General features: G+C 37.3%; 2 protein-coding genes across 2 annotated transcripts; one reads left to right on the top strand and one right to left on the bottom strand.

Moving 5' to 3' along the window:
- Positions 1–19,239: 19,239 nt before the first annotated feature.
- Positions 19,240–50,447, top strand: LOC125825708 (K(+) efflux antiporter 4-like). Its single transcript, XM_049505023.1, has 20 exons — positions 19,240–19,465; positions 19,767–19,810; positions 21,510–21,568; positions 21,673–21,751; positions 21,883–21,944; positions 22,061–22,136; positions 22,308–22,382; positions 25,543–25,614; positions 25,703–25,786; positions 25,968–26,036; positions 26,842–26,919; positions 27,103–27,191; positions 28,137–28,233; positions 28,317–28,370; positions 28,485–28,580; positions 48,669–48,857; positions 48,979–49,056; positions 49,250–49,294; positions 50,050–50,139; positions 50,263–50,447. Exons 1-20 carry the CDS (start codon positions 19,255–19,257, stop codon positions 50,341–50,343), a joined length of 1,728 nt encoding a protein of 575 aa, XP_049360980.1. The 5' UTR covers positions 19,240–19,254; the 3' UTR covers positions 50,344–50,447.
- Positions 50,448–53,807: 3,360 nt separating this feature from the next.
- Positions 53,808–55,185, bottom strand: LOC125825710 (transcription factor MYBS3-like). Its single transcript, XM_049505025.1, has 3 exons — positions 54,827–55,185; positions 54,397–54,599; positions 53,808–54,179 (listed from the first exon to the last, which is right to left on the bottom strand). The coding sequence occupies exons 1-3, from the start codon at positions 55,158–55,160 to the stop codon at positions 53,937–53,939; spliced, it is 780 nt and encodes a 259-aa protein (XP_049360982.1). The 5' UTR covers positions 55,161–55,185; the 3' UTR covers positions 53,808–53,936.
- Between the last annotated feature and the right edge of the window lie 16,904 nt (positions 55,186–72,089).

Below are 72,089 nucleotides of genomic sequence, written 5' to 3'. Positions count from 1 at the left end.
TCATTTTTGCGCCTAAGTGTCCATGCTTCCACTAAAACTTCAAATACCTGAAACTTAAGAGTTTTCATCAGATATTGAGACAAAATAAGTATTTGAGGACACTATTCCTATCAAAATAAAGCCCTAAAAGAGTCCAATTTGTGGGCTCATCGGTCTAAACACCTCAAGACGTTTAACCATAATTTCTATTTTTCAGTGATCCTTAAACTCATTTTATTTGAGAAACATTTGTCTGGCTCATAAAACAAATCATAATATGGTGATGAAACTCATCTCTTCACGTTCCTCGACGTAAGAGGTGATTGCTTGTGTGAGTGAGTCATTCCCGCGACTTGTTCGACACACTTTATTTCTTACAAAATATCACATGCATACTACATTTGAACATAAATTCAATAGTATTGTATATATGAGAATATTATAACAATCAAGTCATTTTACAATACTGAAATATCATCTTATTCTATGCAAACCTAGAGCCTTAACATGATTTTCAAACAAGTGTCTAGAGTTGGCCTTCGTAATCTAGAATCATGGGACCCTTAGAATTCTTTGCAATATTCAAATGCTCAAAGAATCTCTTTAATCAAACAGCTTCTTGTACTGCTAACGCACAAGCCATGCATTCATATTTCATGGTTGAAAGAGTTGTGCAAGTTTGCTTCTTTCTTTCCATGAAATAGCACCACCATTTAGTAAGAAAGCATAATCGGAAGTTGATTTTCTATCATTCCGATCACCAACTCAATCGGCATTTGTATAACCTCTTATGAATAAATCAGATACACTATAACAAAGTGTATAATCTGCAGTTCCCTTCAAGTATCAGAATATTCTCTTTACTGCTTTCCAATGATCTCTTCCAAGATTGAATTGATACATGTTAACTATACTTACAGCATAACAAATATCTGGGGGAGTATACATCATAGCATACATCAAACTCCCGACAACACTAGAATAAGGAACTCGAGACATGTCTTCCTTTTCTTTTTCAGTCTTTGGACATATTTCAAGGTTTAAAGTTTCATCCCTTGCTACAGGAGTATCCATGGATTTGCAACTATTTATTCAAAAACTTTCCAATATTTTCTTTATATAAGTTTCTTGAGATAAACTCAAAAATTTCTTGGAACGATCTATTTGGATCTTAACACCCAATATACAGTCTGCTTCACTCATATATTTCATATCAAATGATTTTGAAAGTCATGACTTGACAGTTTTCACATACTCCAAATTATTTCCAGCTAATAAAATATCATCCACGTAAAAAGAAAGAATTACAAATTTTTCATTGGACTTTTCCACATAGATGAATTGATCTTCATCGATCATGATGAAATCAAATGACATCACCTCCTTACGAAATCTCAGATACCACTGCCTTGAAGATTGATTTAGGCCATAAATTGATCTTTTCAATCTTCAAACTTTCTTTTCTTGGCCTTTAACAACGAAACCTACTAGTTGTTCCATGTAGATTTCCTCATTTAATTCTCCTCAAGAAAAGCGGTCTTCACATCCATTTGGTGGAATTCTAGATCTAAACGTGTAAAAATAGCTAAAAATAATCGTATGGAGGTAAACTTCACAGCTGGTAAAAAAATTTCCTCATAGTCTACTCCAACTTCTTGAGTAAAACCTTTTGCCACCAATCGTGCTTTGTGTTTTTCTATCAACCCATCTAATTTGCGTTTAACTTTGAGAACCCATTTATTCCCAATAGCTTTATGATCCTTAAGAAGGTCAACTAGATCCCAAACATTATTGGTTTTCATGGACTCTAATTCTTCTTTCATCGTTTTTAACCATTCATCTCTTTTAGGGCTCAATAAGGCCTCAATCACAGAATTAGGTTCATCCAATTCTGTAGGAAATACCTAGAAAACATAATCCTCAATCTCATAAGATCATTTAGGTACACCTTTTCTTGTACTCTTACGTGTTTGAAGTTCAAATTCTTCTATAGAATTTTGGGATTTATAACTCCCACTTGGACCAGGAATTATTTTTTGATCCATTGAATTATCAAGTATGTCTGACAACATTACCAGATCTTCTGAATTGAACATTTCGTAGAGAGGCTCAACTTAATCTATTTCACCCTTTTTGGGAAAATCATTTTCCAAAAATCTGACATTTCATGATATAATTTCAGTAATACTTCCATCCTCTAGTTCATCAATGAACACATACCCTTTGAAGCGTTCAGAGTACCTTATAAAGATATATTTCTCTCCTTTTGGACTTAGTTTACCAAACTCACCAAACCGATCTTTAATATATGCTACACAACCCCTCGGTGGTAGATCATTCAGGTTTATTTTATGGTCAATCCTAAGTTCATAAGGAGTGGAAGAAACTGATCTAGAAGGCACTTTGTTCAATATTTAAGCCGCAGTCAATAATGCATTTCCCCAAGAGATAAACAAATTTGCCTGCGCCATATTGATCTTGTCATGTCCAATAATGTTTTATTCCTTCTTTCAACTACACCATTTTGTTGAGGTGTATAAGGAGTAGTTAATTGTCTGATAATACCCTTTTCAGCAAATAATTCTTCAAATTATTTTGACAAATATTCACGTCATCGGTCAGTTCTTAAAGCTTTTATGCTTTTATCTAATTGATTTTCAACTTCATTCATATATCTTTTGAAGTACTCAAGTGCTTCAGATTTCAAATAGGCATAACCAAAGCACGTGAAATCATCAATAAATGTAATGAAGTATGTAGCACCAGACCTTGCCCTCACATTCATTGGACCACAAATATCATAATGAATTAATTGAAGTGGGAACTCAACTCTTTTAGCATTCCCAAATGATTTACACGTAATCTTTCCAGTAAGACAATTTTCACAAGTTGACATATCAATTTTGGTTAAAGAACCTAAATGTACTTTTTTTGCCAACATATTCATTCGATCTTGCCCTATGTGACCTAATCTTGCATGCCATGTAATAACATTACTATTATTGTTACTTGAATAACATGTCATTACACAACGGTCAACATAATAGTCCTAAGTTGAATGATTACAATCTAGTACGATAAAACGGTCATAACGAAGTCCAAAACCATATAAAACATTATCTAAAGTTATTCTAACACCATTACGACTAAAAAAACAAATCAAAACCAACGTCTAATAGAACAGACACATATACTAAATTTTGTCGAATCTCTGGAGCATATAGGACGTTATGCAACATTAAAGAATGACCACCAGGCAAGTCCACTTTGCAAGTGCATATCCCTTTAACTTCTAGTTTCACAATATTTCCCACGTAGATCCACCTTGATTTAGATGAAACTCGATGAAACTCCACAAATACTTCTCAATTTCGACTCACGTGGTCGGTGGATCCTGAGTCTAATATCCACAGAAGATAAGATTCAGTTAGTAAAGAAATGCTAGAACCATATGTAGCACTTACAGATGCGTTCAGAAATGCTACCTTTTTTGGTTCAGTGCATTCATGAGCAAAATGCCCCAGCACTTGGCAATTCTAGCACTTCATTTTGCTCTTGTCTCTCTTCTTGAAAAATCATTTTCTTTTCTTGGAATTTGACTTCTTCTTTTTCTTAGAGGGTCCTTCTCCAATCTCTTTGTTTTTCCCATTTCTTTTACAGTTCTTTTTGCGCTTGAAGCCTGAAGATTTTGTACCACTTGACTCTGCCACAAAGGCATTAGAAGTAGTTTTAGCAGCACCAAGGCGTTCATTTTCAAGTTCAACGTGGCGGGCAACATCAGAAAAGGTTTTGATGCTATCATTATGGGTCAAGTTAACCTTCAAATGTTCCCAATTACTGGGAAGAGACCGAATCATTGCCTGGACTTGTTGCTTATCCGAAAGAACATGGCCAGCACTCTTGAGTTGAACTATCATGCTTGACATCATCATTAGGTGTTGTATGACATTTTGATCATGACGCTTCTTATAAGTTTCAAATTTGATAGTTTACTGTTTGAGGTGGGTAACAGACGTACCCCAGGGTGGCAGCTCAGGGGCGAAAGCCTAGCATGGGCAGATCCCAATTGCTATAGAAGGGTGGCAGCCCAGGGCGAAAGCTTAGCATGAGTCGATCCCAATTTGTGTAATTATGAGGACCGCATCCCAGGGGTTAAAATACCTAGCATAGGTTATCCTCTTCTACCACTGATCAGCTGGTCATTCGTATCACATTTCTTATAAAGATCATAACACACAGAAAGGTAAAGATAAGAATGTAACATACATGATCCCACAAGAGTTAACAAAGGTGGTTTTCTGTTCTGATTTATGCACACATATATTGATGCTTGGTTTCATTCAAACTCTTATTTTATATATGTTATTGCCTTACATATTCAGTACATTTTCTCATATTGACGTCCCTTGCGGGGGACGCTGCATTTCATGCTACAGGCACAGGTACTTCAGCTAATAGACCTCTTCAGTAGGAGCACCCGACACTCAGCTACTTTTGGTGAGCTCCAGATTGATTCAGAGCTTTACTGAGTCTTTGGTAGATTCATTTTGGTATTGTATCGTAGTTAAGAGTAAGACGGGTCTGTCTCGACCTACTCTAAGGTTTTCTATCTTTTAGAGGCTTTGTAGACTTATGTATATGGTTCAGTTGTGTCTTAACAAGTTGTGGCCTCAACGGCCAAGTCTTGTATATATGCTTTGGATCTATTTATGTTGGTTCGTATCGCTGCATCCTATGTGAACTTGTCACAAGAGTGTCATAGTTATAAGCATAGTAAGCACAGGTTACATGTTGGTTCTCTCGGGCCTTGAGGGCATCGGGTGCCTGTCCGTCTTCATGGGATTTGAGGCGTGACAAAAGTGGTATCAGAGCAGGTCATCCTAGGATGTCTACAAAGTCATGTCTGTGTAGATTCTTGCTTATGGATGTGTTGTGCACCACATTTATAAACAAGAGGCTACGGGACATGTAGGAATTCTCTTTTTTCTTTCATTTCTTAGATCGTGCGATGGAACCAGTGTGGTAGGTTAATCATATCTAATTTCTAAATTGTTTTATTATATCAAAGATGTCGGTTACGAGAAGGAGTAAAAGTATTGGTAAGCGAGTAGATGTGGCTGCCCAAGAAGGGACCAGTCAACCACTACCTAGTCAAGCTGTTCAAGGTGAGGCTCAAGATGAGTCTTTATCATAGACTTCCCCGACCCCTCCATTTCCAGAAAATCTAATGAGGGAAGTTGCACCTCAAGAACCCCCTATTAATGCTACCAAGCAAGATTTGAAGAATGCAGTCCAATTATTGACGTGTATAGTTGTTGGCCATAGCCAAAGGCAAGAAGGTCTAGTTGCAGGTACTAGTGGTGTAGATAGAGCAGCTGGCACACGGATACGTGATTTCCTTAATTTGGACCCTCCATCATTCACCAGGTCAGATTCTAATGAAGATCCACAAGACTTTATAAATCAGATCCAACGCACTTTCGATGTTATGCATGTAAGTGGTAAAGAAGCGCTCGAGCTAGCAACATATAGATTAAAGGGTATGGCTATATTGTGGTATGAAGCTTGGAAGCAATCTAGGGAAACAGATACACCTTCAACTACATGGAAAGAGTTTAAAAAGGCATTCTTTGACTATTACCTGCCATTGGAAATCTGAGAGGCCCATGCGGATTAGTTCTTAAATCTCCACCAAGGAAGTATGAGCGTGAGAGAGTACAGTCTCAAATTTAATTCCTTATCCAGGTATGCTCTTAATGTAGTAGCTACTATGAAGGATAGAGTTCATCGATATATGGATAGATTCGATTTATATCTGGTTAGAGATTGTACCATTGCTTCGTTGAATAAAGATATGGACATAGCAAGGATGCAAGCTTTTGCGCAAAAGTTGGAGGATCAAAGACAAAAAAGAAGGACACAAGAGTCAGAAACAGGACATTCTAAGAGGGCCAGATTTATGGGGCAGTTTACACCATCCCAAGGTGAGTTTAGGCCTCGGTTCTTTAACAGACCACCTAGGTCGTCATCTTCCTACTCTACAGCTAGTGCCCCACCTCAGTTTCAAGAGTCTAGGGGCAATCAGTTTGGGCAAAGAGGTGAAAGCCAAGGTTCACGAACATCGGGGTACCAACAGAAGGGAAGTATGAGCCAATCAAAACCTCATCGATAGTCTTGTAAACAATGTGGAAGAAATCATTTAGGTGCATGTTGGTTTGGGACAAATGTTTATCTTTGGTGTGGTACACCGGGTCATATGATGAGAAATTACCCTCATAGGGGTGTGGGTGGTGTGGCACAACCTACTAGATCAGTTATTGCATCCTCATCATCATCACCTTCTTTAGGTAGGGGACAGATGCCTATTGGTCGTGGTAGAGGAGTTAGGGGAGCAGCTAGTTCTAGTGGAGTTTAAAATTGCACATATGCTCTCGAGGATCGACAAAATTTAGAAGCCTCGCCGGATGTGGTTACAGGTACATTGTCCATCTTTTCACATATTGTATATGTATTAATTGATCCAGGGTCTACACTATCATATTGTGGTTATTAGGTACATTGGTGAAAACTTCAAAAGAACACCAGAATTATTAGTGAAGCCATTTGAAGTGTCTACACCGATTGGAAAGTCTATTATAGCTAGAAGGGTTTATCGTAATTGCATTGTAACTGTTTGTGATCGTGATACATTGGCTGACCTTGTTGAGCTAGAAATGGTGGATTTTGATGTTATAATGGGTATGGATTGGTTAGCTTCTTGTTATGCCACGGTAGATTGTCGAACTAAGATGGTGCATTTCCATTTTCCAAAAGAGGCCGTCCTTGAATGGAAATGTAATATTGGGACACCAAGAGGTAAATTTATTTCTTATCTTAAGGCAGAGAACATGATGTCCAAAGGATACATATGTCATCTAGTGAGAATGAAAAATATAGATGCGAAGCCACCAACTCTTCAATCCATTCCAGTGGTAAATGAATTTCTCGATGTATTTCCTGAAGATCTTCCAGGTTTGCCTCCAGAATGAGAAGTAGAGTTTGGTATTGATGTGATTCCAGATACTCAACCTATATCCATCCCTACATATAGAATGGCCCCGGCAGAATTACGGGAGTTAAAGGAGTAATTAAAAGACTTATTACAAAAAGGATTCATAAGGCCTAGTATGTCCCCATAGGGAGCACCAGTTTTATTTGTACGCAAGAAAGATGGCTCGTTAAGAATGTGTATCGACTACCGACAATTGAATAAGGTAACGATTAAAAACAAATATCCCCTTCCTAGAATTGATGATTTGTTTGATCAATTACAAGGTGCTAAATGTTTTTCAAAGATCGACTTGAGGTCGGGGTATCACCAAGTATGGGTCAAAGACAAAGATATTCCCAAGAAAGCTTTCCGAACACGGTATGATCATTTTGAGTTTTTAGTCATGTCATTCGGGCTAACAAATGCACCAGCAACTTTATGGATTTGATGAATATGGTATTCAAGCCATTTCTAGATGTGTTTGTGATAGTATTCATAGATGACATTTTGGTGTATTCAAGATTGAAAGATGACCATGCTAATCACTTGTGGCAGGTTTTACAAATTATTCGTGATCGTAAGTTGTATGTGAAGTTCTCTAAATGTGAGTTCTGGTTGAAATCTGTGGCATTCTTAGGTCATATTGTATCCGATGAAGGAATAAGGGTTGTTAACCAGAAGATGAGAGCCGTGAAAAACTAGCCAAGACCTACAACGCCTATGGAGATATGTAGTTTCCTTGGATTGACAGGTTATTACAGAAGGTTTGTTGAAGGATTCTCTTCCATTGATGCACCCTTAACAAAGCTAACACACAAAGAAACCAAGTTTCAGTGGAGTGATGAATGTGAAAGAAGCTTTCAAGAGCTGAGGAATAAATTAACTTCTACACTTGTATTGGTACTTCCAGAAGGAACAGAAAGGTATGCAGTGTATTGTGATACTTCGAGAGTGGGCCTAGGATGTGTATTGATGCAGCACGGTAAAGTAATAGCTTATGGCTTAAGGCAGTTGCGGCTACATGAGAAAAATTATCCAACTCATGATCTAGAGCTAGCAGCAGTTGTATTTGCTTTGAAGATATGGAGCCACTACTTGTATGGAGTTCATGTTGACATATACACTGATCACAAGAGTTTGCAATATATCTTTAAGCAAAGGACATAAATCTGAGGCAGCGGAGATGGCTGGAGCTATTAAAAGATTATGACATTGATATCTTGTATCATCCCGGGAAAGCAAATGTAGTAGCTGATGCGTTAAGTCATAAAATAATGGCAAGCACTTATGGGCAGTCTGTGGAAAGACAAAGAATAACTAAGGATCTATGTCAACTAGCTAGCTTGGGGGTTCGCCTTCTTGAATCTCCAGACGACGAGGTTATTGTGCAAAATGTGGCAGAATCCTCATTAGTAGTGGAAGTGAAAGAGAAGCAGTACACTGATCCTATTCTATTAAAGCTTAAGGAAAATGTACAACAGGGTATGACAAAGGCATTTGAGCTTACACAAGAGGGAGTACTTCGATGTCAAAACAGATTGTGTGTACCTAATGTAGATGAGTTAAGAAACAGGATTATGATGGAAGCACATCATTCGAGATATTCTGTCCATTCGAGGTCAACTAAAATGTATCATGACTTGAAAGAAATGTATTGGTTAGGGGACATGAAGAAGAACATTGCGGAATTCGTGGCTCAATGTCCAAATTGTCAACAAGTAAAAGTAGAGCACCAAATGCTCGGAGGTTATATGTAGTGTATAGAACTTCCAATTTGGATGTGGGACATGATCAACATGGATTTTGTCACTGTTTTGCCTCGTTCATTTCGGAAGTTTGGTTCTATATGGGTAATTGTTGATAGACTGACCAAATCAGTGCACGTCTTGCCGGTCAAGACTACTTATACAGTTGAAGAATATGTGAGGTTGTATATTAAAGAGATAGTTCGTCTACATGGAGTGCCAATCTGTATTATATCTGATAGGGGAGCTCAATTCACTGCAAATTTTTGGATCATTTCAGAAGAGTTTGGGCACACAAGTAAATTTAAGTACAGACTTTCACCCTCAAACGGACAGTCAAGCAGAGCGTACAATTCAAACACTTGAGGATATGTTGTGAGCTTGTATATTGGACTTCAAAGGTAGTTGGGCTGATCATTTGCCATTGATCGAGTTTGCATACAACAATAGCTGTCATTCAAGTATTAAAATGGCACCTTATGAAGCTTTATATGGTAGAAAATGTAGATCCCCAATTGGCTGGTTAGAAACAGGTGAAACTGCCTTATTTGGGCCAGATCTTGTTCATGAAGCTATGGAAAAAGTCAAAGTGATACAGCAGTGGCTAGAAATAGCTCAAAGTCGACATAAATCATATGTGGATGTTAGAAGGAGAGGACTAGAATTTTTTATAGGGGATTGGGTGTTCTTGAAGGTGTCACCAATGAAAGGAGTAATGAGGTTTGGTAAAAAGGGAAAGTTGAGTCCATGCTATATAGGGCCATATAAGGTTATTCGAAGAATTGGCTAAGTTGCGTTTGAGTTAGAGTTACCTCAAGAGCTTTCCACTATTCATTTGGTGTTTCATGTCTCAATGCTTCGAAAATGCGTAGGTGACTCATCTCGTATTACTCCTACTGAAGATGTACAGGTTACGAGAGATCTCACTTATGAAGAAGTACACATTGCTATTCTGGATCAACAAGTTCAGAGGTTAAGAAATAAAGAAGTAGCTTCTGTAAAAGTATTATGGAGGAACCAACAAGTAGAGGAAGTTACATGGGAAGCGGAAGAAGCAATGAAATTGAAGTATCCTCATCTCTTTCAGATCGATGAGAAGGATGAAGATGCGTAGTTGAGGCGTTGACAAGTATAAGTCTATATGTATTATGTGATTATTAGTAGTACTAACTTAGGCTTGAACCTGTTTGGGCTGGATAACCATGCTAACATTCGAGGACGAATGTTTTAAGGGAGGAAGGATGTAACAGCCCGTATTACGCATATGCTTGTTATATTCTTGTGATACTCGACATAGCCTTATGGTATAGGTGAGGGACCATGATTCTTATATGATTAGTATCGGTTTAAACTAGCTCGGAAAGTGATGTGATGCCTTGCACATTTCGGCATGTGTACTGCAAGTTAACTCCAACAGGAGTATTTAAAGAGACAGTAAGGTGGTAATTGAGCTTAAAGTTGAAAGTTAAGTGCTAAGTTAAAGCAAAAGGGATTAATATTTAGAAAATGGAATAAAATAAGTGAGTTGCTTGCTTGACTTAACTAAGCTAGCATGTGACAAGTAGGTGCATCACCTACTTTGACTTATTGACTAGTCCAAAGGACCAAGTAGGTGCATCACCTACTTGAGCTATATGGATCTAGTTTAAAAGTCCAAGGTTTATGGATCAGATTTGGGTCTATGCTAATGGAGTCACTTGAGGCCCAAACTAAGTTAAATAAAAGGAAAATGAAATTTAAGCCCAACAGCCAAAATCTGTCAAGGCCCAATATTTAAGCCCAAGTAAGAGCAAGTAGGTGCATCACCTAGTTTGACCTTTTGAGCTGTTTGATGTACATAAGCAGGTGCATCACCTACTTGACCAATTAGTGGCTGAAAATGAAGCTTTATAGAGGATATTCTTAAAGGTGAAGAAAGCTCAATATAAGATATATTGGCTGCTATTCTCACTTATTTTAACACACAATATTGAGGATTAACTCCAGTTATCTCTCTCTTTTCTCTTAAGGATTAAAACAACTGCCTTAAAGTTCTTTTAGGGTTCTTGAGGAAACCATCATCTCTAAAAGACAAGGTAAGTGAAAACACTTATGAATTTAGCTTAATTCTCCCATGGATGATTAGGAAAACATGTTATTCATGCTCAAGTATAAGTATAAAGGCATAATATTTCCAGAAGCTACTGCTCACTTCCTTGGTTATTAAGATGTTTTTCTCCTCTTCTTTGGTTTAAGTGTGAAGGGAAGTTGAAGTTCTTGAAGATTCTAAGTTAAAAGGGAAAGTTGCATAAATTAAGGTAAGGGCGGCTGCTCTTTTTTTTGTCCTCCTTATGTATGAGTGAGGGATTATGGATGTGTTGTCATAAAGAACTCAAAGGGGTGGTGAGTTCAATAATTGGTTGTATGATAAAGAATATTTGAGGTTGTTTATGTGTATTGTTGTTGGTGCAACTTGGGTAATCTTGGAAAATGATATATAATGTATGTATTGGGCAGAGAAGGAGGGTGTGGTGATACACATTATTTTGAGGGCTATATGGGCTCATTATCCGTCAAGTTAGCTACTGTTTTATGAGGCTCACGGTGTGATAGCTGCTAATTTTAGTTTATCATGACTTACATTGTAGATTAAAACCAAAAAGGGGAGGTTGAATCATGATAGTTGTATTGGTAAGAGGATAAGGTATGTAAGGCAATTTGATTCAATATTCTTCGACATGAAATCTGATACTTGCAATCAATATCAATAAGGGAATTTCCTAAGTTCTATTCATAGTAAAGAAAACATAGTGGCAGCTTACGATCTCCAAATAGCTGACAATATTTCCCCCTCTCCTTAGTGTATAGAATTACTTCATTATATGTTCACTACTCTATACTTATGTAATTATCCTCCTATATGCTGGCATATAAATGGTATTTGCAAAAGAAAGTTTGGTGAATCATCCTCTTAGTCAGTTGAAGTCAATCGTGTCATTTAAGCTCACAAGTAATGCATTGATGTTACATAGCTCCTTATGTCATTGTTACTACCTTGAAGTATTATTTTCATGTCTTCTACTACTGGTCCGTAGTTCCAAATATAAAAAATGATTATGACAACCAAAATATCAATCTCAAATATTAAAGAATCTAAGTAAGCAATCTGTATAATTAAGGGTGGCAGCTTAGGGGCGAAAGCCTAGCATGGGCCGATCCCAATTGCTATAGAAGGGTGGCAGCTCAGGGCGAAAACCTAGCATGAGCCGATCCCAATTTGTGTAATTATGAGGACCGCATCCCAGGGGTTAAAATGCATAGCATGGGTCATCCTCTTCTACCACTAATCAGCTGGTCATTCGTATCACATTTCTTATAAAGATCATAATACACAAAAAGGTAAAGATAAGAATGTAACATACATGATCCCATAAGAGTTAGTAAAGGTGGTCTTCTGTTCTGATTTATGCACACATATATTGATACTTGGTTTCATTCGAACTCTTATTTTATATATGTTATTGCCTTACATATTCAGTACATTTTCTTGTACTGACATCCCTCGCGGGGGACACTGCATTTCATGTTGCAGGCACATGTACTTCAGCTAGTAGACCTCCTCAGTAGGAGCACACGACACTCATCTACATTTGGTGAGCTCTAGATTGATTCAGAGCTTTACTGAGTCCTTGGTAGATTCATTTTGGTATTGTATCGTAGTTAACAGTAAGACGGGGTCTGTCCCGACCTACTCTAAGGTTTTCTATCTTTTAGAGGCTTTGTAGACTTATGTATATGGTTCAGTTGTGTCTTAACAAGTTGTGGCCTCAACAGTCAAGTCTTGTATATATGTTTTGGATCTACTTATGTTGGTTCGTATCGCTGCATCCTATGTGAACTTATCACAAGAGTGTCATAGTTATAAGTATAGTAAGCACAAGTTACATGTTGGTTCTCTCGGGCCTTGAGGGCATCGGATGCCTGTCCGTCTTCATTCTCAGATGTGCCCACATAACATGAGCAGTAATAAATTCCTCACATTCATGTATGAGGTCATCAACCACAAAACTAACTATTATTCCACGTACAGTGGAGTTAGCTTTTTTCCAAGCTTTGTAAATTTCAAGATCCCTTCTGTGTTCTGCAGAACTACCCTCTTCTGGTTGATTCTAAATATGATTTATACCTTTCAGAGCATTTTGCTCTTCTAGTACATATCATATTTTATGACTCCAGATGTCGTAATTGTCACGGTTAAGTTTTTCACATTTGTTTAAGTCAGCAATGATACTTTTTGATGCCATGTCTGTTTTGAGATATAATAAGGCAAGAATTTTTAATCAATTATGCATGTGACATACACATTCAAGCAAATCAATTCTCATAAAGGTTTCATATCTAATGTAAAATCGAAAAGACACGTAAGCATCCAATCATCATCTACAAACTAAATATTTAACCAAAATTTGAAACTAATTTCTTAATGTGTATACTAATATATTGAAGACTTTTAATAACAAGGATTTTTCAAGTCTAAATAACATAAATAGAGAAAAAACAAACTACATAATTCATATATATTGAAAAACAAATAAATAATAACAAATTACTAGTTTTTTAAAGACTAAAATCCTCCCACAAGTCTTCAAGGCAACAAATATACACCCTAAAAGGCTGACTGGGCCAAATGTCATGATAAACACCGGTCAATCTACTACCCCAAGGTTCACGGAGAGCGTCTGTTAAATAAGCTAGGGCCCTCAAATCTGAAATTTCCTTATAATCAGCCAGTTCAGCCTATTTTATTTCAAAAAAGTAAATAAAATCACGTGCTGAAATATTAAGAGACATCTTCAAAGACTCAAATTCTTTAAATTTCTTCTCTCTTTCCTCTGATCTGCCCTTTGATTCCTTAACAGATTTTGTGTCTCCCTTAGGACACCAATCTGTATGACCTCACGCCCTCGGAAACATGTCCTACGACGACTTGCTCTTCTACCCCATCCCTTTGCTCTACTTTGAGAATTCCCACTTGGAGTAATTTGAGCATGTTCACGTTCAGTCATATCTGAAATGGAAACAAAACAGAAATATAGTTAATACCATTTAATGTGACAACGTATGTCACAAATTTCTCGTAGAAGACAATGAACTGTTTAAGGAACATAAGGACTAAGCGAATTTTCAAGACCAATGTTAATACACATATCTAGTCAAAACAATTGGTCACTACTCTTTTATTAAATAAATAAGATAACTCATAGCCTTAAAAAAAATTAAATTTAAAAGGCCAAAAAAAATTATATGGACCCAAAATAGTTGTTGTAATGTCCAAAAAAAAAACATCATATTTATATATTATTTCTTTCAAATAATAAAATAAAAGGTACAACAACTAGAAAAATGGACCACATATTTTATTTTTTCATTTATATTAAACGAAAGACAAAACAGTACTACTATCTTCAAAGGAAAAACAAAATGTTTTCTGGAAAAAACATTAGCAGTGACAAGTAGGGGGTGTTCATGGTTTGGATTAAAATCGATCCAAATCAAAAAACTGAACCAAACCGATAAAATAAAACCGATTTTATTTGGGTTTGGTTTGGTTTGGTTTTGGTTTTATTAGAAAAAATCGAAGAAATAACCGAACCGATGAATTATATACATATATTTTATTAATATACATACTTAATATATTGTTTTTATAAACAGTTTTTAAGATCTTATACATATTTTTATTAAAATTTCTTTATAATTTACTTATTGAAAGCAAAAATGTCCAAGATGAAACATTTATCTTATTGATTTCATGTATATGAGTGTCTATGACAATTCTTTGTGGGACTAAAAATGTTATTTTCTCTTCCTTCTAGGCCAATATAGTGAATTTTAAAGCTTTATTGATAGTAAATTTAGTGATCGAAAATTCAGTAATCTAAGTCATTCTAACTATTTTTCATTTTGAATGGATTGTTGTCACCTTTTTCACATTTTGAATGAATTGTTTCTTTTAATTTTGTGTATGGTTAATGACCGAATAACCGAACCAAACCAAACCGAAATCGATAACCACCAAACCGATAAATGTATATTATATTATATTTGGTTTGGTTTGATTTTGATAATTTTAAAACCGATTAAGGTGGTTTGGTTTTGGTTTTGACCAATAACCGATACAAACCGACCCGTGAACACCCCTAGTGACAAGTCTTTCATTTATATAAATATATAATATGTAATATAAAGCACTAGATGCTCTTTTCAATAACCAATCTAAAAGGTACTTTATTTTGTCATTATTAAAAATAAATAAAAAACATCAACATCTTTTCAAAGAAGAAAAGCATGAAAAGTACTTTCACAAGTCCTTCTTCTTTTTTATCCTACGAACTTAACAAGTCCTTTTACAAATACAATTCTCTTTTTAAGGAACTTCTTTTGAGAAAAAAATAAAAGGCCCTTTTACAAGACCAAAAAATAACAAAATCTCATACCTTTTTTTTTCCATTATAATAGGGAAAAGGGTAAAAAATACCCCTCAACTTTGATTTATTGGTTGACTTTACCCTTATCGTTAAAATGAAGTTATTTATACCCTCACTGTTAGCAAACTTGTCATATGTACCCTTATTTAGACGAAAATCCCCAAATCAATCAAAATCGACCCAATTTCAATTAAAATTGTCCAATTATCTATTACCCAAACCCAACCCGACCCGACCCATTATACTAAACAAATAACAACAAATCCATCTCTTCTCTTTCTCTCTCAACAACTTGAACAATGACTTCTTCTTGCTCCATCAAAAAGATCCATAATCGTCTCAAGCAATATAAGGATAACTCTCTTCGTCCTCTTTCTTTTCTTTATTAATTTTCCTTTGATTCCGACGAACTGGTGCACGTTTGGTTCTTCTTACTCTTCCTCTGATTCCAACGAACCGACACAAATTGATTTGAACGGATGTTGCCTCCTGCCGATTACCAACATGGTTTTTTGAGATAAAAAAAATTGAAATATTGGTGGGTTTTGGTTCAAATCAATGGCAAAAAATTGAAAGATTGAAAGCAGGAAATATGGAAGAAAATTTAGTGTGGAAGAAAATGGGGTGGAACAGTGAGGCAGAAGGGTTTTGGCCTCTTGCTTTTTTATTGTCATCTTGCCAGGAGAAGATGTGAATCTCCAATAAGTTCTTCAATTGTATTTGTCACTAAATCTGCAATTAAGTTTTTTAGTTGTATTTGTCATCATTGGATCGCTCAAAGGTTGTCGGAGTACAAGGAAACATCACTAAATACTCTAATGGTGTTTTCTCATTTATTATCGTCTATGCAAAAACGATTTGTTCCATGACAATAGCTTTCCATTTCCTCTAATGGTGCTTTTTCATTTTTGTTGGTTTATGTACATTGAGTTGTACATTAGTGTGCAAAATCTCTATTTTTGACAACAATGGGGAAGAAAATTTAAAGTTTCACCAATGTTATTTGGTTTAGTGGGTCGGGTCCAAATTAAAAGAGAGAATCAATTTTAAATGGGTAATTTAAATTGAAATTGGGGATTTGGGGTCGATTTAAGGTAACCGTTAATTTGGAGGGTATAAATGACAAGTTTGCTAACGGTGAGGGTATAAATAACTTCATTTTAACAGTAAGTGTAAAGTCAATCAATAAAGCAAAGTTGATGGGTATTTTTAACCCTTTTCCCTTATAAATAAGAAAGGACATGCCAACATAATCTTTTATCTAAGAAAAATCTTGCCTCACTTTCTCTCGGTATTGAAATACGCTTCACCATATTCCTAAAAAAAATATTTCAGAAAACTTTACTCATCTTCCTTAAAAATTCTTTCGATCCATAATCTCAATAAAGATGAACGATAAAAACATCGAATCATCAATATCTATGAATTCTACTTCTGTGTGAGAGAAAAAAAATCCAAATACACACTGCTCAAACACCATTTTTTATTCAAAATCAAAAGCACAATAGTGGGTTCAAATATGCTTTGTAACAAGTGAGTAACATGTACTCTATCCTTTATTTCAAGTTTTTTTTTTAGAATATGACAATTGTTAACAAATATCGATAGTGACCAACTACAAGAAACAATATTCAAAATGAAAGAACAAACATCCATGACTCTGATACCGATGTAATAATTTAGGTAACAGGGAAAAAATTGTCAGATTAATAATTGAATCTTGTGAAATAGTTGCTCCAAATCCGACTTTGAGTCTCAAGGAATCAAAGTTTATGATTCACAAACTAAATCTCTAATTGTTTGTTGATGTTCTCAAAAAAGAAAAAAAGTTTCTCTATTTTTGTTTTCTGTGCTTTCACTCTTCTCAAGTGTAAAAGAAAAAACTTAATTTAAAAAGGAGAACATATTAGTGTTTTCCCACCCCTTTTTAAATTAGTATTAGATTGTGCATTCGTTATATAGATTATATAGTCTTAAGAGATCATGATCATTTTTTTTCGTACAAAATACTTTTTAAGAAGAAGTATCTTTAAGTTGTTACTTTTTCTAGCCAATAACTATAATTTTACATAAGATTATCTATTTGAATTTGAATCTCAATCTTTTAAATCTTTATCTATGATTTATTCATATCTCCATTTTACTTTTTCTATTTAATGTCTTTAATCCATTATTATGGGAACAAACATTCACAAACCCTATTTAGTATTTTATTTGCCATAGATAAAAAAATATAATTCTTATTGACTTATTAGTTTAATTATTTATAGAACTACCGCAAATTCTACAATCCACATTGGATAGAACATGTGGCTAATGTTTAAGTGTTTTTAGACTCTTATTTATATCTAATAATATAAGAATAATCTTTATTGATTGACATCTATTTAATTATCTAAAAAATATATAATAATTTTAAAATTACATAATTTAGACCTTTTCCTAAATTTTTACTGCAAATTGCATTTACTGATTAATGTGACTTTAACATTTAATCATTTTTTATTAGCTATTTGTTTCAAATATATAGATATGAAGAGATTTTTTAAAGAAAAATATTTTAAAAATAAAAAGAAAAAGGGATGTGGGTGCAAGAAAAAAGCCACCCGTTTTTTTTACTATTATTGTGCACTTATGATTGTAACTTTTTTAAAAACACATAATCTGCAAAAAAAAAAAATTACAAAATTTATTAATTATTAAAAGCAATTTAAAATCTGAAATAATTATTAAAAGTGTAAAGACTTTACAAAAACATGGTTTTACAAAAATAAAAAAAATAAAAAATTACTTAACTCTTTCTTTGGTCACCCTTTTTGACTTTATTTATATAAAAAATAGTTTTTATCCAAATCAATATCCAAAAATGTAAGTTTTTGTTAAATTATTTAAAACTAATATTTTAAACAATCTAAATTTGTATTAGTTGGTATTTAAAATTTAAATTTTCAAAAAATCTATATATTTGCTAAATGTATTCTTTTAAAAATTAGAAAGTTACCATATTTGATATAACTCTTTTTTATTTTTATAAAAATAAATAATAAAACATGTGGCTAATGTTTAAGTATTTTTGGACTCTTATTTTTATTCTAATTAGAGTACTTATTTTTATTAATTGACATCTATTATATATTATTTTAAAAAATATGTAATTATTTTAAAATTACATGATTTAGATCTTTTCCTAAAATTTCTTTGCAAATCGCCGTTACCTATTAATGTGGCTTTAACGTTTACATTTTTATTAGTTAGCTATTTGTTTCTAATATAAGATATGAAGAAAATTAGAAATACAAAATCAGTTTAAAAAAAAAAAAAAAAAAAAAGGGTCGTGGGCGGAAGGAAAAAGCCACTCATTTTTTCATTTTTATGGTGTATATCTGCCATTGATAGTTTTCAACACACGCCATATAAGCTATTAATTTTCATTATACTAGGAGAAGTATAGGTTGTTATAATAATGTTTTGTTTCTTGAAAGAACATACCATGTACATATATTATGATAAAATTCTATTAGCATCAAATATTAATATAAAATTAAAATATCATATATAATTATACATGCACTTTTGTTACTCAATAATAATTTATATTATTTATTTTTAAATTAAAAAATAATTATATTTTAATTTATTCGCACAATACACGAATACGTATACTAGTTACAATAGTTTGCCCTTTTTTCCCCCTTTTCTTTGCTAACGATTTGGTTCGCTTTGGGATCACGTAAACACAAAATGGTGAAAATAATTAAAGATGTGACTAAGGTTTGACGATTAGGGAGATTTGGTGTGTCGAAACACCTGATGGAAATCACAAGAAGCGAATATGAAGGAGGACTTTTTTGTACTTTCACTCAACTTCTCCCGGTGCCCGAGGCTCTGCTTTTTCTCTCTCAATCGGTTAGTTTACTTCAATCGGTTGCTACTCACTGCACCCTTTTCCTTTTCTCTACTTACGATACGATACGATACAACCCTCCTTCTCTCTCTAAAACCCTCATCAGAGTTTTCTCTCTCTAACAAAAAAATGCAAATGCAAGTGATCTTCGTTCTCCTCATTCTCTCTTTCTCCTTACAATGCGTCCTCTCTGATGTTGATCCTGATCCTGCTGTGAAGCCTGAAGATGTAAACGATGTCCTAAATGCTTCTGAGTTCAACTCGTCTAGATCTACCTTCGCTACCATGATCGATAAAGCTCTCGAAAAGGAGTTCAACGAGACTGACGACAAGACAGATGGTTAGTTCAAATTCGACTTTGCCTTTCTTAAATCGATCAAAATATGCAATGCCGGGCTAAAATTGCATGTTTTTAGAGTAGCTATTTCACACTATTCTGATTATAGAAAACAATTTCAGTAGAATTACTGAAAGTCTTGTTACATATACGCTTTCTGTTTCTTGATTTGCTTGTTTATCCTCTGATATACTTACTTACCTCTATTACTAGTGATGAAGAAGGTTTTGATTGTGATTTAGGCTTCAGTAACACTCGTATCTGGTCTTTCTTGATACACTTACTTATTTATTTTTCATTTCAGTAACTGATCACAGAAGCTTCAACAATAGCGTGGCGGAGCAAGAGGTTTGTCCCTAGTTCCTTCGAGTTGTCTGAAATAGACTAATTGTGAAAATAATTTGGCGCCCAATTACTTCTGAACTTAAAAAATTTACTGAAATTTTAGTTGGAAGAAGGTATTGCCATAGTTCTTCTCTTATCTGTTCCTTGAAATAGCGCTTGGATAGGGTATTTGTAGTCTGATTGCTGATCTGTAGCTTTAGTTGGCTTGTTTGAGGGTTGTTATTTATATATTTATCCACTAGAGTATTTAGCTATAAATGGGAACTATTTAAAGAACTATTATTCAAGGATGAGTTTTCGGCTCTGCCATTTGGAACATCTTCTCTGACGAAGTACATTCTAGTTCTGATGGCTGTTCTTATACTGCAAGTTTTGTTTTGCTCCCTTGGTCAATTAGCTACTGTTATGTGTTGATGAATCTTTTATTACCAACCGGTTGAGCTTCTCTTACTCAAAGGAGATAAAGGTTGGTGTTAGTGTTACGATGTGAGGTTCAGTGGCTGTTCTGCTCATATTTGGACTGAAACTTAATCCCTGTACTCCGATTAACCAAGTTGTGATGCATGATAACGGTGATGCTTGTAGTTCAAAATAGGCATAACACAATTTTGATGAAAATGAAGTAGCTTGCTTTTCTGAGCTAAATGGTATTGTGATATTTACTGTCTGTTTATGTGTAGGTCCTGATGATAAGATATAGCGTGTTGCTCTTTTGATATTGATATTTCCATTTTCAATAACACATGACAAGGGGAGAGATGTTAATCTGCAATTGACAAGAATAGCTAATTAAACATTGACTGTCTTTGGAAAGTAAAAAGAATGAAGTGCTATTATGTTGTTTATCAATTTATGAAATAAGAATTTTGATATTGGAATTTATTGGCTGTTCTTATTCCTGAGAGCTAGATACAGATTAACATATGGCTGCTATGGTAACAAGAGATTCTCATTATTAGTAACTTGGATGTTTTATTGAATTATTCAGCTAGTAGATTGTTTTAAATGATGCACTATTCCTTAGCTTAAGGCTCTATTTTTTGCTTACCATGTAGCTTGCAATTTGAATAATAAATGTTGGAGAAAAATCTTTGGATGTGTCTTCCCATTGCCGTTCTTTTTGACTCTGCGCCATTGATTCCACTATTATTAGTGAGGAATCATGGAACAATTCCATTATATATAGAGAGATTGGGGACATAGTTCATATGGATATAGTTAGTCTTGCTTGGGCTACTTTAATGGTAGTCGTACTTTTTCCTTTCACTCGTAGTGTGGGGAAGGAGTGGACTCTAGGGGTCCTACTAATTGAGTTAAGGAAGAAAACTGTATCAATATCAATTGCTTTCTAGATGGTTGTGCAACACGTTTGGAAATAACTGTGACCTGATTCCAAATCTGATGTACTACCTCCATTCACTTTTACTTGTCTACGTTAGACTTTGCACGCCCCTTTAGAAACAATAATTAATATGAGTATTTTACCATAATACCCATATTAATTGATCTTAGGTCCTGGGAAATGATTTGGGGAATACGTAATGTTGAGGGTAAAATAGGAAAAAAATAATTTGTCTTTTCTTGATATGTTAAAAGTAACAAGTAAAAGTGAAAATATATTTTTGGAATAGTGGACAAGTAAAAGTGAAGAGAGGAATTATTTAGTGCAACTAAACATTTCTTGAAATGCTTCATTTCTCAGGCAGTTTTGGAAACTGTTGCAAGGGTCAAGCCCAAGAAGAATGAGACAAAGGAGGAAAAGTAAGGTTAATCTAATATTTGACACATGCTAGCTACTTTCAGTGGTCTCCATGTTATTGGAAATTAAAAGACTGAAAATTGTTTGTATTACTGGTTTATATTAGGTCATTCCAGTTGCATGATGTTTTCCACTTGGAGAATGACAATGGAGCTGAAGATACACCTACCTTGATAGATCGAAAGGTACCTATTGCATCTAGAAAGAATTGGGTCTGGTAATAGGCCGCACAGGAGCATTGGTAGTAGTGAGAGATGATTATGGATTCCTGACCATGATTTACTAACTGGTAGCTTCCCTCCTGCTCCTTCATTAGGATAATGTCTTCATCATGTCTAATCGCAAGTCGAAGTTTCCAGTGCTGCAGCTAGACTTAAGGTTAGCTATAACTCTGTCCATCCTGGTCATTTTGAACTTATTGAAAAAGGAAGACTATTATGTTAAGAGGAGCTATATTATTAAGTGATCTGATTTTATTGCAAATCAATGGGCAGATTGATATCCGATCTTGTTGTTGTCATTGTTTCTGCAACTTGCGGTGGGATTGCCTTTGCTTGTGCTGGACAACCGGTGTGATAACTCATCCCATGCTTCTACTGCTAATTGGACAACCTCTTTCCTTTTCTTCTGCACTAGTGCTAATTTAGATGCTGATAATATCTACTTGGCTGCTTTTACACATTTTAATTTATGCATTACCTGCCAGAAACAAGTAAGTCCTATCCTGTTAATATCTTTCAGGTTTTCACAGGATATTTGCTAGCAGGATCTGTAATTGGACCTGGGGGTTTTAACTTTGTCAGCGAAATGGTGCAGGTATGTTGATTTTCTGATTCATTTAAGTAACTTATATAGATAATGTTATCATGTAAAATACTTTTTATTCATTAAGTTACCAAGATGTTATCAATCAACAAAAACCAGCACTACTATAATCAGCAAATGCCAACACTTCCCCATCAGCATGTTCAAATGTTTTTTCAATGTCTAGTTTTCATGGACATTGAGGAAAAACCCATCTGCAATCTTTAATTTTTTTGTTTTTTTTGATGAAGTAAGTAGATTCATTTCAAGGCATCAAGAAGATGCAAGCTTTACAAGGATAGATCAGTTAAGCTCACAAAAAAAAGAAGATTTGTAGCCTCTTTCTAAGCTATAGAGCTAACAAAATCCAAGAAGAGTTCTAAATTATTTACAGGGGTCAGTTTGGACCAACTAAAAAGGCTAACTAGACATCTGCCTCGCAAAAGATTTCTAGAAGTTGAAATTCCATCAAAACATCTTTTGTTCCTCTCTGTCCATAAACACCAAAAGATAACACCAGGGATCATCATCGACATACTCTTGATGGCTTTCTCAACATCCTGTGAACTCCATCTGCAAGCTTTAGTGCATTAATATTCTGCCTCCTTGTGTAAATGTTAGCTCTGTGGTTGTTGTTAGCTTGCCCATGACCATAGTGAGCAACTCAACAACACTATAGTAGAAACTTCCCATGTAGCTTATGTGCCTGAAGTCCTTAAACTCTACTTCTCTCTTCTCTGGGGATGCGGGCAATGTATGAGGAATTGAAGATTTTTCTATGCTTGCAAACTGATGGAACAATTGAGTCAGATTTAGTAACTCCCCAACACCTCCGATATAATGTCATGGATAACCCATCAGGGTCAGGCCTATATGCTCTATGCCTGAATTCTTTTAAAGAGACACCAACTCTTCCTCTGTGAAAGACCTCCATGACTAGTATATATATTTTTTTTGAAATTATCCAGTTCATTTATTCTTCAAATATTCTAGGGATGGCATCACCTTGGAAGGTGGCCTCTCTTCTCAACTTCTCAAATTCCTCCCTGACTTGCTGTACCTGTCGCGAAGAAGCAGACATATTCAATTCTTTAATTAAGTTAGTCATTTGAGGAATCACATTATAAAAATGAGATATGTCATTAGTGTTTAAGCTACAAGTGTTTTCCCAAACTGAATAACATGTCTGCGACAAAACAAACACATTAACTTGGATTCAATAGTCTGCCACAGGATATTACATAATTGAATACAAACCTTCTCCCAACTTGCTCGTGCCTTTTTAGTTAAGTGATCGAAGATAGCTTGACGTTTGCACTGCAACTCTACCAAGGAAGCTTGAGCTAAATATTATGAGTAATCATCAGTCTCGAATTTGTTTATGGAACAAAACACATGGGAATTAGGAATTCAAGCTTAATGCCTACCTAAAAAACATCAAATCTAAAAGGCATGGTTGGATTGAAGAGAGATTCAGCAAAAAAGGTCACCAAGTAACACAAAAGCCAAGGAAATGGACGAAACGGTGAAGAAAGGCAGAGAAATCAACTGTAACACCGATTTAACACTGTTCCACCAATTGCTATTCCACAAAATCCCTATGGGTAGCGTTGGAAGAGGCAAGGGGCCACCTCAGAAGAACCTTCCGTGATGCCGAAAAAGTACCTCATGCACCAGCGTGTCGAGTTACTTGCTAGCCAGAATCCTAGCTTCTCTGCTGCCAGAGAATCTGATTGGGATTAGGTATCGGACCATTACATATCTTGTGGTAGTGCTAGTTTTCGCACAACCACAGAAGGAAGAGTAGGTGATGCAAAACAATCCTATAAAGTCGCTGGAATTTGAGGCACGGTGACTGTCTGATTGTGTTCTCTTTCGTGGGTGTTTCTCACCACTGTTCTGTTACCATGTGCGAAATAAGGCACGAGAGAAAATATTATTAAGATTCATCATTCATCTCAACTATTGTCTTGCACCGAGCCCTATTGATACTTGTACTTTACACAGTACATAATACATTTTTTTTGATGTGGAAGCGGCAGTGGCGGAGCCAAGATTTTTATTGAGGGGTTTCAAAATATAAAGTAGTAAGCACGCAAAAAAAAAATGAAAAAAGAAACGCTGAAGTAAAAAAACCTTGAGCCAGGTTCGAACACTTGACCTGCCAACAATTGAGAGTTTTTGCAACCGCTCAACTGTTGCACTATCTCTTCACCTTGTTTCAAGAGGTGTCAACAATAATATATATAAGTATCAAATCAAAATTTGACCTATCTATACAACGTAATTTTCTGATGAAGGGGTGTCGCTTGACACCCCACAGACAAGGGTAACTCTGTCCCTGAGGAGTGGGACACTAAATATAATAATAGATACATGAACTGTCTAACAACCTTCCTCTTGCATCATAAGACTGCAGCAAACCTTGACCATATCTACAAAACCATTGGTTTCAGCTGCATATTCTCGTAACAAAGTGGGACTACCTTTGTTCCCAGTGTCCTTTGAAGGAAAATGATCTGAGAGTCTTTAAGCATGATAAATTGTCAAATATACCTGAACTATTCATCCCAGTCAATAGAAAACAAAATTATGTTTATTCTTGATGTTGGTCTTATGGCTTATAGGATCCACATAGCCCATGTTTAACTGCCACCACATGAAGGATGGTTTGCTTGCTCTTTTTACTTGAAAGTTCCTCATTATTTTGGGGTAAAAAGTTATCTTTAGATGTTAGTCCTTTTTTCCCAAAGAATAGTTAGTCTTTCAGGTCTGTTGCAGGTCCACTCAATTATTGCACTTATCCCCTCACTGAATTGTATGGACTTGAACATGTTACCCCTACTATATTGACTTTAGCAGTTTGTAATGTAAGAGGTCTAATGACTTGTTGCATACATTTTCAGAGTTTTGAGATGCAAATTTATATATTTGGAGAGCTGCTTAATTGCCATCTTACCATTACCACTTCCTGGAAATTGAATTTCTGTACAAAACTGCATTATGGCAACAGTCTATAACCTCCTGATAGATTTTTGTGCTTATGGTTTTATGTTGGTTAAGTTGTCTTTTGGACTCCCACAATGGAATGTTGTGCTAATGGTCTAACGGGATATTCTACTTAGGTTTTCTATGTTTGTGTTTCCTAATTTCCAGTGGTTACATCATTCAGGTGGAAACAGTTGCTCAGTTTGGCGTTATTTTTCTTCTGTTTGCATTGGGTTTGGAGTTCTCCACGGCGAAGGTTTGCTTTTGCTTTTCTAAATTAAGAAAATTTTGTACTTTATCTCACTGAGTGAAAGTAGGTATGTATTTTTAATTTGTAACTGCAGCTTCGCATTGTTCGAGCTGTTGCGGTGCTAGGAGGGTTACTCCAAATATTTCTCTTTATGTGTTTGTCTGGTATAACAGCCTCGGTATGGAATTTCTATTATCGCCTTTTTTTGGAGCTACCTTTTCGACATGTAGTTCAGCTCTGAGAATTTGCATTTATGAATTGTTGGTCTAATGTTTGAAACGCCAATTATGCAAAATTGCGCATCTCTATTATATAGTTCCTTCAACTTACTTGTAACCATGAACCAATGATACTTGCAGTTATGCGGTGGGGAAGCATCTGAAGGTGTTTTTGTCGGCGTTTTCTTATCAATGTCTTCGACAGCAGTGGCAAGTCGATGTTGTTATTGAATTTATCTTTCCAATCCAATTCATTGTACCATCAAGTATTTTGTCACTAGCTTTTATTCAATTTCATGTCAGGGGTGAGAACTGAGAATAGCTATCCCAAATAATGGAAGTTTCCTGTTCCTAGAGGAAAATGGAAAAAAATTCAGTTGATATTTAAATTTATAAAGGTATAATTAAGGAAAGGAGAATAAAAATTTCTACCAAGCATGCATGAATCACTTTCTATTTTGGGCTCAATACCCAATATCAGTTACTTTTACAAAATGTTAGGACCTCTATTGAGTGTTTTTAGATAGGAAGTAACCTCGCCATCATAGGAAAAGTTTTCTGAATAATCTGAAAAGTGGTGTATTGTAGAAAGATGTACTGATAGAATAAAGTGTATTAATAAGATGTGGAGTGGGATTCACTTCAATTTGAATATTATCACAATGCATGATGCATAGGCATTTTGTTTCTGCCTGTATCAGTTTTGTGCTTTACTTGCTGCTAAGAAATATGATTTGATGTATTAAAGAACCAAGAAATTTGATAAGAGTAACTGCAAAATTGTTTCGGGATTCGCTGACCTGCACCTGTTACAGATTTTCTCTCACGACACGTTAGCTGTCATAACTTCTAATTACTGAATAGGGAAAATTGGAAAACAGAGGAAGGGAATGCATTTTGAATGTTGAATCTCCCCTAATTAGATGTTATGGACTGTAATGTTGCAAAGGCACATTATGCTATAATTTAGTAAAGCTTCTTATAAATGTATTGAAGATCTTTTTATGAATAACAGGTGTTGAAATTTTTGATGGAAAGAAATAGTGTTAACACCCTCTATGGGCAAGTCACTATTGGAACTCTTATTCTGCAGGTCTGTCCCAGCTGTCCTTCTCTTTTGTAAATATAGCTATATCTTTGACAAAATATTGGTTCAGTGCTATCTTTCACATGGATATGTTATACCAAAAAAGAAATTCTATTCATCAGATTTATCTTATTCTTCTTCTTAAGAGTCCTTCCCTGATTAATTTTTTGAGATGTCTGTGGCTTCCAGGATTGCACTGTTGGTTTGCTATTTGCACTGCTTCCTATTCTTGGCGGTACTTCTGGTGCACTTCAAGGAATGTTTTCCATGGCAAAATTGTAAGCAGTGATTATTGAATGATTTCTGAATTCGGAATATAGACTCAAATCTATGTGAAGCAACTATGCTGTTACATGCATTAAATATTTTTTTGTGTCTCCATATGCCATATGTTGTTTGAATTGTCTTTTCTTGGAGGTGAGATTATGATATATAGGGTGGTTTATCTGGAAATTATGATGCCAAGCAAAATTGCTTTTATCAGTAAAAGGTAGTTTTATTTATTTCCAGCAACAAAGTATGTGCTGGGAGGTATGTATCATATATCTTCATCATTACTTGTGTGATATGTTAAAAAATTTGTCATAGTCTTACAGTATAGCTGCATCACAAGTTGTATAATAAGCTCAAAAAATCATTGTTTCCACATCTTTAACTAAATCCATGTTGCACCAAAAAGAAATAAAGAGATGCATATTTACTTCATTGTGATTATAGATTCTTTTTGCTCGAACAAATTCTTGCATTTCCTTCCTTCCAAATGGACCGCATTGACCAATGTAGACTTCGGCATTGACCAGCTAAGTCCCTGCATGTTTAAAAAGACGGTCCAAAGCTGAGAGGTGAAATTGCACTACTTCGTATTAGTTTGACACCTTAAGTGTGAAAACACACTAGCTTAGACCAACTACTACTTTACTGACCTTTTGGATTTGTGCGAAACCAATAAAAATCAGCTGTTGAGTCATTTTGGTTCAGGGTGGCATGTCTCTGTAAGCTCTTAGGACGTATATCTCATACCCACAACATATGTATTACAGGGCACATTCCATCTTTCCTTTCCATACATCTAAAGTCCAGTTCTGTCTATTAGTTCCGCTGCAGCACAACAAAATCCAAAGAGCACATTTCCTGATCTTCTTTTTATTCTTGTATGCTATTGACTGGATTAAACAGTTAAATGTCAATCTTGCCCCTGACTGCTACTATTCCTTTCATTGCAGATTGGTTGTTCTGGTCATATTCTTGACCATTTTGTCAGTATTATGTCGCACCTGTGTACCTTGGTTTCTTAGGTTAATGATAGGCCTATCTTCACAGGTAACTTTGCATCTCTTGAAATAAAACATCTTTATGTCACAGCTGTTTCTATGTTTGACTGTGATTTACTGAACTTTTTGCAGACTAATGAACTGTATCAACTTGCATCTGTAGCTTTCTGCTTGCTTGTTGCTTGGGTTTGTCTCCTTTTCATATCTGTGAATAGAAAATGCATGGTTCTCAACCTTTTAACCTCTTACTATCTCCTAGAAATGGCTTACTTGTGGATTAAATGTACTATTGCATCTCAGTGTAGTGATAAACTAGGATTGAGTCTTGAGCTGGGTTCTTTTGCTGCCGGAGTAATGATATCAACAACCGATCTGGCTCAACATACACTTGAACAGGTTTGTCATCTCGTACATTTCATCAGCATTTTGTTTTTCCTCATCTCTCTCTTGTCTATGCACACAATACTGAACTATCTTTCAAGGTGAAGATTCTCAATGACACCTAGCCTATCAAAATTTTTGAAGATTATCTAAAGGGAACAAATATAAAAAAATGATGACATTTTAGTTTTTAAGAGAAGACAAGTTTAACAGATTCAAAGATTAGAAAATTTTAATCATCATCTATACTGTAAAAAATAGAAGAGAATTCATTCGGTGGGTCCCAACTAAATTGGGATTAGGGACTTAAATGGTAAATGTCAACAAGGGAGTGCTGGTAAAGTATTTACAACATACAAACAGAATATCCCTTCCTATTCTTGGAAGGTATGAGTTCTATCACTAGTTCAACATCATTTACAAAATGGAAAATGGACAAACTGCCTCTGACCTATTGGATTGGTTTAAAAATGCAGCCCGTTAACCTATTGGACCAAAAATATCCCTACCATTATCTTATTGTTCAATTATAGTAGTATATCCCTGAATAATTAAAAAGGTCCAAATATGTCCCCCGCACCAATGGGGTAAGCGACATCAGGGTGTGTTTGGACCTTTTTAATTGCCTAAGGGTATATTTAGACCATTTCAATTGTTAAGGGGCATGCTTGGAGCTAATGTTAGAGTTAGGTCAAAGTTGTTACATATGAAGCTAATAACTTGGACTACGCTTTAGCTTTTTTCTCTAAATTAGTTTTCCCAATTATAGTGTTCTTATGTATCGCTTCCTTGGTTAATATATTCTTTAGCTTCTCTTTCTTGGTTAATATATTCTTTAGCTTCTAATTTTAAAGTGAGGTCAAATTAATCCTAAGAGCGGACAACTAATACGTTCCACAGGGTTCTATGGTTGGTTTGTGACCCCTCCATGCTGAAGTTGCCCTTTGGGGTGATCTCGTAATTCCTATGGGGTTGTGATGACGGGATTGGTCCATTCGGTTTTCCTTGCTTTTCTTGTTGCATTTTGCTCATAGGGTTGAACGATATATAACATATATGCACGCAGTTGTGATAAAAAGTTACAATTAATCAAATCCATTTAGTCTATGATTTTATGTAGGTTTCTCAAACTCTTCACTTTTTGCGTCGCACTCGTGACAACACAACGTGAGTGTGGGATCCATTTTGGATCGGGTAAAATGATTTTTGGTACTTTGGCCATAATCAGTAGAGAAATTTGAGAGTGATACAATGATTTCTGAAATCAAAACAAAAGATAGGTTGAAATATACTTTAGGCATATGGTTTTTTTATCGTTAAAAGATATTTGTACTAAACAGTCAGCAACTAGAAAGTGCTTTAAAGATATTTACTGGTCAACATCACTCTTGAACGTTTAATGACTCAAGAAGTATATCACGGACTTAATATTGTTTGCAATAGCCATGTTTAATATTCAGTAGAGAAATTTGAGACTGATAAAATGATTTCTGAAATCAAAACAAAAGGTAGGTTGAAATATACTTTAGGCATATGTTTTTTTTATTGTTAAAAGATATTTGCACTTCTTTTTTTTAGACTGGTAACATGTGTGTGTATATATATATATATATTATATATAAATATATATGCATTAGATCTGCACCATGACAGTGCTATCTACAATTACAAAAACCCAACCATGCTGTAGTCCCTACAGCTTCACAAGGAACCTATCATATCAACTAGTGATTCAGTCTCCTCTACATAGTTTTCTTTACACCAAAAAAGGAACAAAAAGAATACAATTCATCTTGATTTTCTGCAGGATTGCTTTTGTCTTCAAAAATTCTGTAGTTCCTCTCTTTCCTAATTGTCCACCATATACAAGCTGGGACAAGTTCCCACCACTTCTTGTCTCACTGCACCGCCATTATAGTTCCAACACTTCAATAATTCACAACTTGTTGCTGGCATAGACCATCTTAGTCCTACCAAGTTCAAAAAAAGTTGCCACAATTGTCCAGTTATAGGACAATGTAGAAACAGATGGCTATTGTTTTCTCCGGCTGCACCACACATACAACATCTACAGCATAGATGAAATCCCCTTCTTCTTAAGTTTTCTTGAGTGAGACATGCTTCTCTTGCTACAAGCCAAGAAAAACATAAGACTTTGTAAGGGGCCTTAGTCTTCCAGATGAACTTCCATTTCCATGGCCACTGGTCAAATTGTGCATTTTGTCTAATCTGGTAGTTGTATGCAGATTTGACAGTGTAGACTCCATCACTTCCCGATTTCCAGCACAACCTATCCTCAGATTCTTTGAAGCCCTGGAAAGATTTCAAGGTCTTGAACAAGTCCACGACTCAGATTCTTTCCATTACTTCCATTTGTACTAAACAGTCAGCAACTAGAAAGTGCTTTAAAGATATTTACTGGTCAACATCACTCTTGAATGTTTAATGACTCAAGGAGTCTATCACAGACTATTGTTTGCAATAGCCATGTTATACCCAAAAGAGTAAGGATATGCATTAATACTTAATAATAATTACAGATTCAAACTTGCTCTAATAGTTCATGCAATCTTTCCTTCAAATAGTTCACCAAAATTTAGGCATATTTTTTCACAACTCTATTTTTTTGAGGAACAGGTAACTGTGTATTCACAAAATTCCATCATCCAAACAATGATAAGAGTGAGCACCTACATCCATAGGGTAAAAAATAGAAGGCCATAAGAACTAGTCTATGGAGCTTTACAATTTCCCTATAAAATCAACAAAAAGTTCTATATCCCCCACCATATCCTGTTTACACAAAAAAGACTAAGGCAATTCATTCTGATTTTTTGAATGTTGTTGCTTTTGTCTTCCAAGCCTCTTGCATTCCTTTCCTTCCACAATGTCCACCAGATGCTTGCAGGTATCAATTCCCACCAGTCCTCTTCTGATTCTCTTCTTCCAATCTCTTTCCAACAGTCCATCATACTTTTAGTAGTTTTGGGAACCACCCAACTCACTCCAAGTATACACAAGAACATGTTCCACAGATTTGCAGCTGTTTTACCGTGTAGAAATGGATGGCTATTTATTTCAGCATCCTGGTCACACATAAAACATCTTGAGCAAATATGGATGGCTAGTACTTCATGAGTTAAAAAAGCTTTTCTGCAAACTAACCACAAACCACAGGAAACAAGAAACTTTTAAGGGGACTTTGGCTTTCCAGACTAGTTTCCAAGGCCAGTTCCTAATCTGCAGTTGGCCAGTATTTCTCCTCCAATAGCATGACTTCACAGTGAACGCACCTTGCTGTGAAGTTTCCACACTGGTCTGTCAGGTGCATTGGTAGTTCCATAGAAATCATTTATCACCATAAGAAAATCTGCAACTCTTTGAACCTCCCAATCATTTAGGGCCCTTCTGAAGTTGAAATTCCAACCTTGTATGCTCCACATCTGAGCTATAGTGGCCCTAGTCTGTTGGCTGAGGAGGAACAGATCATGGAAGAGAGATTTCAAGCTCCTTTCACCTATCCAAAGTTCATTCCAGAACTCAATCTTCACACCATTACCCACCTTGAGTTGAATAATTTTTTGAAACTGGGGCCAGGGTCTCCTAATAGTCTTCCAGACACTACAACCAAAAGTTCCAAGGACATCTTCAGTGATCCAGTGACTTTGAAGTCCATATTTCTCAATGATGATTTTTTTCCATAAAGGCATATCCTCGGCACAGGACCTCCATAACCATTTTTGCAAAAGACGAGTTTTGGAGGCTAAGTTTCTTGATACCTAATCCCCCCCTGCTTCTTGTGAAGTGTTACAACATTCCATTTTACAAGGTTGTAACCTTTATGCTCCTTGTTTCCATTCCACAAAAAAGTTTTTCTGAGCAAATTTATTCTCTTCACAATACTCTTTGGTATAGGAAATAGGCTCATCATATAGGAAGGAAGGGAATCCAACACAGATTTGACTAGTGTTAATCTCCCTCCTAAGGACAAATACTGGCTCTTCCATCTTGCCAATCTCCTGTCACATCTCTCTAGACCTCCATCTCTTTGTTCTTTGCACCCAGGGGCATCCCTAGGTACTTTATAGGTAAGGTAGCTACCTGGCATCCAAGATTACTTGCTAATATCTCCATATTATCAACTTTGTTCACTGGCTAAAGATAACTCTTTTGCCAATTAACATGTAGTCCAAAAATGCCTCCAAAAATAGTGAAGATATGTCTAATCTGAGATACTTCAGCTTCACAAAATATTAGTGAGTCATCTGCATAAAGCAGATGTGTGACTCCCCTTTCATCTTCTCTATGTCCTTGCACCTGAGCTTGAAACCCTTTAACCAACCATTTGCCCTTACCCTCCTGATCATGTGGTTGAGCCCCTCCATAGCTAAGATAAACAAAAAGGTGATATAGGATCACCCTGCCTCAACCCCCTCTCGGACGAAAAGAAGCCTTCATTATTGCCATTTATATCCAGTTGATCCATTTTTTACCAAAACCCATGTCTTCAAGCACCTTAAGTAGAAGCTTCCAATTAGCATGGTCATATGCCTTCTCTAGGTCAAGTTTGCATAAGATCCCTGGAAACTTTTGTTTCTCTCTGGAATTCGCTAATTCATTTGCTAAGAGAGCCATATCCATAATCTGCCTGCCTTTTAGAAAAGCCATTTTGGTGTTCATTTACTAATTCCCCATAACTGACTTCAACCTTTCAGTAATAAGCTTGGAAAGTATCTTGTAGACACTTCCTATTAGACTGATAGGTCTGAAATCCTTAAGCTCCTCAGCTCCAACTTTCTTTGGTATTAAGGCTATGAAGGTGGCATTGAAAGACTTTTCAAATAACTCTTTCTGATGGAAGTTATGAACAGTTCCAGTAGATCCTCCTTCACAGTGTCCCAACACTTTGAAGAAACTCATTGTCAAACTGGGCCCGGGGCTTTGTCTCCATCACATTGCTTGATTACATTCAACACCTCTTCTTCAGAAAAAGATCTTTGAAGCCAATCTTGTTCCTCTTGTGAAATGGTTGGGAAATCTATCATGTCGAAACCAGGCCTCCAACTTTCTGATTCCGAGTAAAGTCTTTTTTAAAACTCAACCATAGCAGTCTTGATTTCATCAGGTTCTACAATTTTTTCTCCTCTAACCACTAATCTGTCAATAGTATTAAATCTTGTGTGAGCAGTTGCCATTCTTTGGAAAAACTGTGTCGTCTCCCTGCTTCAACCACAACACTCTAGATTTTTGTCTCCATTTTGCTTCCTCATTTTTAGCCATATTTTCCAGTTCAACTACAATGGTTGCTTCAGACAAGTCCCTGCTTTCCATTGTCAGATCAATTCCTGCCAATTCTTCTAGTAAACTGTTCTTTTTGTTGGTTATTTCCCCGAAATTGGTTTTGCTCCAATCTTTCAGCTTATGTTTAAGCATTCTAAGTTGGCGGAATGACCTGGGAGGCCCTCGTACTTGGCTCCGTTTGTAAGTTGGACCCTTGTACTTCTGGCTTTGCCAACTGAACCCTTAAACTCATTCAAACACAAAATTTTAAACCATTTTCCCATCAGATGTGTGTGCGTGTATTACACTCATTTTACACATGAAATTCCACGTCATTTTTTAATGACACATCAGTATTATTATTATTTTTCAATGACACATCAGTATTATTATTATTTTTCAATGACACATCAGAAATTAAATATTTAAAAATAAATAATATTTTGAAAAAAAGATGCAAATTTTTCTCACTATACTCATTTTCCATATTCCCACTTCATCTTCTTCCTCCCCACCCTCTAATCACCATTTTTTGTCTTCCTCACACTCAATTTTTCTCAGTGACAAAATGTGATAGATTATAATTAGCTCTTACACATGCTTTTGGGTTCTATTTATTTAGATTTGGTAAAAAGATATAAAAGAAAACTTCAAATTGAAAAAAAAATATGTTTACAAGTAAATTCAAGCAATAGATCTTGAAAAATTAAGTTTTAAAAAAGGTGAATGAGATATTTTTTAACAAAAGCTTTTTATTATGATTATGGTAATGGGGTGTATGTCAAAGAAGAAGAAAAAGAAAAGGGGTAGGGGCGGGGAGTGGGTGCGTGGGGTTTGGGGCTGAAAAGAAGAGGAAAAAGGTGGGGCTGGGGCAGGGGCTGGGCTGAAGAAGAATAAAAAGAGAGAAGGGGTGGGGGTGGCGATGGGTTGGGTGGGCTGAAGAAGGAGTTGTTGATTTTTTATTTTTTAAAATTTATTATTATTGTTTTGTCTTATAATTTTGAGATTTTTAAAATAAAAAAATTGTATTCACTTGCTTCAAAATGCGTGTGATCACGCGTTTATCCAAAACCATTTTAATGCTACATAAGCTCGGTCAATGGTCAAAGGGGTTTGAAAAATAGAGTTTCATCATGTTTAAGGGTTCATTTGGCAAAGTAACGAGTATAAGGGTTCAACTGACAAACAAATACAAGTACGGGGGTCTCTCAGGTCATTCCGCCTTCTAAGTTTAATAGTTAGCTTGTAATCTGGACATCCTTCCACAGTGAACTCATTCCACCATGAATGTTCCAATTCCTTGAACTCCTCCACTTTTAACCACCAATTTTCAAACATAAAGTTTGATCTTTCATGTTCCCAGTCTCGTCAGTGATCAGACATTGCTCTAGGCATTAGCTTTTGTCTAATGTTCTTAAAGCTCTCCTTCCACTCCATAGAGAACAAGAATTTATCGAGTCTGGCCGCACTAGGATGATTGACTCCCTTGAACCATGTGAATTTTCCTCCACTCATGTGAGGATCATGCAGTTCCATTTCTTCGATCCAACTTGTAAAATCAGTCATTACATTAGTGATTCTATTGCACCCTCTTCTTTACCCCATACTTCTGATTGTGTTGAAATCACCACATGCCACCCCAGGTCCCCCACATAACTCTTTAACTGCAAATATCTCTTCCCAGCAAGCCAATTTCTCTTCTCTGGTATGTGGACCATGAAATGTTGACCCATCTCGACTTGAGTCCCTCCGTAGTTCCTACTGTCCCACATGATTAAGATTCCCCCCTTTGCTACCTTCTGCCTACATATACCCACATTTCATCCATCTGCATGACCAAAGCTGTTTGGCTAAGTCTTCTACTCCCGTATGTACTTTTGTTTCTTGCAAGCAATATATGTTTGCCTTCCATTTCTGAAATGAACTTTTGATCAGTACTCTGCTACTCTGTCTATTGAGCCCCCTCACATTCCAAGTGATTAATTTGACTTTCATTTATAAGTCAAAGATAAATTTATCCCACTGTTCCTGGCCCCTTCTACCACTTCATTCAAGTTTGATTTCAGATTTCTTAACTCATTCTTGCCAATTCCTCTACTTTTTGGGGTTGTAGTTGTCTTCTCTTAGCCTTTTTAAAAAAAATCTAAAGCAGCTTTCCTTTCATCAATTCTCATAAGAAGAGCTAGTGTTTCTTTATCGGAACCTACAAAAGCTACCCTGTAGGTGTTGCTCAGCTCTAAGATATGGGAGTTAACCCAATTTGAAGTTTCTGTTTCCAGTACTTCTTGGGTGTTGGGTGATTGAATATTCACAGGCTCAGCGTTGATTATCAGTTGGATTTGTAAATCCCTTTCAGCTTCTTGCGATTCACAAGCCCTTGTATCATCAACTCTCTCTTCTATGGATAATTTATTTTTGACGTCTAGAGTTAGGTCGACTAATGCCTCTCTTATTAGATAACTAAATTATTTTTAGCTGAATCTCTGCACCCATTTCCATACATGTATCCATACCCCCGAATCTTTAGTTTTGATCATGAAAGATCCGACCTCTAGATCCACCCTCTAACTGGCACCCACTCCCGATTCTGTGAAACTTTATTTTATCTGGATCTTACTACTATAATCTTATTGGAGAATTCTTTTAGAGAAACATGATATGCTAATATTATTTTTTTAGCAAGAAAAGTATTGAAAATACCCCTGAACTTGGCGCCAATTGTTAGTTTTGTCACTGAACTATTGACAGCCTTAAAAACACCCCCTCTACTTGACTAACTAAACTTAGATACACCCCGATCAGTGATCTCAAATTCTTGTAGGAGTATGGGCTAATAATAAGAAGTCGAGAGAAGTGTTAAAAACAACAACAACAACAACAACAACATGCCCAGTGAAATCCCACTAGGTGGGGTCTGGGGAGGGTAAAGTGTACGCAGACCTTGCCACTACCTCGTGGAGGTAGAGAGGCTGTTTCCGGGAGACCCTCAGCTCAAGAACAACAAATCTAAGTGACAGGAGATATATATATAGAACATAACAGCCACTACAAAAGATAGCGTATAATCAACAAATGAGACAGTAACAACAAGAAAGTAATGCGATGCGTGAAACGCAGTAAACAACATAAGGCTAGGTCTACTCCAAACGCTAACAACCCACACCCTTGCAAGGGAAGACAACACGCTAACCCTACTAACCTTCAACCTTAATACGTGACCTCCACTCCTTCCTATCTAGAGTCATGTCCTCGGTAATGTGAAGCATAGCCAAGTCTTGTCTAATCATCTCCTCCCAATACTTCTTGGGCCTACCTCTACCCCTCCGCGTACCCTCTACCACCATTACCTCGCACCTTCTCACTGGGGCGTCTGCGCTCCGTCTCTTCACATGTCCAAACCATCTCAGTCTCGCTTCCCTCAACTTGTCCACCACAGAGGCCACTCCCACCTTCTCCCGGATAACCTCATTCCTAATCCTGTCGCTCCTAGTGTGCCCACACATCCATCTCAACATCCTCATCTCCGCAACATGCATTTTATGAACGTGTGCGTTCTTGACTAGCCAACACTCCGCTCCATACAACAAGGCCGGTCTAACTACCACTCTGTAAAACTTACCTTTAAGTTTCGGTGGAATTTTCTTATCACACAATACTCCAGAGGCAAGCCTCCATTTCATCCAAGCAGCCCCAATGCGATGTGTGACATCATCGTCGATGTCACCACTCCCTTGGATTACAGCCCCAAGATACTTAAAACTTTCCTTCTTAGGAATGATTTGTGCGGCAAGTCTCACTTCCACATCTGTCTCATCCACCACATCACTGAATTTGCACCCCAAATATTCTGTTTTGGTCCTACTCAACCTGAACCCTTTGGACTCCAGCGTTCGTCTCCATACCTCCAACCGCGCATTAACTCTGTCCCGCGTCTCATCAATCAGTACTATGTCATCCGCAAATAACATACACCATGGGACCTTCTCCTGAATAGACCGCGTCAACTCGTCCATCACCAAAGCAAATAGGAAAGGGCTTAGGACTGATCCCTGATGCAGCCCCATCTCAACTGGGAAATGTTCTGAGTCTCCTCCAACTGTTCTAACCCGAGTCTTGGCTCCACCGTACATGTCCTTTATCGCCCTAATATAAATCATCGGGACTCCTTTAGACTCCAAGCACCTCCAGAGGACATTCCTCGGCACTTTGTCATAGGCCTTTTCAAGGTCAATGAACACCATATGTAGGTCTCTCTTCCTTTCTCTATATTTTTCTACCAGTCTACGCATAAGATGAATGGCTTCGGTAGTCGAACGTCCCGGCATGAAACCAAACTGATTCTCAGAGATGGACACCCCTCTTCTCACCCTCATCTCCACCACTCTCTCCCAAATCTTCATAGTATGGCTCAACAACTGTAGTTGTTACAGTTTTGGATATCACCCTTGTTTTTATACAACGGAACCATTGTACTCCACCTCCATTCTTCAGGCATTTTTGCTGTCTTAAAGATAACATTAAACAGCCCAGTTAACCACTCTATGCCCGCCTTGTCCATGCTCTTCCAAAATTCTACCGAAATCTCATCGGGTCCGGTCGCTCTTCCCCTACTCATCCTACTAATAGCCCGTATAACCTCCTCGGACCTAACGCACCTACAGTATCCAAAATCCCGAAGTCTTTCAGAGTGTGCCAAATCACCCAACACAATGTCTGCTTCCCCTTTTTCATTTAAAAGTTTGTGAAAGTAGCTTCGCCATCTTTGCTTGATGGCGGTCTCTTCCACCAGTATTTTGCCTTCCTCATCTTTGATACACTTCGCTTGGTCCAAGTCGCGCGCCTTCCTCTCTCTTGCTTTTGCGAGCCTATACAACTTCTTATCCCCACCTTTGTCCCCCAGCTCGGCATACAAGCGTTCGAAAGCTGCCGTCTTCGCCTTCGTAACAGCTAACTTAGCTTCTGTCTTTGTCGTCTTATAGACTTTCTTAAGCGTCCGCTTCTCTTCCTCGTTGACGCACTCCGCCAATTTTATGTATGCAGCCTTCTTCGCTTCCACTTTACCTTGGACTTCCCCATTCCACCACCAATCTCCTTTATGGCCTCCAAATTTACCCCTTGACACCCCCAACACCTTCGAAGCAACTTCCCTAATGCAACTAGCTGCTTTATTCCACATGCTGTCCGCATCCCCGCTACCACTCCAAGCCCCCATCCCCATCAGCTCCTCACCCATCTCCCGAGAAAGGGCAGGGGTCAACCCACCCCATTTAATCCTCGGTCGATCAGGTATCATCTTCCTCCTCCTATCCCTCTTAATCTTCAGGTCCATCACCAAAAGCTTGTGTTGGGTAGTGAGGTTTTCACTTGGGATGACCTTGCAGTCCTTAAAGAGACCTCTATCACCCTTCCTGAGGAGTAAGTAATCTATCTGGGTCTTAGCTACCGGGCTACGAAAGGTAACCAAGTGGTTCTCCTTCTTTGGAAAGCATGAGTTCGCAATCACCAACTCAAAAGCCTTAGCAAAGTCTAGAAGCGAAGTTCCACCTCCATTTCTCTCCCCAAAACCAAAGCCTCCATGAACATCATCAAATCCACTAGAAGTTGCCCCGATGTGGCCATTAAAATCTCCACCAATGACAATCTTCTCGGTATTCGGTATACCTCTAACTACCTCATCCAAATCCTCATAAAAGCGCTTTTTGGCCTCCTCGTCCAAGCCCACTTGAGGGGCATAAGCGTTCATGAGCTTTGGCACTAGAAGTAGAGGGGGATACCTGGCAATAGAACAATAATGAAGCTAAACATAGTGTCATGGAATATAAGGGGGATAAACTGTGCTAGAAAGAGGGAAGTGATCAAATATTATGAAGAACTGGAAGGCAGATGTAGTCTGTTTCCAAGAAACAAAGGTGGAAGGGGAAATTGAAAATATTGTGAAGGAAGTATGGGGGAATAAATAGGTGAATTATGCACAGTTAGAAGCCAGTGGAACCAGGGGAAGCATCGTTATTATGTGGGACAAAAGGGAGTGGGAAGGAGAAATTAGCAGTGTAGGGATGTACTCTATCACCTGTAGCTTCACAGGGATATGTCAAGATTTCAGCTGGCACCTCACAGGTGTCTATGCTCCAAATGATAGAGTAGAAAGGGAAGAGACTTGGTGGGAAATTGGTGCTGCCAGGGGGTTGATTGCAGGACCTTGGGTCCTATGTGGGGATTTCAACACTGTGAGGTACCCATCGGAGAAGAAAAATTGCAACAGAATCAACAAAGGAATGACAATTTTCTCAGATTTCATAGAAGACATGGAGTTAGTTGATCCTGAATTATCTGGGGGAAATACACCTGGAAGAAAGGAGACAGACATACAACAGCAGCCAGACTAGACAGAATTTTGTTCTGGGAAGAGTGGGAAGCAAATTTTAGAAATATAAGGCAGCACACATTTCACAGAGTGACATCAGATCACTCTCCCATAATGTTACAATGCGGTGCTTGGGAAAACACAAAGTCATACTTTAAATTTGAGAACTGGTGGTTGGACATCGAGGGGTTCAATGACAAAATTAAAGGATGGTGGAACTCCTTCAGTTTTATAGGGAAACCTGACTATGTCTTGGTTGCTAAGCTCAAAGCACTAAAAGAAAAGCTGAAAGAATGGAGCAAAACTGCACAAGGGAACTTGGGAACACAAAAACAAAATGTCTTGAAACAGCTAGCTGAATTAGAGGAGATACAGGAGAACAGAACCTTGAGGCCAGAAGAGATAACCTCCAAACAGCATTAATCAGTGAGTTTGAAGACATAGCTAAAAGGGAGGAAATAGCTTGGAGGCAAAGATCTAGGGCAGTGTGGCTAGAGCAGGGGGATAGAAACACTAATTTCTTCCACAGAACTGCAAATGCACACAGGAGAATGAATACAATCTCAAAGCTGAAAGTGAGAGGAGAAAACTTGACTGAACCAGAGGAGATACAGAAAGAGATAGTAACTTATTATGAGGAACTATACTCTGAGCCAGAACAATGGAGACCATACCTGGAGATGAGAAACTGTCCTATGATTCATGAAGAAGAAAACAAATTACTCTTGGCACCTTTTGAGCAGCAGGAAATTCTAGAGAGCATAAAAGCATGTGCAGGGGACAAAGCACCAGGGCCAGATGGTTACTCCATGGCTTTCTTCAGCCAATGTTGGGACATCATTAAACCTGATCTGGTGGCTACAGTGCAGCAGTTTCATAAGGCAGAGAGGTTTGAGAAGAGTATTAATTCCACCTTTGTGGCTTTAATTCCTAAGAAAGTGGGAGCTGAGGAACTGACAGATTTTAGGCCTATTAGTCTAATAGGTGGAGTTTACAAGATCATTGCTAAACTGTTGGCAGAAAGGTTAAAGAAGGTGCTACACAGGCTTGTAGACAGCCAACAAATGGCATTCATAAAAGGTAGACAAATAATGGATGCAGTGTTGATTGCAAATGAATGTGTTGAGTCTAGGCAGAGAAGCAAGTGCCCTGGAATTCTATGCAAGCTTGATATACAGAAGGCCTATGATCATTTAAACTGGAATTTCTTACTGCTTATGATGCAAAGGATGGGTTTTGGAGCCAAATGGATAAGATGGGTGAAATTCTGCATAAGCACAGTCAAGTTTTCTATTTTAGTTAATAGAACTCCTAGTGGTTTCTTTTCATCCCAAAGGGGACTGAGACAAGGTGACCCCCTGTCACCCTTTTTATTCATCTTAGCAATGGAAGGTTTGAGTAACCTAATTCACACAGCAAAGAGGAAGGGTTGGGTAAGGGGCTTCAGGGTGGACAGCAGTGCACAAAATGGCTTGGAGATTACACATCTGCAATATGCTGATGATACTCTTATTTTTTGTGAAGCAAGGACAGAGCAAATATTGATCCTAAGAGTAATATTCATCATCTTTGAAGCAGTCTCTGGATTACATATCAATTGGGGGAAGAGTTTCATTTACCCCATAAATGAAGTGGCTCAGGTGGAGAGTCTGGCAGGGGTTTTGGGTGGTAGGGTAGGGGAACTACCAACCATATACCTAGGTATGCCATTGGGGGGAAAGAGCAAATCAATAGGGATCTGGAATGGAGTGATAGAAAAATGCGAAAAGAAGCTTACCAACTGGAAGAGCCAATATCTGTCTAGGGGAGGTAGATTAACCATGGTTAATAGTGTGCTAGATGCAATACCTGCTTATATGATGTCTGTGTTCCCAGCACCAGACAACGTCATACAGAGAATAGATGCTTTGAGAAGAAGTTTTTTCTGGCAGGGAAATGAAGATAAAAAGAAGTTTCATCTAGTCAAATGGGAAGAGGTCATAAAAAATAAGAAAGAGGGGGGACTAGGGATCAGGAACATGAAGAAACAAAACAAAAGCCTAATGCTAAAATGGCTTTGGAAGTTTATGACAGGAGAGAATATGCTATGGAGAGAGGTGATCAGGGCAAAATATGAAATGGAGAATAGGTGGATGACAAAGATGGTAACTACACCATATGGATGTGGTATCTGGAGATCAATAAGAAATCTTTGGCCTCTGTTCTTTTCTAGAATCAGATTCCAGGTGGGTAATGGAATGAAGGTGTCATTTTGGGAGGACAGATGGATAGCCCAAAGAACCCTGAAACAATTATTCCCAGATTTATATACACTAAGCCTTCAACAAAATGCAACTGTGGCTGAAATGTGGACAGGACAGGGGTGGAACTTACATCTTAGGAGGAATCTAAATGATTGGGAGATGGGGAACATAGTGGCCTTCCATGATACAATGGCACAATTTAGCAATTTGACTAGGGAAGAAGACAAGGTTGTGTGGAAGATTGGTAGCAAAGGGGTTTTCAGTGTCAAGTCAGCTTACAAAGATCTTAATCAATCAAATTCAAATGATAGGATGGAGCTATGGCCATGGCGGATGATATGGAGACCTAAAATCCCATACAAGGTAAACTGTTTCACATGGTTACTAGCAAAGGAAGCAGTGCTGACACAAGAGAATATAAAGAAGAGGAAGTTCCAACTATGCTCAAGATGCTATTTGTGTGAGGAACAGGAAGAGACAGTCAACCATCTCTTTTTGCATTGCAAATGGACAGATCAATTATGGAGAATATTCAGCAGCCTTAGAAAGATCACTTGGGTGAAACCAAGAAACATAGCACAACTCCTAAATTGTTGGATCAATATTGGCAATACTACAATTAAGGAGGAGAGATGGAGGATTGTCCCAGCTTGTATATGGTGGACAGTGTGGAAAGAAAGGAATCAAAGATGTTTTGAGGGCAAGAAGAACAATGTGCAGAATTTCAAGATGAAATGTATAGCTCTTTATTATTTTTGGTGTAAATAGAAAGTCTTAGTACAGGCAGAAGAACTTTTTGATGTTTTAGACTATTTGTGACAAAAAGCACAGATGGAGTCAATCTAGTTTGTAATACTTTTGGAAGAGGGGCTACTTTGATGTAGTATACCTGTGGATAAATAGAAGAAAAAGTTACCATTCTCAAAAAAAAAAGAAAAGGCCCAGCAGCGACTAGATTCAGAGCAAAAAAGGGAGAGAAAAAGGATAGATAGAACTTGGTCGGTGAAGATAGAGGGTTTCAGTGATCTATGGGTACTTTTCCGGCCAGATCTGGTTGATCTCCGGCGACACACAGTAGCACTGTCGTCTCTCTTCTGGACTGGTCGCCGGGGAAGATAGATGAGTTCGCCGGAGAAGCTGAAGAATGTTCTTACCTTCGCCGGGGTTTGCTGTTCGCCTCTCGCTGGTCTGAGTAGCTGGAGCTGCTGCTCGTTGTTATCGTCCTCACTGGAGCTTAGGAGGAGAGAGAGAAAGAGGCTCGCCGGTCGGAGCTGGTCCTCACGTTGCTTCTGGCCGGCGCAGCCTTCGATTTCGGTCGGAAATACCAGAGAGAGAGAGAGAAGAGAGAGGAGAGGAGAGAGAATTGCTTTAATCTAATTATTTGAGTTAGATTTTGTTTTCCCACTATCCCTCAAGTCAGAAAACAATATAACATATTGAAGTAGCCCAAACTATTTTGCCGAGAGAAGTGTTAAAAACACCCCTAAATTTGACGAGAATTTAGGGGTGTATTTCACTGATGTTGCAAGATCGAGGGTGTATTTAAGTTCAGTTAGTCAAGTAAAGGGGTGTTTTTAAGGCTATGAATAGTTTAAGGATGAAACTAATAATTTGCGCCTAGTTTAGGGATGTTTTCAATACTTCTCTCTACTTTAGCCTATACTTCTTAATATTTTTCTTCAGTTGTGTCTTATGCCAAGTGGATGAGATATTCAAATTTAGTAGCAAATGAAATAATTTTAAACATGCCCCTGAACAATTCAAATGGTTCAAATATTACCCCTAAGCAATTAAAAAGGTTCAAATACCCCGACTCGGTTTTTGTTGTTAGTGCGTTGGGCAATATTTGGACCTTGTTACTTGCTTAGGAGTTGAACCATCAGAGTATGGTATGGGTTTTAAACCAAATCCAATAGAGCAGGGGCAGTTTTTGTCCTTTTCCATTTACAACACCTTGTTTACACCAATAATGAAACAAAAGTAAACAATTCATCTTGATTTTCTGAATAGAGTTTCCTTGATCTTCAAAACATCGATCATACCCTTCGGGGTGGCCCAATGGTTTGGGCTTGGGACTTCCATGTTGGAGGTCTCAAGTTCGAAACCCCTTGCCAGCGAAAGTAAGGGGTTTGCCTTCAGGGTCGAGCTCGTCGCACTGGGCTTGCCTAGTGCGAGTTACCTCTCCTATGTGGTTTGCGAGCTATTGCATAGGAGCGGGGGTTTTACCTTGCGCACCCAAAAGGTAGCGACTGCGGGTTTCCCTTGTCATAAAAAAAAAACACCGATCATGTCATTCCTCCACATTGTTCACCATATGCATGCCGAAGTGGTTTTCCACCATTTCCTTTGATTGGAATCCTTCCTCTGATGCTCCAACATTTAGTAGCTCATAAGTAAACCCTGGCATGCTCCATTTTATTCTCACCATATTCAGAAAGAATTGCCATAGCTGGTCCGTAAGATGACGAAGCAAATAATAAATGATTGATACTTTCAGCCTTGTCTCCACATTGATAACAATCTAGAGCACAATTGAAATCCTACGTTTTGGAGGTTTTGCTGGGTTAAGTAATTCTCTCACACTACCAACCAAGTGAAAGAAGCCACTTTGTGTGGTGCATTTGTTTTTCAGGTTTGCTTCCATGGCCAAAGACCCCTTTGCTGCCCACCAGAATTGAAGTGGAATTAACATGACTTTACTGAAGTCTGTGAAGGTTTCCTTACTATGAATTTGTTGGCTGATAGAGGATTTCCAAGAAGATATTCTTGTTATCAAGATATGATCCTCTAAGATGGGAAGATATTCTTCATATTAAGATATGATCCTCTAAGATCTTAGGATAATTGTGGTAATCTAGAATATCATATCTCTTATTCTTTCTCTCAATGTAAAATATATGATTATGTACAATCCCAGATTTTATGGGATTTAGGTGATTCTATTCCACAATCTCTTATGTATATATAAAGCCATGTATATGACATAGAAACATGTGAATGAAATTATTCAACAATCTTATTCCACATGAAATTACATGGAGACTTAGATGAGGAGATCTATATATAGAGGTGACACCTTGTTTTGAAAGCAAGAAGGGAATGATGTGTAGACTGAAGAAGGCACTCTATGGATTAAAGCAATCACCTCGTGCATGGTTTGAAAGATTTACAAAGGTTATGATCAAGCTAGGGTATCGACAAAGTTAAGTAGACCACACCTTGTTCACACGACACTCAAAAACAGGAAAGGTGACAACATTGTTTGTTTATGTGGATGGCATCATAGTAACATGTGATGATTCAGAGGAGATACAAAATTTGAAGAAGTGTTTACTCAAAGAATTTCACATCAAAGAGCTTGGGAAATTAAAGTATTTTTTGGGAATCAAAGTGGCACGCTCAAAACAAAGAATCTTTATTCCCAACAAAAATATGTGTTTGATTTGCTGTAAGAAACAGGAAAATTAGGGTGTAAACCAGTGGCTACACCAATTGAATATAATCATAGATTGTGCAATGCTCCAGAAGGTTCTGTGGTAGACTAAGGCTTGTATCAAAGACTTGCAGGGAAATTGATTTACTTGTCCCATACAAGGCTAGGCATTGCATTTGTTGTAAGTGTTGTTAGCCAATTTATGCATGATCCTAGAGAAATGCATCTTCAAGCTGTCAACCAGATTCTACAATATCTTAAAGGAAGTCCGGAATAGGAATATTATTCAAAAGAGGAGGAGACATGATTTTAGAGGCTTATACAAATACGGACTATGCTGGTTCATTAGTGGATCGAAGGTCAAGTTCTGGATATTGCACTTGCTTAGGAGGAAATCTGAAGGAGTAAAAAACAAAATGTAGTAGCAAGATTAAGTGCTGAATCCGAGTTTAGATCTATGGCTATGGGAGCTTGTGAGTTGTTATGGTTAAAGATAATCCTTGATGATTTGAAGATAAGATGCGAATGACCTATGAAACTATATTGTGACAATAAATCAACAGTAAGTATAGCTCATAATCCTGTACAACATGATCGCACTAAGCATATTGAGGTAGATAGACATTTCATTAAGGAGAAATCAGATAGCGGACTCATTTATACGCCATTTGTATCTACAAAAGATCAGGTAGCTGATGTTTTAACAAAAGGAGTGCCAAACAATGTGTTTCAAGATCTAATAAGCAAGCTAGGAATGGAAGATATCCATTCACCTACTTGAGGGGGAGTGTTGGCTGATAGAGGATTTCCAAGAAGATATTCTTGTTATCAAGATATAATCGTCTAAGCTGGAAAGATATTCCTCATATCAAGATATGATCCTTTAAGATCTTTAGGATAATTGTGGTAATCTAGAATATCATATCTTTGGTTCTTTCTCTTAATGTAAAATATATGATTCTGTATAATCCCAAATTTCATGGGATTTAGGTCATTCTATTCCACAATCTCTTATGTATATATAAAAGCCATGTATATGACATAGAATGAAATTATTCAACAATCTTATTCCACAGAATCTTCCAAATTAGCTTGTCACGGTTGTTATTATTGTCCAGACCTTGAAAAGGTTCTACTGTAGCCAAAAATTCAGCAAGCCTTCCCATTTTCCAGTCATTCAAGAATCTTCTAAAGTGGAAATTCCAACCTTCATGTTCTTTATTGGTGGCCAAACAGGTCCTAGGCAGCAAAGTAAGTCTATAAAGGTTTGGAAATACCACAACACATATCCAGTGTAATTTCACAAGTGGGGTCTAGTGAGGGTGGTGTGTACACAAACCTACCCCTACCTCGTAAAGATAGAAAAAGTGTCTCTAAAAGACCCTTGGCTTGAGTAAAAGCAGTTTGAAGGAAAAAAGGGAATATGAAAATGAAAGCAGTAACAACATATGAATGCAAAATAGAAAACAATACATAGCATTCAGAAAATATAACAGTAACAACAACGAAATAATGTGATAAACAAAGTATCGGAAACACCGGTGGTAATAGAAAAAGAAAAACATGAAACTACGAGAATAGTGCTAAAACTACCGGTAAGAAAACAAGTACATATAAGATCACCCAGCCTATCTAGCAGGAAAGCAAGTGATCGTTCAACTACCAATTCACCTTCTCCCCTAATCCGCGACCTCCAAACCCTTCTATCTAAGGCCATGTTCTCAATAAGGTCAAAGATACGTCATATCCTATCGAATGACCTCCCCAATACCTCTTCAGCTTACCTCTACCTGTATTTACACCCACGATTGCCAACCTCTCACACTTCCTTCTTGAGGCATCTACGCTTCTCTTCTTCACATGCCCAAACCATCTCAACCTTGCTTCCCTCGTCTTGTCCACCACTGAGGCCACTCCTACCTTGTCCCGAATATCTTCATTCAAATTCTTGTCCCTCCTAGTATGCTCACATCCATCTGAACATCCTCATTTCCGTAACTTTAATCTTCTGGACATGAGATTTCTTAACTGGCCAACACTCCGCCCCATACAACATAGTTGGTCTAACCACAACTTTGTAGACCTTACCTTTAAGTTTTGGTGGTTCCTTCTTATCACATAAGACTCCGGAGGCAAGCCTCAACCCACTCATGTCACCCCTAATCTAGATCATGTACTAAGACCAGGTTGCACCAAAATGCTAACAAAGAGATCTAAATTTAAGGCGGAGTATATTTCTAGATATGCCTTCAAAAATATTCTTTCCAATTATCCAATGTATGTGACTCAACCTTAATGGAAATCAATGTGGAGTACTAGAGCACTAAACAAGCATTTCTTGTGCAATGAGCAGTGTGGGATTTCCTGTCTGTTTTCTCATTCCCAGCCTAATCAACCTAGCATAGCCCTGGTGAGGCTCATTGAGAGAAAATAAAGATCCTCCTGTAGATATAACTTTCCTTATCAATAAAACTTTTTCCGCTCTATTTGGACTCTTATTCTCCAGAATTATATAATATTCCATCTTTAGGAGTTGGGATAACTTTCCTTATCTATAGGACTTTTTCTGCTCTATTTGGGCACTTAATTCTCCAGAATTATATAATATTCCATATGAGATTATATATTTTTGCCTTCTTTGAGGAAATGATTTTCTCTAACAGTTTCATAGAGCTGTAGGCATGTTGGAAGATGTGGGTTTCACATACTCTTGGCTATGGTTAGATTGTTACATCATCTGCTCTACATGCATTGTTCTTAGCTGGGTTTTCATTTTTTTTCAGGTTGAACCTATACGGAACTTCTTTGCTGCTCTTTTTCTAGCTAGCATTGGAATGCTTATCCATGTTCATTTTCTTTGGAATCACATCGATATCTTAGTAGCAGCTGTTATATTGGTCATTGTTATAAAAACTATAGTAGTTGCGGCAGTTGTCAAGGGTTTTGGCTACACCAATAAGGCTGCAATTCTTGTAAGTTTTCCAGATCATATGAGGTCATAATTTTTGAACTCTTTTTGGTATACAAAGCATCTATTTGTATCTGTTCTCCATAATTTTGCATTACTGACTCTTTTTTGTATGGTATGTCCAGGTTGGAATGTCTCTGGCTCAAATAGGAGAGTTTGCTTTTGTTCTTCTTAGCCGTGCTTCAAATCTGCATCTAATTGAGGTGCTGAATTATTTAGCCCCTTCAATTACCATTTTGTAGTTATTTTGTGTGACTAGATGGTATCGAAATGGAATTACTAATAAGTACTAGTATTTTTTTTCCTTGTTGCAACTCTCGATTATGTATAATCAATCATTGTTGAGTTTTCTGACTACTGATTTGAGATAAGTAATGAAATTCGGTCATGCTGCAGGGTAAAGTGTATATGTTGCTTCTGGGCACTACTGCACTTAGCTTGGTATGTTTACTGTTTATTCTCTTTTCTAGCAACAGTTACTGTATCTTATATACTTCTGAGAGTGTTGTACGTTTTGCTTGCCTTCTTGCTTTGATACTTATTTACCTTTCTCTGAGTGTAAATTGATGAGAATCTGGACATGTGACAATGCATGCTTTCTTTGGGAGGTAAAGAGCTGCTGCTTAAAAAAATATGGAAGACTTGTGAGTACTGAGCACTACATTAAGGAGTTTTGGTTAGAGCTAGCAGCCAAACTTGGAATAAAAGTTGTTTAGTGCTCAAATACGCCTAGTTCAGGAAGAGTATTGAGTAGCGCTAAAAGTTGGCTTGTGAAAGGGTAGTCCATTGAGTAGTGTGTTCAACATGGGTTTTAAAAGCTCAGTTTCATTACTACCAGAACACTCTCCACTTCTTAGTATGTGTAGTTTGGCAGTCCTTTCTTTGGGAGTCTGAATTTTGAATGTTTTATCCGAAGTAAAGATACAACAACATACCCAATGAATCACGCTTAGGTTGGAAATTATATTTGTAATGCTTTGGTGAGAGTTAGCAGCCAAACCTGGAATAAGTGTTACTGCAATGTGTCTTTGACAACTAAACTAATAATTTGGTGATGAAGACAACTTATGAGTTATTAAATGGGCCAATATGGAGATTTAGGAAAAGGTTTCAACAGTAATAAATTTTATCTTCTATTTAATCTTTCATTTTTGTTTTCTATCCTAATATTTGAATGCACCAAATCAATGCTACAGGTGACCACGCCTTTGCTTTTCAAGCTAATTCCTGCTGTTGTGCATCTTGGAGTACTACTGCGGTGGTTCTCGCCTGAAATTCCAAATGAGGTAACTTTTCCTGTGTAAAAAATGACTGGTCTTTTTGCAGTGCTATCAGCTCTCTTGGTTACATTTCCTTGAATACTTGCCTGTGTTTAAAGTTGAGATGTTGGAAATGATTTTTCATCCCAGATTGGACCCAAAGGAGATATCCTACGCGCAGACAGTTCTAAGCGCATCAGTGTACTGATCCAAGGATCCCGTGATTCATGATAGTTGCATAAAAAAAAAGCAACAGCAAAAGAAAATCACACAAGAGAGCAAAGGAGGTTGACTGAGTGGACAGTTTATAATCATGAAGCTCTTATGCACCAATGCCGGGTAGTTTTCTTTGATACATCGGAGGAGTTGCACAATATAGAGCTGTTGACCTATCTGCCAACATTTTCTGGCATTTATTTTTTGATACGTGATTACTTGCCAATTAGGTGCTACATACGATGATGTCCATCTGTAATGCAATTGTTTATATTCTCTAGTTTGATGTTAGTGTTGGTTTTTGTGGGGTAGTCTGTAAATAGATGATGAACACATGAATGTAAGAAATATAGTTGTGTATGGAACTGATCCTGATGTTCTCTGGTTGGTAGGCAGTGCATAAAGTTGCATGTACTCCCAACACCAGAACTCTAGATGATCATATTTGGCATTACCTCCTTGAGAATGAATTTGCTATTCTAACTAGCAAAGCTAAAGAAAGAACACACATGAATTTTACAAAGTTTACTTTTAAGAGATCCTTTCTACTATATTATTTTCTCCTGATAACCCCACATGGTTTTGGAAGTGAGTTAGATTCTTTCTCACCATCTATTTGCAAGTGTGTATGAAGCAAGAATTCTATGTACTAATGACAGTATTTTCCTTTTTTTCTTTTTTGGCTATAAGTGCTTGATTAGTTTGAAGTAACGCAAAGAAATCGAAAGTAAATGAGAAAAGGTAAATCACTTTAAATATGGGGTATCATTTTACTTCTTGTTCTTTTTTCCTATTTGTTTCAACAGGCAGTGTTTTAGAGACACTAAACAAATACACCTTCCGTCCTATTTTATATGAGTTAGTTTGACTTGACATGTACGACTTTTGAAATTTGTTTTAAAATAAGTGATAAATGTTTGTATGACTATAAATCATTTCATTAAGGCTAAAGTGAGTATCTTAAAATTAAATTGTTACTTAATAAAGAAATGTAACAATTTTTTTTTAGATTAACTAAAAAGAAAAAGGGAAACTTACATAAATATACTATAATAAAAAATATTTACCATTTATAGCAATAACATTTTTTTTTCACTTGATCACTTTTAATACATTGATAATAAATATTACAAAGAATAATTTATTATTCACATATAATACAAGTTTTATTGATGGATAATACATTTATCACACATTTTAATACATTTATAATACAATGTGTCAATTTCCTACCAAACAAGCATAATATATTTTTAAAAACAATTATAATACATATATATTGCATACATAATTCACTTTTAATACATATTGCAGTTTTAACATAGTATTGCTATAAATGGTAATAAATAAAAAATATCGCTAAACTCAGTAAATATTTATTAAAAGGTACCAATCTAAGTAATTTTCCAAAGAAAAATGTGTGGACCCTGTTTGTCCAAACGTCAACTCTTGTAAAGAGTTTACTCTTACTTTTTCAATTTGATTAGAAATAAAATGGTTTTAATGGTAGGATGATGAGGAATCTTAAACATGTGCAGCATAATATATGGCATTGAAGGTCGAAACCTGTCCAAATTTTGCCTTATCCCATATCTGGACTCATTCATTATATCCAGAACTTGTCGTGCATATGTTTGTTTCATAGATACGACAATCTAACTCAATTTGCATTAAGAAAAAAGCTTTAAAGCTGTGGTCCTAGGTGTAAAAGTAACAGCTAGTTTGCAAGAGTGGGCCAAAAAATATAAGGCATAATACATAAACACGACCTTTAACTTGGCGTTAGCTGTCAACTATGACTTTTAACTTTGGATGTGCACAAATAGACACTTAAACTTGTATAAAATTGAACAAATTGACACAATTGTCCTACATGACACCTTACATGGAAATTTTGTAACCTACATGACATCTTATGTGTCTTATGTCATGTAGGACACGTGTGTTTACTTGTTCAATTTTATACAAGTTTAAGTGCCTACTTGTGCACACTCAAAGTTGGAGGGCATAGTTGTTCGTTGAAGACAAATTAAGGGTCATGTTTATGTATTATGCCAAAATATAATGATGCTGCCATCCATTGTTATTTATTTGAGTGAGCTTTGGAATTGTGCACATCACAAATCCCAATCATCTGGCTCCGACACTAGCTCAAATCGCAAATCTAGACCCGTTATTTAGCTAACCTAGTCCATTTAACGTGGTATCATATTTTTTTCACTTTAAGCCAAATGCGAACAATTTTCATCAAAGGATTTACACAATTAAAGTATTATATACGTAGCTTGTTTGTTTTTCAACTTATAATTTAGTGCACTAAGATTGAGCTCAATCCTCAATGTTATCAAATGCGAAAAAAGTAAGTGGTGAAATCTAAAAAGATTATATGTTAAAAGGGCATGAGCTTTAATAAAGAAAGAGGCAATTGAAGAAATCACTGATTAAGAGTATTATTTATTTGTTCAAAATTATGTAGACAATAGAAAAATACAATATTGTTTTTTCATTCAGTTGTCTACATAATTACTGTTTAAACTTAAAAATTAATTTTTTTTATTCTTTTTCATTGGGTAAGAAGAAGATCAATATGCTAACTACAAAGTAAAAACACATCATTTTAATGCTTATTCGGGTTTGGTTGATTTTTTGATTGTAGGTTCCTTGTTAATTTATAAATTTCTACTCGATTATTTTCTATAAAAAGTCTAATTAATTTTTTGAGATAAATAGTTCCGATTTATTTTTTTAAGTTAATTGATGATTTTGATTACCACTTTAAAATGAAGTAATTCTATATACATTTACACTTATTTTATATATATTTTTGAAATTGTTATGTAATTTCATATTTTTATTATATTAATTTATGAAATTAAAATTTATGCCTACCACCTTGAAGCTTACGCCGCGTCCTGTATCAGATAAAACATTTTATCTTACGCTCTTGCTCTTTACTGTTTAAAGTGTATGTGTGTGTTTGGGTTGGGGGAGGGGGGTGCTTGTTGGTTGAAGGAACTATTCCTTTAAAGTGAATGTACCATGGGATGTGACAATTGACAACTTGGTAGCAAATTTATGTATATTATGCCAAAGAAAGATCCCTAAAATAGATTCCCTTCACGACAAAGAAAAAAGAGAGAAGAAAAGCATACTATATAAGTAATTAATAAGGTGCTTATTAATCAAAATTAAAGTGGTGAGTATTAATTAAGAAGGTTCCTCGTCTGAACATTATATTGCACAAGTGAAAAGTGCGAGTAATTGATTGACCAAATTCCTTTAAATTTTTTTTCTTGATCTGTTCTAATACAAGGGTTTTACTCTCTGAAAAAACAAGGCAAAAAGTAGTGTTAACTATTTCTCTTATATTGGGGTATGAATTCGATCGAACTCAGTAGCTTTGGTTTTAAGTGATTTGTGGGGCTAAAAAAGTCAAAATAATTCATTGTTCTCATCCAGGCCGTTTTATAATTTAGACAAATTAAAAAACATATTTATATCGTTCTACTTGTATAAATCAATAAGATACTTGAAATATAAATACATACTTTCAAGTAGTAATTACAGGGTATAATTAAGTAAGTTGAAATACATGATAGATTCATTAATTAGCTAGCATATATACAATTAAGAGGCAGTTGATCTGGTTTAGAATTAACTGGAATAGTTCCAATTAGAAAGGTATTTGCAGCTGCTAGGCTTAGCTCCAAATTAAGTGGGGATTCATAATAAGAAGACCAAATTAGAGTATCTTTGGTTGTTAATGCTATCTCTTCATCCATCATACTAATTGGACTTGTTGAATTTCCATACTCTTCCTTGCTTTCTTCCATTTTGTTCTTCCTCCTTTCCTATGTATCATGTTCATTTCACATATTAAATTTCAACTATATATGTCACATGATAATAATATTCATTTTATATAAAAAAAAATTGTCTTCGTGATGAGCTCTAAGGAGATGTTATAATTAAACTACTTACACTACCCCCCGTATGACTAAATATAATAAAAAATGAAAAGTATATATATATTGTTGAAAAATGACTTATAAATATTATGAGACATACCATGTCAAAGAGGCTAGAACGGCGCTTCTTTTTATTGAGATGAGTTGAGTATTGTCTGAGGAAATATTTTTGAGCATGACTAGCTACTTGTGTTGGAGTTCTTGTTGTGACGAACTTCCTCGAAATTCCTCTCCAATCTCCTTTCCCTAGCTTTTCTAGTCCCATCAAGAATCTCCTATTTTCCTCCTTTGTCCATCCAACTCCTAATTCAAAATCACTTTTAATAAGCGTTCCTTAGAAATTCACGTTCCTTTCTCAAGGAAGAAGATGCATATTACATAAGCAAATGTAACTCCGCTTTCTTTGAAATCCATTGTCAATCTCATTTTTTGACAACTGAATACGATTTTAACCATTATTTTCATACTAACATTTCCCACTAAAAAGTGGTCAAATAATTATATCTAAAAAATGAATAATTATTCCAAACCTTTCCTTCTCTCTTGTGGTTGACCTAAGAGACAATCAGATAGATAATCTCCATTTGTGCAAGTAGTACTCTTTTCATTAAGAGTAACAAGTGATGATGATGATGATACTTGAGGTGAAGACATGCAATCTAAGCTTAAACTTTTCTTCAAGTGGATATCATAAGAAGAAGAAGAAGAGGAAGATGATGTAGAAGATGAAGAAGGGATGTCAATTAGTTGCACTCCAAAGAGCCTTAATCCACCAACAAAGCTAGCACTAGCACCTAACTTGAAAGTGCTACAAGTTCTTGAATTGTGACCTATATTACCACAATGTGAACACTTCCTTCCCATATCCACACAAGACCTTGGTTAGACTTGGGGGGTATTCAAAAGAAGATGAGGAAATGGAATATTGTATCAACAACTTTATATTAAGTGGTTTATATGATAGTAATATGTTTTGTAGTACAAGTTGGGACTTGTGAAAATAGGAGCACACCAAGTGAAGATGATTGGATGGGCCACTAGGCACTAGGCTATTTGTTTATATATCCAACTTGGGTAGGAATGCTAAACTCATGTTCTGATTTTTGAGAATGGAAAAATATTGTAACGTTTATGTTAATGGGGCTTACGTACTGAAATAAAAACTAAATACTCAATGATTATAACAAAAAAATAAAGTAGGAGATGATTTAGCTTTATTTTATGAGATATCATAATTAATTATTACAGTATCAATTTTCTTGATTTCAATATGTATAGTGGGGTAATTGCATATATTTGTCTTGATATTCCATGCATTTGCATGTGTTTAAGCATGATAAACATCAACTAATTAAAAATATAGCCATGATATCTCATATAATGGAAGATTTGTCACACCGGCCATTATCTCAACACGTATTATTTTATAATTATAAATGGTTATCAAGGTGATCCTGTTCAGATCATCATTGGATAAATAACCTTATCTACAAAATTAAAGAATTTTTTCTCTTGGATTATCTCTGGGAAATTTATAAAAAAATTTAATAAGCAGTAGTAATTAATACATAATGGTAGGGTTGATTTATCAGATGGTAACTCAATTAATAGAAAATTATTTTTGTTTTAAAAAAGAAGAAATTATTGGAATAAAAAAAATTGATTTTTGAGAATAATAACTATCAATTGAATGTAAATTTGAAAAATCAACTCCAAATTCAATATATTTGTTTAGGACAATATACAAGTGCCCTAGATATGGAAAAAGGTGATGCAAAATCAAATTATCTTTGTCAGTGATTTGCAAGGAGTAGGTTGATGAGCTTGAGACGAGGGAAGACTTAGATTGATAATAATAGAATATTATTAGAAATAAAAGTTTTTTCTACTGTATATCTGATGAGTCCACGATTTGGACTCTTTTAGGGCTTTATTTTGATAGATTTAGTGTCCTCAAATGCATATTTTGTCTCAATAACTGATGAAAATCCTTGAGTTTCAGGTATTTGGAGTTTGAGACAAAGCATGGACACTATTGGGCAAAAAGGAACAAGGCAGCTGAAAAGAACGAAGAAAAGACAACTTGAGGATAGCATAAGCCATTAGGCGAGTTGCCGAATGGCTATGGTCTCGCCTAATGTTCTAGTGTGCCAAACTCTGAAGGAGAAAATCGAGTCGGCGAGATAAAGGAGCAGTCGATGAGTCGCCGAACGATCCTGCGATGCAGTATTCCATCGCCCAATGTTACAGAACTTGAATTTTCTCGAGGCCAATGCAGAAAGGCAATGAACCAGACCAAAGGGCAGATCGCCGAGTGGATCGGCGATCCCGACTAACTGCGCCGAGTGATCCTTCGCAACACACTTTTTGACAACTATAAATACTTGTTTGAATTTTTAGTTTAGTATCAAGTTTTACAATTCAGAACCAATTTTTAGAATTACTCAGTTTTAGGACTTAGTTTTTGGAGACAATTTTTCTTAGCTTTGAAGATTTCCATTTTCTAAGCAATTGGAAGTGGGTATTGAAGATTCTTCATCTTTGACATGTGTAAAGATAATATCTATCGTACCCATTTGATGGAAACACTTTTCGGTATCGATTTCTATCTCTTTATTAGGTCTAGCTAAAACCCCAATTCTTGGGGTGTGATTTCGTGAATATGGGTTGAATTTACTGCTGGGTATTGCTAATTGATTGTTTATTCGCTGTTTAAAGGTGATTTCGTTCAGTAGTTGTGTTTGAATTTAATGGGGTTGTAGTTGCAAATACAATTTTATCTTCGTATTTTTGACTTGCTTGAGAGAGAGGTTTTAAAACCAAAACTACTGAATCGATAGTCAGTGATTATTGGGTTGTCGTGGGTTCAGCTCGAGAGAGTGAATCATAAACCCTCTCCCACACATTCAGCTCAAGAGAGTGAATGGACTAAGGCGGAGACTGTACTTCATTGCCGCTTATCGGTGTTTGAGAGAAACCTGTCAAGCCCCGAGCCTACACCCTGGGCGAGACTGACACTCGAAGACCATTGTTGGCCTCAAGCGAACCCTTGGCCTGGCTTACTTAACTCAGCAGAAGACTTAAACATAAGAAAATATAACTCATGCATAACTTGAGAAATAATAGTTTAGCCAAAATAACAACTCAGTCTTTAAACAACATCTGAATGAGAATGTAAAGACAACTGAATTGCTAACTGTCTATGAAGCCTCTAAACAACTGAGATGGATGTTGGGACAAACCTCACAACATCCTAATGAACTAAACTAGAAAGCGAATAAAAGAGTCCTCCGGAATGCAAGGAGGCTCACCACTGACTCTGAGTATTCAACTGGATCAACGAGGCACTGGATGCTGATCCTGGTTACCTGTGTCTGCATCATAAGACGATGCAGGCCAGTTGGCATCAGTACATTGAATGTACAAGTATGCGAGTTGGATTGCTAAACAACAACTTAAGCTTGAAAAGAGTAAGAAGGAACACTTACCTTGGCTCTGTACAACTCATGAATAACTGAACTCAATATAAAGCAATAAGATATATGCAATATATATATATATATAAAGCCTGTAAAACAGTATAAAAAACTTAGTTCATTAAAGATAAAGCAATAACAAACTCAACTTTACTTATATATAAAAGTAATATAAGTTTTGTGGGAGATTCTCTAACCGACAACCACCACTATGAGCCTAAGTGGTGATACAACATCTTGCCCATGCTGCCAGAATTGTCCTATACTTTGCCATCATATAGAACACTTAACTTAGTGGATCCACTAGTCTATGCTAAAAACATCTTAATGAGTCATCTAAAAAGTATGATCTTTTACTACCCTGATGGCTACATGGTTTATGGAGACTTGATTTAATATCAACTTGCATCCCCATATCGGTGCTCAATACTACTCCCAAAATATACTTAGCTCATATGTTTGTAAAAACAAAACTCTTTCTTTGAATTAAGATAATTACTCAAAACTTAGCTTAAAAGCTCTCTTGGAATCGATGTTCCCTTTTTCTTGCTCAAATGTGAAAATATTTATAAACTCTTTGGGAATACTTGGTTCCCTTATAGCTTTTTGAGAAGTGGACTCAACTCTTTACTCTTTGCTTACTTGAAACGTGAGCTTTAAAACGAAGTTGAAACGTTTGTTAAAGACTCTTGAAAACTTTAAAAAACTTTGTTTTGAGTTGCTTCTTAACTTCTAGACTTGGATCTTAACTTCTTTGACTTTGATCTTAACTTTCCTTGAATTGGATTATGGATTCAAGGTTCATGATCTCATGTTTATGAATGATTTCAGTATGTTTAGATGTACCTTAGAGTGTTAGAATCAACTAGGAAACATAGGTACATCACTTATGAACTAGTACGAAAAGGTGGGGAACGAATGGGGAGAACTGGAGTCCCTGGCGCTCTGAGAGGAGCGGGGCGCCAGCCCTCAAACTTCAGAGAAGTTTGATTGGTGCTCTGGCTGGTGCGACACGCCAGAGGCCAAACTTCAGAGAAGTTTTTGTGGCGCTTTGGCAGGCGCGACGCCCCAACCCTTTTTGCCTAGCAACTTTTGACTTTTCTCTTCCGTTCTTCATCTCTAAACCTCCCTAACTTTCATAGTTCCTTCCCCAAACAGTTAGGATCAATTGTACCCTCAATATACAACCAATCTAACTCGGAAAAAAACTCGAAAACATGAATCAACTCACCCCCAAGCATCAACAACTCAACCAACAAGAATTCTACAATTTGTTCTTCAAGAACCTTACTTCTTCAACATGTAAACAACTCAAAACAATTGGATTGAAACAAGTTGGTGTGTGGGTGAACTAACCCAACACGAAAGATCTCACATACCTTAATAGGGATCACCCCAGATGAATTCCACTCCAAATGCTTGACGTTCTTGGCGAAATCTAGGCTTTTCTCCCTTTCTTTCTTTTTTTCTCTTTTCTCCAGCCATAAGTGTGAATTTAATTTTTATAATCTGACAAAAAAATAAGTTTTTACCCCAATAAATCCCTAAAATGAATTAGGAAATAAATTAGAGAAAAGACTACTTTGCCCTTCCTTAATTCCGGATTGGGACTTTCCTCAATCCAACACCCAACTTTCGAAAGGCATAACTCACTCATACAATGTTGAAATCGCGTAAAATTGGCGGCGTTGGAAAGATATATCCAAAGGGTTTCCAACCATATCAATAGCTGCTCATAACTCATCCTGAGCTAGGAGTTATGGCCGTTTGAAAATGGCCAAAACTCACTTTCTTAACTTAGACAAAAATTTCCAGATTTCCTTATTCTTTCCAAAAATCAATATTTTCATATATTAAAGTCTTTATAGTCTTTTCTAGGTGCGAGATGTTACAATATCTCCCCCTTGGGAACATTCTTCCTAGAATGAGCTTTATTTCACTAAGCTAAGGGTGTTAACATCTAGTTCAAACACCCAACAAGTAAAAGCAACAATCAACATGCTCATTCATAATTCAATGAGTACTAAGAAGAGAATTAGTACCTTAGTCCGCATTTTCTCCAGTTTCAAAGAGATGTGGATATCTCTTCTTCATATCCTCTTCAGCTTCCCAAGTAGCTTCTTCAATAATTTGGTTCCTCCAAAGGACCTTGACTGATGCGACCTCCTTTGTTCTCAACTTGCGAACTTGGCGATCTAAAATCTGAATCGGAATCTCCTCATAAGATAAATTATCCTTAATCCCAACATTTTCAGTTGGTACTATCAATGAAGGATTTTCCATGCACTTCTTTAACATAAAGATGTGAAATACCGGATGAACTGCTGCTAACTCTTGAGGTAGCTCTAATTCATAAGCTACATTGCCAATTCTCTTGACTATGCGATAAGGTCCAATACATCGGGGACTAAGTTTCTCCTTCTTACCAAACCTCATAACACCCTTCATAGGCGAAACCTTCAGATACACCCCATCATCTACTTCGAACTCTAGTGGCCTTCTCCTAACATCTGTGTAGGATTTTTGACGACTCTGTGCCGTTTTCAGACTCTCTTGAATCACCTTCACCTTTTCCATAGCTTGGTGAACCAAATCTGGTCCTATCAACCCTGCTTCACCGACTTCAAACCATCCAATAGCAGATCTGCATCTTCTCCCATAAAGAGCTTCATACGGAGCCATTTGGATGCTAGCATGAAAACTGTTGTTGTAAGAAAACTCTATGAGAGGTAGGTGATCATCCCAATTTCCTTTGAAATCAATTACACAAGCCCTCAACATATCCTCTAAGGTCTGAATAGTGCGCTCTGCTTGCCCATCTATCTGAGGATGAAAGGCAATACTTAAATTCACCTTCGAACCCAAACCTTTATGGAAAGATTTCCAGAACTGTGTAGTAAATTGTGCACCTCTATCTGAAATAATAGAGACTGGAACTCCATGAAGTCTTACCACCTCATGAATGTATAACATGACATAATCTTCTACCGAATGGGTAGTCTTTACCGGCAAAAAGTGGGTTGATTTTGTCATTCTATCGACAATCACCCATATAGAATCATGTTGTATGCGCGACCTTGGCAAGCCTGTGATGAAATCCATGTTAATCATCTCCCACTTCCATTCCGGAAGTTCTATATTCTGTGCCAAACCACCGGGCCTTTGGTGCTCAACTTTCACTTGTTGGCAATTTGGACACTTAGCGACAAATTCAGCAATGCTCTTCTTCATGCCATTCCACCAATAAACCTCTCTCAAGTCACGATACATCTTTGTGGAGCCCGGATGAGTGGAATATCTGGAGCTATGAGCTTCCTCCAGGATTCTCTCTTGCAGTCCATCCACCATAGGTACACACAGTCTACCTTGATATCTCAATACACCATCTCTCCCTTGTTCAAAAGCTAATACTCTTTGCTTTTGAACATTTTCCTTCAAGTCGAGAAAAATGGGGTCTTGGTCTTGCTTTTCCTTCACTTTTGACACTATTGATGATTTAGCCCCGTTCGTCACCACTATTCCTCCTTTGTGGAATCCATAAGTCTAACACCCAGGCGTGTAAGTCTGCGCACATCTTTGGCTGACTCTCTCTTTTCTTCCTCAACATGGGTGGTACTACCCATATATAACCTGCTTAAAGCATCAGCAACCACATTAGCCTCACCTGGGTGGTAAAGAATACTCATGTCATAATCCGTGAGTATTGCAAACTCTTGTGTTATGTGAATATATCAACATGAACACCATACAAGTAGTGTCGCCAAATCTTCAAGGAAAAAACTACAGCAACCAACTTTAAGTCATGGGTTGGATAATTCTTTTCATGAACCTTCAACTGTCTGGAGGCATAAGCTATCACCTTGCCATTCTGCATTAACACACAAACCAAACCAACTCTGGATGCATCACAATACACCATAAAACCCTGAGTACCTTCTGGCAAGGTCAAAACTGGGGCAGTAGTCAACCTCTTTTTCAATTCCTGAAAGCTTTTCTCACAAGCTTCAGACCATTGAAATTTCACTATCTTTTGAGTCAACTTGGTCAAAGGAGACAAAATAGACGAGAACCCCTCTACAAACCTTCTATAGTAGCCAGCTAAACCCAAGAAACTCATAATATCAGTTGGATATGTGGGTTTAGGTCAATTCTGCACTGCCTCAATTTTCTGAGTATCCACTCTAATTCCATCACCGGAAACTATGTGGCCCAAGAACGCCACAGACTCAAGCCAAAACTCACACTTAGAGAACTTGGCATACAACTCTTTATCTTTCAAAGTCTGAAGAACTATTCTGAGATGGCTAGCATGATCCTTTTCATTCCTTGAATAAATTAGTATGTCATCAATGAAGACGATAACAAACATATCTAAATAAGGTTTAAAGACTCTATTCATAAGGTCCATGAACATTGCTGGTGCATTAGTTAAACCGAACGACATAACCAGAAACTCATAATGACCATAACGGGTCTTGAATGCTGTCTTTGGAATGTCACATTCCCTTACTTTCAACTGATGGTAACCTGATCTGAGGTCTATCTTAGAAAAACAAGAAGCACCCTGAAGTTGATATAAAAGATCATCAATTCTTGGAAGAGGATACTTGTTCTTGATGGTAACCTTGTTCAATTGGCGGTAGTCTATACACATCCTAAGGGAACCATCTTTCTTTCTCACAAATAAGACCGGAGTGCCCCAAGGTGAGACACTTGGTCGAATGAAACCTTTATCTAGGAGATCTTTCAACTGCTCTTTCAACTGTTTCAACTCTGCTGGTGCCATTCTATATGGCGGAATAGAAATAGGATGAGTATCTGGAATGACGTCTATGCCAAAGTCTATTTCTCTCTCAGGAGGGACTTCGGGTAGATCATCAGGGAAGACTTATGGAAACTCTCTTACTATAGGAACTGACTGAATGGGAGGTACCTCAACACTTGAGTCGTTAACTTGGACTAAGTGATAGATATAACCCTTTGAAACTAACTTTCTTGCCTTAAGGTACGAAATGAAACGACCCTTAGGCACTGCTGAACTACTACTCCACTCTATGACTGGCTCATTAGGAATCTGAAACTTGACAACTCGAGTTCTGCAATCTATGGAGGCATAACAGGCATGAAATCAGTCCATACCTAGAATGACATCAAAATCTACCATGTCTAGCTCTACTAGATCAGCCATGGTGTCTTTGTTATTGATGGAAACAAGACAATCACGATAGACTCTTTCTACTAGAATAGACTCCCCAATAGGTGTGGAAACACAGAAGGGTTCACAAAGTTTCTCAAGAAGAATCTCAAACTTATTTGCAACATAAGGAGTTACAAAAGACAAACTTGCTCCTGGGTCTAGCAAATCATAAACATCAAAAGTAAAGACTTTGATCATACCAGTGACAACATCTGGAGAGTTCTCTTGCTCTTGACGACTGATGATTGCATAAAGACGGTTTGTTCCTCCGTCGGTACCTGAAGTAGCCCCTCTAGGTGCAGCTCTGTCTGGGGTAGCAACTGATGAATATTGGGACCTATTTGTCACGCCCCAAACTCGAGGGGCGCAACTGGCTCCTAATGCCAAAACTCAGGCCCGAGCCGACCCTGCTGAACCATTTGCTACTGGCGCATGGCAGCCACACACAATCAAGAAAACAAATAAGTATATCTCAGCTTAAAACTAAGCCCTCGGCCGGCAAGGCCCCTGTCAACTGATCTATAAAAGAAACAGCTACTCCCAGGAGATCATATAAATAAATAGCGAACTAGCACAGAAGTCCTCATTGAGCCGTCGAGGCCACCATGATATCTATATCAAAACTAAACGCAGGTATATATCATTACAATACATCAAACAACTCACAAACTTCAGCAAACCAACAACATAGGCCAGTATGGCCATAACGTAGATATACACCCCACACACTAGTTTGCAAGCCTCTAAGAGTAGTAAAGATTAGCGGGACAGGGCCCAACCTACTCATAAAGATATATACAACAAAAGGTAACAAACCTCCCAACTCTGGCAGCTCCGAAGGAAAGGGCTAGCCAACCGAAGATAAGTGTACTAACCTGCTCCTAAATCTAAACTTATAAAAAATAATAAAACAACAACCTACCCAAGCCCCCATAAGCTCGGCAGGTACAAACAGCACACAAGACCACCTACTTAGGCCCCCCATAAGCCCAGAAGGTGCCAATCAGCTTATATACCCCTATCGATAGTCCCCTAGCCCCGTAGGCAGTCACATAGCCCTCTTAGGCATTAATATAGCCCCGTAGGCAGCACATAGCTCTCTTAGGCATCAACATATATTATAGACAACTCATAGCCCTCTTAGGCAACAACGTGGCCCTGTAGGAAGCACATAGCCTTCTTAGGCGTCAATATAGCCCTGTAGGCGACTCATAGCCCTTCTAGGCATCAATATAGCCCCGTAGGCAACTCATAGCCCTTTTAGGAATCCATATAACCCTGTAGGCAGAACATAGCCCTTCTAGGCATAAATCACATTCCTACAACTAACCACAATAGCCCCAAGGGTAACAATAACAATCCAATCGCTAAAAGCGAGCAATTTAGTTATAAGCAACCTATACAAATAGCCTCTAAGTCATGTCCAACACAGGGACGCTACTAACTGAATAAGAATCCCGATAAGGGAGGATTATATCAACTCGAGCAGCCAACAATCAACAATAATGGCTACAAGTGTAACAAGGAAAACAATCCAATTACATTGCTCCTAAGCTTTAAGGAAACATGTCGTAAGTAGGGAATAGCCTTAACATACCTTTCCAATGAACGCTCGAAAGACCGAAGTTTCTTCACGAAAGGTGCTCCTTATGTCCTAAGCTTCGCAAATACTATATATACACAGCTGGTACGCACCTATAAACAGTTCATAATTAATCTTAAATTGGCAAATTTGCCATATTGCCCCAACTTGTCGAAACGTCCGTAGAAATTCATAAAAACAACCATAAAAGGGTCCCGAAATGATTACATTAGTTAACCAAGTGTAAACCTTGAAAAAACACCAATAACTACAATTTTATATCTTCAAAAACCAGCTTCAAACGCAGATAATAAAAGGAAAAAATGATTGCCACGTGTAGGGATTACGTTTCTAGGCACGGGGGCAATGTTTAATGGTAGAAATCGTCAAAAACTAACCTTCATCATGCTAGAACTCCATAGGAACTCTCTCTTAAGCTTTCTCTCTGGTTTGGAACTGAAATGGAATGCTTTCATGGCTTAAAACGTTAAATAAGCCGACATACCATATTTTGACCCGACCCGGATCCGACCCGGATTATTCCCCGGCAGTCGCTAGTAAAACCATCATAACTCTTTGCTCTGATGTCAGTTTGATACAGGGTTTTGTGCGTTGCAAACTAGACTCGTAGGCCTTCGATTTAATGGGTGATAGGCCTTCTAACTCTTTATATATTGGGAGAAAACATCCAAAACATTTGACCCAAATTTAGACAAATCTTTAAAAAGGAACTTACGATAACTTTCGCCAACTTTTATTTTGCCACTTACTTAACTTCAAAACTTGAGATACAACCCTTGAACACTTAAAATATGTCATACCACATCATTTTTAATTTATTACTCACCCTCCTTGTCTTTCCACGAATATACGAGTTAATTTAGATGTTTTGGAAAGTCGGGGTGTTACACTATTGCCCTGATTTCCACTACCTTGCCTGTTCTTTGGGCACTCTTTCAAGAAGTGACCCTCTTGTCCACACTTGAAGCAACATGTATGGCCCTCACGACACTTACGTGGGTGAGTTCTACCACACTTAGCACATGCAGCAGCCCAATTACCTCTCTGTGCCACACTACCATGAGACTGTGCAGGTTTAGCTCTGAAGTTCTGTGAATTCTGACCATTATATTCGCCTCTGTTTCTGGGTGCAGGTGCACTAGCAGATGATGGAGCAGGTCCCTTTTGCCTTTGCTGAAAGGACAAACGGTTCACATTACCTTTCTGCTACCCAGGCCCCCCAAAAAATTGGTAAAATCGATGTTGAAATCGAATACTTGGTTGCGAGTTGACACAGACCCACAGTTGTCCTACAGGAAGTTAATGCTCTAAGAGAGATTGGAGAAAGGTAAATTTGCATGTCCTTGGTCCGACTCATTAGATGTCTTAGCTTTCTTGTTTCTGAACTCTTCCCTATCCCTCAGCTTCTCTTCCTCCACCTGCTGCACATAAACCATAAACCTTGATATGTCCATGTCCCCGAAAGCATTGTAGCCCCTCCTTCCTTAAGACGGACGAGATAACCCAGCAACAAACAAGCTCATTATAATCCTCATGTCCGTAACCATTTCCGGAGCATAACGGGATAGTTGGGTAAACTTCAACCCATATTCATGAACACTTAGAGAATCATGCTTAAGTGTGAGGAACTCACGTACCTTAGCCTCTTTCAGTTATCGGGGAAAGAAACGCCCCAAGAAAGCTTCCTCAAAACAGGCCCAACTCGTAGGTGGTGCATCCTCAACTCTACTCCCTTTCCACTGATCAAACCAAGTCCTAGCAACATTCTTCAGTTGATATGCAGCTAGCTCAACTCTCACAATATCAGTAACATGCATCACATTGAATACCATTTTCAGTTCCTCAATGAAGTTCTTTGGATCCTCAGTAGTGCTGGAACCAGAGAAACTTGGAGGATTCATCCTCAAGAACTCGCGAATCCTTGAAGTGTCAGCCTCTTCTTGTCGAGCTCCTCTTTGTTGCCCGACCTGGTTAGTCACAGCTTGGCTTAACATCTAAATAGCCTCACAGAACTCATCATTTGTGACTCCTCTTTGCGGTTACACTTCAGGTGCATTGGGTAATTCTTGTTCATCAACATTAAGTCTAGCAGGATGACCTCTGACTGCTCTTCGTGGAGGCAGGATTATCTGAATCACACGCAAGCACAAATTAGAAGGAAACTTTTTTAGAGATTAACTTTATCGCACGAAATGAATGTGAAAGAAGTGAGATAGTTCCTAATTATAGATGTGGCGAGCTTCACACCGATAAGTAGGACTCTACAGACACGGCTTCATAGACTCCCTATGACTCTTGAACTCTGTGCTCTGATACCAAGTTTGTCACGCCCCGAGCCTACACTCTGGGCGAGACTGGCACTCGAAGATCATTGATGGCCTCAAGCAAAACCTTGGCCTGACTTACTTAACTCAGCGGAAGACTTAAACATAAGAAAATATAACTCCTCCATAACTTGAGAAATAATAGTTTAGCCAAAATGGCAACTCAGTCTTTAAACAACATCTGAATGATAATGTACAGACAACTGAACTACTAACTATCTATGAAGCCTCTAAACAACTGAGATGGATGTTGGGACAAACCTCACAACATCCTAATGAACTAAACTAGAAAGCGAATAAAAGAGTCCTCCGGAATGCAAGTTGGCTCACCACTGACTCTGCGTATTCAACTGGATCAACGAGGCGCTGGATGCTGATCCTGGTTACCTGCATCTGCATCAGAAGACGATGCAAGCCAACTGGCATCAGTACATTGAACGTATGAGTATGCGAATTGGAATGCTAAACAACAACTTAAGCTTGAAAAGAGTAAGAAGGAACACTTACCTTGGCTCTGTACAACTCATCAATAACCAAACTCAATATAAAGCAATAAGACACATGCAATATATATATATATATATATATAAAGCTTGTAAAACATTATAAACAACTTAGTTCATTAAAGATAAAGCAATAACAAACTCAACTTTACTTGTATATAAAAGTAATATAAGTTTTATGGGAGATTCTCTAACCGACAACCACCACTATGAGCCTAAGTAGTGATACAGCGTCTTGCCCATGCTACCAGAACTGTCCTATACTTTGCCATCATATAGAACGCTTAACTTAGTGGATCCACTAGTCTATGCTAAAAGCATCTTAAGGAGTCATCTAAAAAGTAAGATCTTTTACTACCCATGATGGCTACATGGTTTATGGAGACTTGATTTAATATGAACTCGCATCCCCATATCGGTGCTCAATAATACTCCCAAAATATACTTAGCTCATATGTTTGTAAAAACAAAACTCTTTCTTTGAATTGAGATAATTACTCAAAACTTAGCTTAAAAGATCTTTTGGAATAGAAGTTCCCTTTTTCTTGCTCAAATGTGAAAACATTTATAAACTTTTTGGGAATACTTGGTTCCCTTATAGATTTTTGAGAAATGGACTCAACTCTTTACTCCTTGCTTACTTGAAACTTGAGCTTTAAAACGAAGTTGAAACGTTTGTTAAAGACTCTTGAAAACTTTAAGAAACTTTGCTTTGACTTGCTTTTTTAACTTCTAGACTTGGATCTTAACTTTCCTTGAATTGGATTATGGATTTAAGGTTCATGATCTCTTGTTTATGAATGATTTCATGATGTTTAGATGTACCTTAGAGTTTTAGAATCAACTAGGAAACATAGGTACATCACTTAGGAACTAGTACAAAAAGGTGGGGAACGAATGGGGAGAACTGGTGTCCCTGGCGCTCTGAGAGGCGCGGGGCGCCAGCCCTCAAACTTCAGAGAAGTTTGACTGGGCGACACGCCAGAGTCCAAACTTCAGAGAAGTTTTTGTGGCGCTCTAGTAGGGGCAACTCCCCAACCCTTTTTGCCTAGCGACTTCTGACTTTTCTCTTCTGTTCTTCATCTCTAAACCTCCCTAACTTCCATAGTTCCTTCTCCAAACACTTAGGATCAATTGTAACCTCAATATACAACCAATCTAACTCGAAAAACAACTCGGAAACATGAATTAACTCACCCCCAAGCATCAACAACTCAACCAACAAGAATTCTACAATTTGTTCTTCAAGAACCTTACTTCTTCAACATTTAAACAACTCAAAACAATTGGATTGAAACAATTTGGTGTGTGGGTGAACTAACCCAACACGAAAAGATCTCACATACCTTAATAGGGATCACCCCTGATGAATTCCACTCCGAACGCTTGACGTTGTTGGCGAAATCTAGGCGTTTCTCCCTTTCTTTCTTCTTTTCTCTTTTCTCCAAGCCCTAAGCATGAATTTAATTTTTCTAATCTGACAAAAAAATAAGTTTTTACCCGAATAAATCCCTAAAACGAATTAGGAAATAAATTAGAGAAAAGACTACCTTACCCTTCCTTAATTCAGGATTGGGACTTTCCTCAATCCAACAACCCAACTTCCGAAAGACATAACTCACTCATACGATGTTGAAATCGCGAAAACTTTGCGGCGTTGGAAATATCTCTCCAAAGTCTTTCCAACCATATCAAGAGATTCTCCTAACTCATCCGGAGCTAGGTGTTATGGCCGTTTGAAAATGTCCAAAACTCACTTTCTTAACTTAGACAAAAATTTCCAAATTTCCTTATTATTTCCAAAAATCAATATTTCATATATTAAACTCTTTATAGTCTTTTCTAGGTGCGAGATGTTACAAAACCGATTTAATTTGGGGTTAATTGTTCAAGAGAAAATTTATCCCCACTAATGTCTTGCCTAATTACTAATTTGTAGCGAGTTACTATCAATAGCATTTACCCAGTTGTGTATTTTAGCCCATATTCCTATCACATCCCAAGAATTCCGTCTCCATATTTGCATTTTAGTGTTTAGTTATCATTTTAGTTGATAATTGATTACAAAACCCCCTTCGATAATTGACACTTGTGTCACCCTTTAATTTGATATGCTTCTTTTTGTTAAATTGTTTAGCTATAATTGACTTGAACAAAGTTCTTGCTTTTCTATTGATTCTCAATCACAAACCGCTCCCTTGGGACTCGACCCCAACTCACTAGTTGGGTTATATTACTATTGAACGACCGTGGATGCTTAGTATTGGATGAAGCGCTCGGATACGCCAAGTCAAAATTGCGCCGCTGCCGGGGAGTGGTGTTAATTGAGAATTTTTAGTTACATTGAATTTTGTTCTTGTTAGTTATAGTTCTACTTACTTAATTCTTAGTTCTGTTTTGCCTATTTTTGTGTTGAAAACAGGAAGTATGAGCATAAACGACAGCAATGGCAGCCAAGTAGGCCATCAAGAAGACATCGGAAACTTAAATGATCCTCATGCTAATGACCCCCACCTCATGGGCGGTATTGATGCCATTCGCTTGCCTTCGGCCGAAGGGACACGAGTACTATGTTGCAACTCTTGCAAATAAAAGGGCTTTTTAGTGGTTTGACTAATGAGGATCCCCATGAGCACATTAGAAACTTCGTGGATGTATGCATACCATTCTCCTTCAAGAATATCTCCCAAGAATCGATCCAATTGAGGTTGTTCCTGTTCTCTTTGATAGGTGAAGCATGCAAGTGGCTGGCTGAATTGCCACGTGAATCAATCATTTCGTGGGAGGAGTTGGTCACCGCATTTCAAGCGTGATTTTTCCCTTCCTCGGAGATGATGACTCTTCGGGACAACATTCAGACCTTTAAGCATCTAGAAGGTGAACCAATTCATGAGACTTGGCTGCGATTTAAAAAGTTGGTGCTTCAATGCCCAACCAATGGCTTGCCTGATAACGTGTTGCTGCAGTATTTTTACCGGAGTCTTAATTCGGTAAATAAGTGTGTTGATGACCAACTTTCTCCGGGAGGTTTGATGCAACAACCTTATGTGATAGCGGCTCAGCTCTTGGATAGCATGACTACCATAACAAAGAGGGTGGTATATCCGTTAAGACCAGGTCTCCCCTCTTACGTTCAAGTTGACTAAGGGACAAATGGAGAAGGACCAAGAGAGGGACCAAAACATGGCCAAGATCATGACACAACTTGATATTTTGTCTCAAAATATCATGGGAGCTGGTGCTCGAAGTGTCAATGTCGTGGGTGTCGGGTGTGCTAATTCGGATGAGTCCAAGTTTGAAGCCTTGTATAATGAAGAGGTAAATTTCCTAGCCAACCAAGGCGGTGGCTATCGTTCAAACTACCCGAGGCCGGGTGGTAACCAAGGTTGGGCTAGGGATGAAGGTTGGAAAGATCGAGATCGTGAATGGAGTGATCGTAATCTGATGGGGAGAAGGATATGTATGTGCCTCCCCACGAGCAACAAAAGCCAAAGGATTTAGAATGTGGTTGGTCTGAGGATATGCTCTCTCGTATCCTTGACAAAGTTGAAGGGTCAGATAAGATTTTAAAAGAAATGAAAGAAGATGTGTCTACCTTTAGCCAGACCGTCACCTCTCATTCAGTGTCGATCAAGCAGTTGGAGACTCAAATGGGTCATATATCGTCTCATCTCAACCCGAGACAACATGGGGGTTTGCCTAGTGATACTATGGCTAACCCCAAGAATGAGGTTTGAAGGTGGACTTACGTCGTGCCGCGACGTTAACTAAGGCGCTGCTTAGGAGGCAGCCCAAGTTTTATCGCCGAAAGAGTCGGCGACCCCGACTCAGACCACCATTGGACTCAAGACAAATTTAACTTGGAGTCTGTAACTTTCGGCGAAAACCAGGAAATAATTGGTGAGTCACCAACCTACCTCGATATAGTCCGCCATTTGGATCTCCAAATCAACTGGAAGTCCTGTAAAATTCAGTGAGGTAAGTGTCTACTTGGTGCTTCGCCGAGCAAATTGGCGAGTAAGACTAATATCGCCAAACGGGCGAAAACTGGACGGTTTTAAGGCCAAAAGGTTATATTTCTCAAACTCCTTCATTTTCTCTCTCTTTAACGCTGCACAAACTCACACCTGCACTTTATCCTCTACATTTTTTGCACTCTATAAGTGTTTTAGCTATTGATTGGTGCTCGAAGTTGGATTACATTGCCTCCTAACATTTCAATCTTATATTAATCGGCATAAAGATATGGTTAGACCAAAAGTTGTTGGGGGAATCATGCCACCCCGAGAGATAAGAGCACAAAATCACAAAATGAATGAAGGGAGACTAAAGCCCCATAAGACGGGAAGACAAGAACCTCCACCTGGAGATAAAGGCAAAGGCAAAAGGTCAAATTCTGACAGGAAGACTACTCCTAGAGACCCCTCTATTCCTTCATGGGCCCGGGGATTCTGTGCAGCTGTGCAGACCTTTATGGCAGATATACATGTGGAAGCTCCTGGTGGGTCTGGCACTACAGTTCCTTCTAAGGTAACTCCGGGCATCGATGCCCAAGTCCAGACTAATGCACCGGGCACCGATGCTGAGACAGATGAAGAGACTGCATAGACATGATCCCCTCTTTACCTCCCTCTCTGTCTTTATTTCTTTTGACTTTTGGATAATCTTGTTTGCATTTCAGGACAAATGC

Source organism: Solanum verrucosum, unplaced genomic scaffold (assembly GCF_900185275.1).
Source record: "Solanum verrucosum unplaced genomic scaffold, falcon-dt-bn FXZP01000071.1, whole genome shotgun sequence".
Lineage (NCBI taxonomy): Eukaryota > Viridiplantae > Streptophyta > Magnoliopsida > Solanales > Solanaceae > Solanum > Solanum verrucosum.
Note: the sequence above shows the minus strand (reverse complement) of the source record. Positions and strands in the feature narration are given on the sequence as shown.

Bases quoted from the DNA above. Each gene is read 5' to 3' on its own strand.
- LOC125825708 (XM_049505023.1), top strand. From the start codon at position 19,255: ATGCAAATGCAAGTGATCTTCGTTCTCCTCATTCTCTCTTTCTCCTTA. The intron at 21,945-22,060 runs GTTAGCTATAAC...ATCAATGGGCAG, and splicing joins GTGCTGCAGCTAGACTTAAG to ATTGATATCCGATCTTGTTG. The intron at 22,383-25,542 runs GTATGTTGATTT...TACATCATTCAG, and splicing joins TTGTCAGCGAAATGGTGCAG to GTGGAAACAGTTGCTCAGTT.
- LOC125825710 (XM_049505025.1), bottom strand. From the start codon at position 55,160: ATGGGAAGGAAGTGTTCACATTGTGGTAATATAGGTCACAATTCAAGA. The intron at 54,600-54,826 runs GTTTGGAATAAT...ATTTTGAATTAG, and splicing joins ACCACAAGAGAGAAGGAAAG to GAGTTGGATGGACAAAGGAG. The intron at 54,180-54,396 runs GTATGTCTCATA...CATGATACATAG, and splicing joins GTTCTAGCCTCTTTGACATG to GAAAGGAGGAAGAACAAAAT.